The following is a 71,509-nucleotide window of genomic DNA, read 5'->3' on the forward strand; positions in this document are numbered from 1 at the left end:
CTGGTCCGATCGCACCAGACAGTGGGGGACATATGATCATGTGCGCCGCCAATATCCCGGAAAAACCAGGCCCCAACCAAAAGGTAAAAACAAAAGAATCTGACCTTGTGCGTTCAATGCGCGGAGAAGAGCTAAGCGCAGTGCGACTGCGGGTGGCACGACAAGGGTGCCGCCTAATCGCGATACAGACGAATGCGAGATGATAAAAATTAATTAGATGTCCACTAATGGATATCTGGGAATTTGTGGGCGTCTCGTCCCTCTTCCTCGACAACTCGAGGCTTGGGCCACGTAATCGTTATAACAGTGCAAACGCAGATAATTGGTCGAAGAGAACTAAAAAAAATAGCCAAAAAATACGAGAATAAGAGAAATTAAAATAAATGAATGAAATAAAAAATCCCATCTTATACACCCCATCGCAAAACGAAGGCAAGAAAAAAAACGCAGCAACACAAACCGAAACACCCAAAAAGAATTGTGAAGGAACCCCAATCGTGCAACGCCCTGTATGTGCACAAAAATGCCTTATTGGTGAAGTTGCCACCTTTAATCGTTTCGCTGCTGCAAATTTATATTATTTATAAAAGAAAAGAAACTCGGGATATAAGCGGCGTAGGAGTGTTTACGGACTAGTGAGCAATTCTCGAAAATTTCTTGTTTTATTTATTGATTTTTCAAATACTGCATGACTGAGGCCAAGAAAAATGGCCCAAACAAGAGTGGTACGTGTAGCAACAAAGATACATGACCAGCTTCGTGATACAACAGGCATTATCATTCCCCTCCCAGTTCCTATGTTCGCTGACAGAATCCCCCGGTAAATCTGTTCGTGTCCGCCTCACCGGGCTTAATTGCCTGCGCGTTGTTCCTCCAAGGAGGATCGCAGTGGCGGTACTCGATTATACACCGTGGTCGCCCTTTTCCGACGGTCACAGCCTAGAGGACAAGGAGCACGTGTACGGCGGGACAGTTACAATAGCCGGGCATGAAAACGTCCCCGCTGAACTGTAAACGCGTGTCTGCGCTTTCCTCATGCACCCGCTGAGTGCTAGTTCTTATTTCTCACCCTGTCACATTGTACACTATATCGAATATTGCGGAAGTTTGCGGTTTAGCATAAAGAAAAACTATATGTACAGATACACTTCATAGTAGTCCTTGCTACTTGTAAGTTTAGCAAAATCGATACACACTAGTGCAACGACGATAGCAGCAGGATTTGCAACTGTTAACACTGATGCAGCCCAACATTATTTTGCGGGGCGAACTTTTACGCTATTTAGATAAGGAAGGGAACATATTCGATGCCCTAAAGTGGCCATGAAGACAAAATACAAGTTTGTTTTATTAAAATGACTGCGTTGTCCCGGTTACAGTGGTATTAATTTTGTCGCGAAGTTCAAACAAATAAGCGATATATTAAAGAAAACATGTGAAGCAGTGGCGAGTCCCTAGCCTCTTTCTGGCACGCGTACGCCCCGCTGCAGGGCAAAAGCCTCTCCCATTAACCTCCAATTATCCCGGTCCTGTGCTAACTGCGACCAATTGGTCCCCCCAAACTTGATCTCATCTGCCCATCTAACTTTCTGCCGCCTCCTGCCACGCTTGCCTTCTCTAGGGATCCACTCTGTTCTTACCTTCGCATTACATGCCCTGCCCCCGTCCATTTCTTCTTCTTAATTTCTACTAATATGTCCTTAACACGCGTTTGTTCCCTGACCCACTCCGCTCTCTTCTTGTCCCTTAATGTTACACCTATCATCTTCCGTTCCATTGCTCGCTGAGTCGTCCTCAATTTAAGTTGAACCCTTTTTGTGAGCCTCCAAGTTTCTGCCCTGTATACGTGAGAACCGGTAAGATGCAGCTGTCCCACACTTTCTTCATCAGGGACCATGGTAGGCTGTCGTTCATTATCTGAGAATGCTTGCCGAATGCACTCAACCCCATTCATACCTTCTCATTATCTCTGACTCATGGTTGGGATCATGGGTCTTAACTTGGCCTAAGTAGACATATTCGCTTACCACTTCCACTGCCTCTCCACCTATCTCAAATCGCTGTGCTGTCCCGAGGTTATTAATCATTGCGTTAGGCCCACGGTTCTACTCTGTTTTTCCAGTGCGGTAAGCATGCTTCACAATTCGTCCCTCGAGTTACTAAGCAGGTCAACGTCATCAGCAAATTCGAGGTTACTGAGGTATTCTCCATTAACCCTTACTCCCACCTGTTCCCAATCTAACGTTCTGAATACTTCTTGTAAACATGGTGTGAATAACATCGGAGAGATCGTGTCGCCTTGTCTGACGCTCTATAGGTATTTTACTGCTCTCCTTATGGAGGATGATGGTAGCTGTGGACGCACTGTAAATTGCCTCTAGTATCCGCTAAGACACATCACTGGCCATTTGTGGTGGGGCCTCTATAGTACCGTTTGATCGCATCACTCCAATGCTAAGGTGCAGTCAACACACTGAAAATCAAGGCTATAGTGCTGGCGCATGTGACGTCACTCCTGTCCATACACGGCACTGTAGCGCAAGATCCCAAAGTTGTTCAGTTCTTGCATATTTTCGTTTGAAAATTTCTTTCGTGGCTTGAATGGAGCTGAGTGAGGTACTGAAGCATAGTTCTTTCAAATTTAACAAAGTTCTGTTTTTTCTGCATGGCTTCTTTAGGACCAGTATTCTATCCACCGTTGTGGCCCACTGGCTATACTGTTGTGCTGTCCAAGGACGCGAACTACACCCCGGTCACGTCAAACCGCTTTTCTGACGAAGGTGAAAAGCGAAAACGCCCGTGGGCCGAAATGTGGGCGCATGTTTGAGATCCCCAGCTGACCGAAACTTATCCGGAGCCCTCCACAATGGCGCGCCTCATAGCCTAGGTGTAGCTACGGTGCGTAAAACCCGCAGAATTTTAATTTGAAGACCTCAGTTCACACGGCGGTGGCAGGAACAATTTTCGAAGGGTGCTCACTTGACACTCATCCCCCCTTGCTTCGGGCCTGCAGGGTGGAATAAACCTCCAGAGGAAATCACACAGAAATTACTATAGGGACCAGAGCTCAGTTTTGATTAAAAATTTTAACCAAATCGTCCGAGCAGAGTTAACTCGATTAATCGATCGATTAGTCGGCCGTTTTGGTTTATAGACAAGAAAACTTTTAAAGCAGCACTCGACGCTTGGTGCTTGTTTTACTGTCCCGTGACGGACACACTGGAGTTGAAATTAATCAAGACATTCCCGGCGAGTTCGCTCAGCTCTGCAGACAAAAACGTTGGTCACATTTTCAGGCATTGGTTTATTGTGGGGTTCAACCAAGGAGGTTCAACGCACCTGGGTTATGATGTAGGCGCGCCGTAGTATCTCCGGATCGCTTCCGACCACCCGGGTACCTTCAACGTGCGCCTAAATCTCAACACGTGGGAGTTTTCCCATGGGAAAAACAGCCACCGCGGCCGCAGGAACTGGTATGTTTCTACATTCATTAACAGACTGCATGCAGGTGACAAAGAGAGATCATCGCATCGCGCTGCATGCGACCGGGAGGCGCGCATCACCACGTTTTTTTTTTTGTTTGCATTTTTTCTGGCATGAAGAAACCCGGCCCTCGCCCGCTGCATGTGGCACGAATAACCGCCGGTACATGCTGGAGTACATGCTGCAGTTCGAACTGCAGCAGGAAACTTTGTATCTCGCCTATGTATGCCAAAACAGCGCGAAAGCCGATTTTCCTATTTCCTAAGTCAATTAGACGACCTCAGTTCGATCTGTAAAAGAGGAAGAAAGTCCATTTTCTCGTCCTCCTTGGCGTTAAGCCTGCAATTTCCGCTACTACGATCTCCAAGCATACATATCTTACAGCGTTTCCTGCTGCGCCGTAAGTTGCTTGTACGTGGGAATTATCCTGCACTCGGTCACGCAGAGTTTTATTTAAGAAGGCAGTGTTGGTTCATTTTGCCCGCTTGACTTCAACCGATTAACTGGTTAGAAAATAATCCCGTTCAAACCGCAAATTGGTTAACCAGGATTAAGGTTAATCGATTAACCACCCGTCCATGTACGCGCTTTCACCGACTTTCCGTAAATTTCCTTCCTGTTGCTCTTTTTTCTTTTCTTTTCCCTTTTCCGCCTTTTCCACAGCAGGGCGTCTTGTCTTTTTCTCATGAGAGCCTGTCTATCAATCAATGTTTCAGTAAACCCTGTGAGCTGCGTATACCTGGTCTAACACTTACATGCTGCCCTCGTCGACTTCTCTTTCTTTTTTAGCATTGTTGATAAACCTGCGCAAGATCGTGCGATGAATGAAGCTACTTGAGCATGCTTCGTGGTTGTGGAGGTAGCGGTATGCCGTTCGTGCATGCATGTTGTCGTGGGAAGGTGTAGCGAAAGACGAGTATTTGATGTTGCAAAAACGCTCGACCCTATTCCTGGCACGTAAGCTCTCTTTACGTGTGTGTGATCTCTTGCATTTTCCTCGTAATCCTCGTAAAGGGCGTGTCGAATACTAACGACCCCGAAGTATTCAGCCTCGTTTGCTTAGAACTTCTCCAAGTTCGCGCCGTTTTTAGAAAAAAAAAATAAAACTTCCGAGGACATTTCTGAGCACTCGTTATGAATCGTGAATGCGAAAGCATTCATGTCCAATTGAAAGCCGCTTCGAGTTTTGCGCTGCGAGTGATGTTTCCGAGTTCTGCTGCGGGGTATCTGCGGTGTACTAGCGTGGACGGCCACCTTTCGCTGTGGCCAAGGTTGCGACCGCTGACGATGCACCTACCCTAAGCTGCGAGGCAGTACGTATACTTCCTCGCAGAGCGTGACATGGGAGGCCTCAAAGCCGACAGGAGGCTTAGGAGCCGTTTTGGTGCTGCAAACGCCGTACGACGGGTTTATCGCTCCATTAGTGGACCCTCAAATGCTTCTGCGAGCGTGGCGGATGATGCGTTACCCGCCGTAGCCAGTGGGATATATAGGAGCCGTTTCGCTGCTACAAACGCCGGAAGCCGGCCTTTTTACGCTATGGCCGCATATATCCGAACCTTTTCGATCCGTTCCTGGATGCTCTGGGGGGATTTCTTGCGCTGCTCATTGCTGTGTCTTGTGTGGGCGGCCCGTTACGTTGACAACCGCCCTGACCTTTATGGGGCGTGTGGCAGTGTCCCGCCGCTCGTCGGGAATTCTTTCGGAGGGCACTGCGTTGCCCTAATTATAGTGTCCTGCTCCAAATCCCTTCGAGCCCTGACCCTTTTAATCCCGAACTGACAAGCCCCAGCACGGCGGCAAACGGGCACGCACTAAGCGCGCACGTACGCACGCGAAGACTTGCAATAACCCCCGTGTTTTCGGGCCTTCGTCATCTCGCGGATTACGTATTCAGCACCGTACCTGCAGATGACGAGGACACAGCGAGAGGCACTAAACGAAAGGCAATAATGAAACAGGCTCTGGGGCTCATCAACAAAGTGCTTGTATCAGATGGGGGTCCACAACACCATCGACGAACTTGTGGAGGCCCACCTTTCTAGTCAGAGAGTACGGCTTAGTCAGACCGAGCACGGAAGACAGGTACTCCAGAAGTTGGGATGGACAGTCGAACCCACACTAACGACAAGTAAACTACCAGAAAAATGGCGGGAAGCGCTCACATCGAAGCCTCTGCCAAGAAACATGGCACAGGGAGTAGACGATGGCAGACGAAATGCCAGGACAACAGCTCTAGCGCGAAGATTGGGGGGGGGGGGGGGGGCAACTCACGCGTCCTCTATGCAGACGCTTCCCTCCAGAAGGGCAGCGACCGGGCGGCAGCGGTTGTGACAACGAGAGACCGACTGGTCGTCTCGGCTTCGACGAGGACCAGGGAATCCACGACTGCGGAAGAAGTGGCCATAGCCTTGGCGCTCTTTCAACCCGGCGTCGAGGTTGTGGTGACGGATAGCAAGAAGGCATATAGCAGCTACCGAAGGGGCTCCATCTCCTCCTCGGCACTAGCGATCGTAAACAAGAAAGAGCCACCGGGACAAGCCGTCGAGCTCGTGTGGACCCCGGCTCACTCCTCACTAGTTGGCAACACCATCGCTGACTACCACGCCTGAGAGATGACACGCCGGGCACACGAGGAGTCAAGCGGAGGGGAGGACGACCCGATACCGGTCACGAGCTACACAGACATCACACAGATGTACAGAGGGGATCGGTGTACACTACCAGAGCCTCACCGTTCACTAACACGAAAAGAGCAAACAATACTACGAAGAATACAGGCAGGGTAATTAGTACAGCCAACAATGCTACATAAAATGTTTCCAAATCAGTATGATGACACATGCCCATTCTGCAACAAGAAAGAGGCACTCTGCGTCACGTCATTGCAGAGTGCACGTCCCTCAAGACCCCCATCGCCACCCACCTCCCTCACCTCACCCAACCCTTAACCCAAAGAGCGATGTGAGATCTTGCGGTCCAGTCCGGCCGTGCCGACCCACATAGCCCTCGTGGCTCGGGGACTGGAGGTGCTGGAAGCATACGGGCTCCGAGAATAGGGGACCGCCCCATCGGCCGCCTTGATGGTGACCCCTCTATGGGCTCAAATAAAGTTCAACCAACCAACCAATGGCCTTCGCCGCGAAATTGAATGATGTCGCGCTAATGACAGTCAGTCAGAAGGCGCAACAATTTACGCCTTGAAAATGACGTCGCACTACCAAGCTGTTCGAATAGTAGCTGACGGTTCAAAACTGCGAAACGAGTGAAACAGGAGAACGGTGTCTTTAGAAGAGGATAAGATATGATAAATTGAAAGTAATGTTGACGCATGGGGTGTTTGGACGTATATCTAGGAGAAGGGTCACATCGTCTGGCGCCATAAAAAGATCCATGGTCGCTCTCCTCACAAATGTTTTCCCTTCTCTTTTACCCGTACATGACTTCTGCGTCAATACCTGATCCCATACTTTCGTTTTGTTGCCAACCCATAATCGATGTCTTAAACATTCAAATATTTTTTGTCTGGCGGCCGACGTGCACGTCCGACCTAAGGGCCACAGCCCCAACCAAACGACATGCCAATGTATCAACCGCCGAATAAATCATAAACAATTAATTCATTCCTTTGTGCGGCTGGGATCCGTTTACATCTCTGTGCAGCTTTCAGGCAGCCCTGCATATGGCTTATAGGAGTGCACAAGGTCGCAAATTGAGTCAAGAGTAAAGTGACCATATTCCTCGAACCCCAAAGCTGGACAAGGGGGGTGTGGAGGTGTAAGGAAGAACGTGACACATAGCTTGAAGGGAGACTAAGGCTCAGTGAAATTTTGTTTTAACCGGACATCATACGTTTCGTAGTTCTCTCGGCCTTTGTTCGACGAGCAATGATGTGTTATTTGCTGAATAAGTTAATAAGTGCTGAAGCACGTCCACCCAGCGTTCGTCAAACGCAGAAGGGTGTGCTGAACGGATTGTTGGTACACTGTAACTTAAACAAAACAGCTGACATTCGGACTAAGCAAGGAACACACACCACTTTCTTGCTAAGTTCCATCGTGTGCACTCTTTTCTTGAAGTTACTCAAACGCTTTCTTTCGCCGATTTCATTCAACCAGCTTTTTTCATTAGTGACACTGGGCTTGATACCCGTTTTTCATATTTCCGACCGAAAGTGGGACCAATAAACGCCGTCCCACAAGCAGGCTGCGGGACAGCGGGACCACAGCCGCAAAGCCGGGACGTGTCCCGCCAAAATCGGGATGTCTGGTCACTTTTGTCAAGAGCCAACTACGGTCGTGACAAATTCGGCGCCAATAGAAAAAAAAAAAAAAAAAAAAGGCCTTGTGACGTCTTCTTACTTTTTCTTTGAGTGTCGGTTAACTACTTGGTTACAACATTTCTAGAACCAATTCACACACGCGGTGTGTTTGCAAAGATTTTGAGAAAATTACGTTGTTGTTGCATTTTCTTGCTTGCATCACAATGACGTAACGCACGTACAAAAAGAGCAAAAGCAAAAATTGGTACTTCGATTAAATTGTTATATTCTGTCTTGTGTATTACGTTTTATTCTTCCGTGCTTGAATAGTAAACCACGCATGACAGGCAACATAAAGAAAAAAATTCTTTGCTTGTCACCGTACGCATGTTTTTTTTTTTCCTAAAGAACGGTGCACTTTTTTTTTTTTTGCGTACAGAGTTATAGCAGAAAGCCTGGAAAGCCTTCTTTTATGCTCGTGCAAGCAAAATCCCCTTTTAAGGTGCGCACTTTCCAGCAAAAATTCGGACTTTCAAGGTGCGCGCCACCCTGAAATCTTCACTGCTTCATCGTCTTCACATGCATTTAACCAGAGCCTTAGGCTCTGCATTTCACGACAGAGTGGCGCTCGGAATGAAACGGTGGCACACTACCGAACTTGTAGAGTCTGCCGGTGCGCGTTAAATCAGTGCTCGTCTAATCAGTCTAATCTCGGTCATTTATCGCTCACATTCTTGTTTCACCGAAGCAAAATGATCCGTCGGCGAGAGCTCCGCAGCTCATAACGCGGACTTCACGTGATCCCGGCCGGCGGAGAGAGTGGGGGGAGGTCGTGTGTGTAGTTGTCGCTGGCTGGCCGCCCTTCGTGAGCGCCGCACGCCAAGGTAAGGACCTGCGTCGGCTCACTCGCAAGCTTTCCGCCTAGCGAAGGACATCCACACGATCACTGCTACTGCAGACCGGGAGCTCCCGCTACGAGCTACGAGCAGCTGCGTCGTTCGATGCCCGAGTAACCGTGTTTGTGCGCGCCTGTGAGTGGAGTGAGTCAAGTGCCCTGTTTTCAGGGACTGCGTCACTGCGAAGGCTTGAGGACGGCGTAGCCAGAGTTTGAAGATGGCAGAAGCCAGGAGTGCGGTCGCTGGCCTCCGCGTGCGCGAAGTGGACGACGAACGCGACTGCGGGAGCCTTTTTCGTGTCTGCCTGAGAGCGACGGTGCGGAAGTATCATCGTGTCAGGTGAGTGCGCAAGCGCCCGCCCTCCCGTCGGTGTACAAAGGTGACTGCCGAGGCTACAGGGTGCGCACGAGTGAGTCGTCACTTGCGGACGATAACCCGGCAGAAAAAGGCGCTATCTGCGGCCAAGCAATCTTCGGCGTGTTGGATGCGTGGCTCCGAGGAGGGAACGTGCGCGCAGTGGTTGCAACAGGCCACATGACAGCAGCCGGCCGGCTTGAAAGGGCTGGGGGGAGCACATGATTTTGGTGCACGCACCGGTGGGCTCATTTTCTTCTGAAGCTTGCAGTGTGGAAGGTTGTCAGTACGGGGCACACATTAACAACAACAACCGCAAAAAAAGAAAGAAAAAAAAAAACAGGTGCAAACATTCACTCGGTGTTTACAAGCGCAGAACAACGACGACGAATCCCGTATTGTGCCGGGGAAATCTCTTTAAAGTTGAATTTGTGTTGGAATTTAGGGATCAGATAGTTTTATTAAGTATATCATTCCTCAAAAAGACCGCATTGTAAGGAAAACTTGGGTAAAAGTTTACTCATGCAGATATATTTATTGCGTGCTTACTTTACTGTTACTCCGAACAAAAACAGATCTTCCTGAACAAATTGTTGAGTCGGAATGCTGTCGGGTTCTCCGTTTGATAAATGTTGACTCTGGTTAAATCGCCTTCTGACATTTGTCTGTTAGTGCACTGTGTGTAGGCTATTCTGCCTTGCTTGTGCCTGAAAATGGCGTGGGAATATTTCAGTGACACAGCTCTTGAAAGGACCACTCAAACCCTCCAAATTTTGTGGCTGTCAGATGTACCTGCTGTGCTTATGAGTGTCACTGCAGCTCGTGTGACAGCCTGTTAGAAATTGTTATAGCATGTCAGTCGCAGAGGCTGTAACTTTACCCAGCAGAAAAAAGAAAAGTAGTTTATGGTAATTGCCGTATTCTCTCTTTGTTATGGGCTCATCATGAAACATACCTTCATGCGCTGCTTTGAGTGCGTTTAGTCCACTTTGCACATGCATGGGACTGCTTCTACCGTTCTTATTTATGAACATCTGTGCTTCGCACTCTTCTGTTTTTTACAGGAATTCCATCAGCAATGGAATGTGGCCGACATCTGTGTACAATATTTGCATCCTTTGTATCATAGTTTTCCTGTTCATGCTCTCGAACATTGAAGTTGCGGAGTCAATTAAGGAGCTATTTTGGGACGCAGGCGACAGACTTCATGTGCCTCATGGTAAGCCACCAACTCACAAACGATCCAAGAACATTCCTTTATGGGAAGTGGTTCATTTAGAGGCTGACAAATATCGCTTGTCAGAAAGTGGTCATTGAGTGCCAAAGGAAATGGTGCTCTGCTTGTAAGGCTTTTAGGTCTACCTGGGCACCGTAATTCACAAAACTGAAAACAGAACATTTCCCTGAAAAAACATAAAAGTAGAGGATGTAATAAAAGGGCAATAACTAAGACTTAAAGCTACCATTTCTAATATCAGTATGTCAACCAATAACCTACAGGGATAAAAAGAAGAGACGATTTAACTGCGGTGTCAGGCTCACGTGATTCTGTAGCATGAAAATTCAGTGATACCAGAAAAGTTACTTGTTTTTCACAAAAAAGAAATTTTACTTGTATGGTTATTGCGTAATATCATATCTGTTGCAGGTTAAAATAACTAGTTTTTTCGACTGCTGAAAAGGAGACACAAGGCTTCATTGAGGGAGGAAAAAGGGGGATGGAAAGTCAGACACCCAATTGATCCCTTTAAATGAGCTGACCTGGCCAAAACCGAATGTCTTGTCACACAAAGGAAACTTGACTTCCTTTTTTCTATGTGGCCTTCTTTAGCCCTCGCTGTGATGAGCGCACGCCTATTGGGTTGAATTCTCCAACTTCGTTCCGATGGAGCTTATTCATTGATTCATGCAGCAGTGAGTGTTTCAACATATTTCGGGACTTTGTGGGAGCCTGCGCGTTCAGTCTAGGAAAGTTCTGACACGAAAAATGTGGTGGTGTTTAAGTCTAAAAGTCAAAACTATATTTTATCTGTTCCTGCAAAAAACTCCGTTTCATAACAGCTCAGAATTTATGGGAAAATATAGCAGACCATCAGGCTACAGGGATGAAATGTTCATGAGAGTAAAATACTGCAGTCAGGGCCAAATTTAAAAAATTTTTTTTTAGATTTATCTTTGAAAGTGTCTCTGGAGTTGTTGTCCGTTAAACATAGCATTGAACAAAGCTGGCTACAAAACAAAGCATTAACCAGATATTGCAAATATACTTTATTTAAAGGTGTAAATGACCACCTTTATCTGCATTGTTGTTCTTTTAGGGGGCAAGAAGCAAACCTTGGTCATCAGGATATCAATAATACAGTGCTGCTAAACTTATGCTTCTAGGCATCTATAATCAGTAGCTCCTAAAGTTGAATCGATTCTTAGCATCTCTGTAGAGTTCTTGCAGTGGACATTGCAGACGGCGGGGCTTCCTGGCAAACAGTAGATGACCTTTCCAGAAGCTTTTTTGAGTGATCACTTTGTGTAGGGCTGTTCAAAATGAAAAAAAATGGTCACAGGAGCAATAAACTTTCAGTACTTGCTAACCAAAAGTCTAGTTTTGCTAAACCTGAAATATTCCAGTGACATTTGTTATAACGAATCAGCCGCTAGTATTTGGCTCCGTTCTCTTTACAAGGAAATGTGAATGTCACCATTCTGAGACAATAAATGACTATTCCTAGAAGCTTTCTTTAGTAAGCATTTCACATGTCCAATGATGGTGAACACTATCACTGCTCTTCCCGTTTGATCACAGTCGTCGTCAAGCTGTGACATTCTTTCCTCTGGCTTCTTCCAAACTACACTTTTTATTTCTATAAACGGACAAGAAACGTTTAGGTATACAGTCAGATTTTTTTCTTGACGTTTATTTTCTAAATTAGTGTGGCTTTTTTAAGGTGAGATACAGTGCAAAGCATTGATGTATGGATATGTTACAGTTGAAAGGGTTAGTGAGTTTCTTTAGCTTCAAAATCTTTGGCCTGGCTCACTACAGGCTGGCTTTATATCCACAGCATATGGGGAAAACATTTCTTCGTGCGGAGATGTTGGTGCGTGTTCGGGATTCCAGCTTATTCAAATGTTCTCAGTCTGCCATCCTTTGTAGTACATGACGTCCTCTGTGCGGGCAGCCTCTGCTTTACATAAGTGATCTGTTGCACTTGCTGTGCAGCTATCGGTTGATGAAGAGAAAAAGAAGCACTGCAGCTGGGTCAGAGGATGGAATATGGGGCACACATGAGGGCTGAATATTTTAAAAATACCACATGCACATATATGCGCATTTAAGAGCGGCAACCGCAAAGCAAAATATACTAGTCAGGTTTCAGTGGTGCACGCATCAAAAGTTCAGCTCCTTCGTTGAGAGTGCAATAGATGGGAGCTCACACATGCAGTCCAGCTTATCAGCTTATCTTCAATTATCTCGCTTGGCAGGGTTGGCACTTTTCTGTCTTGACAACAGCTGTTTTGTCAAAAAGAGGTGCGCATTTGTGGACAGCCAGAAAGCCATTGCATACATTCCATTCAAGAGCATTTGTTAAATTGTTAGCATATTCTATCATTCAAGCGCTGTGTTGGGTGAGCACTCGGGTTTGTCACATCTGTCCTCATTCCAGCGGTGCCCTTATTTTGTTCATGATGTCCGAACACCCAAGGATAAGCACTTTAGTATCATTTGATGTACGAGACTAAAGCCAGCACTTGCTTCTGAAGTGACACATTGGTTACAATGGGTGGCCCTAATAAGGACAGACAATTCAACTCTAGGCTGGGCTCTTTCAGTCTGCTTCTACACTCACATTTTTGGATATGGGCACTACGAGAGAGTACTGAGTGTATCAGGTCATTTCCTGTTCATTGCATAATTGTGCATTGCGTCAGTATAGAGGGCAACTTGCCCGTCTTTGAGATAAGGCACCCATAAACGGACCAAGCTTGTGCAACACAAGGTAGTCTGAATGCTGCTAGACCATGGGGGAGGAACCATTTCCTTTTGAGGCCATTTGGGGAATGACTGTGAAAGTAAAGGCATGAGTGGCTGAAAGGGAAAGAACTTAATCTCAGTAAAGGTTTACACAAGAGAAACACACTGGGACCTTCAAAATCTGCCAAAGCAAGAATAGGACGATTTTGAGAACATGTTCCAGTAAGATGATGAAAAAACAAAGATAAATGGGGTATTTTTTGTTTAACAGCTGTCAGAAACCTTTTACTGCAGTCTTCGTAGTAAGCTAAACACAAAAATATGATTGCTTGAAACTTGTGCTAAGTGCCATTGGGTCCACTTTTTGGGCAAGTGCATGTCGCACTTGTATTGCTCTAGATTGTGTGAGAGTATGATGGCCTGCATTCAGTGTATGAAATAGCCGGCTTAAAAGTTGAGCACAGGTGTGAAGTACAAGGGATTTGCAAGGGATGGGAATTACTGACACTCCTTTAAAGAAAAAATCGGCTCTTGGTAAGCATGATGCTAGTGTGGCCAAAATGTACATCAAATTGCCTATAGAGAAAGTCTGAACGGTATACCTAGTTGGTAATGCGATAAGTGCCTATAGTCTGCATTTGCAGCCCCTGGAAATTTGATGACTCTGCTAAAGCTGTAAAATTTTATGGCAGTTCTAGCCACACCATGGCCAATTTTGCAGTTTATTTCACCATTTAAAATAAAGGTGGTTTTGCATGCCCCAACTGAGCTTTTCTTTTTAAGAAAGTTCACCTTGCTTTTGCCCCATTGTAAAAAGTGATGTGCGACCAGTTGCCTGGATTGTAACTTCTTATTTGAGAAATTTTCCTACATGCAAAATAAACCCTTGCACATTCCTGTTTGGAACAGGTTGTCTTTTGCAACAGCACACAAGGTGATGGAGCCATCTTTCTTCTGTTGGTTCTGGTTTGTGGGCATGGCACTGGGGCCTGACACGAGTGTGCTCGCTTGACGTCCACTAGTGCACGAAGGAGTCATTCTCGGTGGATGCCGTTTTTCTCTTTGTGCTTTCAGGACTGCCAGCGACAGTCAGGGCCATCATTGTCGCCTGCTTCATCAGTGTAGTACTTTCTTTTGTGTTTATGAAACTTCGTCAGATCGTACTTCGAAGCCTACTGGCCTACAGAGGATGGATGTGTAAGTATGCACCTTCTTGTGGCGTCCAGATGCTTGCACTGGGGACAGAAACAAAAAGAATTGGCACTACTGCTTTTGAAATGAAAACTGTCAAAACAGTGTTGCCCCATCTGTGACTAGGTATATGCAGCCACCTTGCATTAATTAAAACTTTTGGGGGCCACATTTTAATGAGCAGGAATTTTTTTTATACCTCTAGTGGAAGCTAAAATATGCATTTCTGCAATATTACACAAAAATCTAATCTTTGGCACTCGTATGTACCTAATGTCAGCAGCGCAAACCGATATTGATTGAAAGTCAGTGGAAGATGTCTACTAGGCCCATGACCCGCAGATGCTTCTCTGCTGTGAAGTATTTATTCTGTACCGCTGGCTCAACACGTCAGTATATTAAGCAAAATTATCAGCGTTACACCTTCCTGTGCATGCAGAAATGTCTGGAGGGGACCTTAATGCCTCACCATCACTGTTGGGGATGGGCCTTTTACATTTTTCTCCTCACTGTTACAGCCATAGTTTAATGAAACTGTGGTTCTGTTGATGCCTGATTCACAGCTGCTGTTTCCTTTTCTTAACAAACACGTGCCCTGCATGGACATGTGAAAGGCAAGTGAAAGCGATAAGATTGGATTTGGGGCAAAACGTTTTCAGGCAATGAACGGAAATTGGTTTATTTGGGTTATTAAAGCTCTGCTGCAGCCATGTTTGCATTTATAGCATATTTCTTTTGTTCCTTGTTGGCATTCAGCATGCTTTTTTTTTATTTACTTAGTACCTTATGCATGTTTTTGTGACTGCAGACATTGCCGTAAGTCATATTTAAAAAAAATGTCGTAGGAATAAGAACAAGCATCATTTGTTCAGAAAAGTTGTTCAAATTAAACGACTTTAAAACACATTAAAAGCATAGCCGGCCAGCTAGAATCCTGGAATTCGAATAAACCGAAGTATGAATTGTTGGAATTCAAATTAACCTGAGTCAGTTGTAATTGTCTTTTTTTTCCCCCTTGACTGAAGTGTTGAGCACATTCACCGGTTAGTGCGCCCTTTTAGTGTCCTGCAAGGCTGTCATTGCTGTTACTTAGTCGGCTCAGTTGCTGCCAGTCAGGCCTGCCAGTTGCTGCCCTGTGTCACCTTATGGCTATTTCTGTATGAACGTTCACTTGTTGAGATTAACTTAATGGGCCAGAAGCTACGTGGTATAGCAAAAACAATAAAAGATGAAAATTCAATCAGTAGGTGCATTTTAACGCAATGCCCTATTTAGAGAGGAGGCACAGCTGTCCACTTGGGAAAGACGTGGCCTTGTTCAAACTGGATATCCTGCTAATTCTACTAACCTACTAGCAAAAGTACTATGCTTTATGGATTTTTTTAGAAGCTACAACTGTTGGTGCTTGACTAACCGTCTGGTTTTTTGTGTTCGACTGCAAAAATGTTTCATCTTCTATAGTAGCAGTACATTTCTGATTAAAGTAGTAGTATTAAAACATTTTGTTGATAAGAAACACCAGACTTCTTTTTTCTTTTTGCTGAGATGAGTTTTGGTGAGTTTTACTGAATTTCCATATTACCACAGGCAATTCATAAATGCTTTATCACTGTATCCACATTAAACATCTTAATCACGAATACTTTGTTTAGAGATTGGGATTGTAATGAGTAATTTTCAAAAGTACTGATACGCTCTCTACTACAAAAGCTAGATTTGTACTGAAGCATTGGCAAGAGTATCGGCAGGCTCCAATCAGGAAATTTCCAGCTGCCACATAACAAGAACTTTTATTCTACGTTACTTTCTTGTTTCATTTTATCTGTTCGATTATGACTACTAGCTTGCCTAAAATTTTTATCGGGTACAAAATTTGGGTACAATCGAGTGCATGCAAAGAATAGTTACTAAGTTAACTATGCATTTTATCGTGTAATCGTGAGTTATGTGAAACCTATGCAACAACAATTGACATAAAAGGATCAGTTCTATTAGTGATGTCAGTTTAATAGGATTTCATTGTTTGTGTGCATATATACTCATAAATGTGTTTGCTATACGCATGCACACACACACGTACATTTCACTGGTTAGTTTTACCTTGGCTCATTCAGTTTGAATACTTAATTTGGAGTTCAATTCATTAAGGTATAAAAATTTTGACCTTGGTTGACTTGATTTTTTTTTTAATTTTCAGTGGTCTCACCAGGTCTGATTCATGAGAGTTGACGTGTGTGCATGCTTGTGTATGTATTTGCTTATTACTCATGGAGTGGTGGAGGTGGTATAGTACACACGTGACATATTTCGAAAGAAGCATAGTAATGCCATCGCTCGAAAACGAGCAGTGGAAGCAAACTAAGGCGCTTGCTTTGCATCACTTTACCATTGTGTTCATCACGTTACCGGCCATGCCACTGGCGTAGCATAGATTTCTGTCCTGTAATTTGTGCACTGAGGAAGAAAAACACGAGCAAGCACTGCGTGCTGAAAAGCCTTGCGCTGGGAAGGTCAGTAGGGCTTGTGTGCCCCTTGGACACAGACGGGGCGGTGCGTCCCAGCCAGAAGTACCTGAACCTGGCGTGGTGCGTGGCGGTGCGGGTGATCAGCGGGTACCAGCCGTCCCTGTACAGCTGCCAGCGGTCCCTGCCGCGGCTGCCCGTGCCTGCCCTGCACGACACCATCGAGCGGCTCCTCGACTCCCTGCGCGCAGTCTGCACGCCCCAAGAGATGGAGGTCTTCGAGATGCAGGCGCAGGTCAGGGGCAGTATTCCCGGCGGTCTCGCTCCGGGCGAAACTTTCTTGAATGCATCTTCATCCACATCATCATGGCCTGCTCTTCACAAATGGGGGGGTGGCTGTCGCGTTTGGAATTGGCGGATGAGTGGGTCGCCTGCTCTCGCCCTTCATTAACGGCGGTTGTGGGTCATCATCTTGCTCCTCACTTTTATCCCTCTTCGGGGGTGAGTGGCAGGTGAATGACATGCTACTGGGGGCACAGTTACGATCCCTCTCCTTAATGTGGAGAATTACTTGCAACCCTCTGTGTACAAACATGGAGTGGATTGTTTCAAACATTGTTTTCTATTTTTTTAAATTTATTTCAAGAACAGTTACCTTTCCAGGTAACTGTTTTTGTTCAGTTATTCAGTTACCTTTCCAGGTTAAAGCCAAGAATATGTAGACCATGTTGTGAGTTTTTGCCTGCTTATTCACAACCATTTTCTGATAAAGAAAGTGCATTTTAAAGTTCCTCTTCTCTCGCCCTGTCCTCCAAACTGATTCTCTGACGTCAGCTGTGACGACACTGTCGATTCCGTGGGGCCCCCAGACTTAATAGATTGCTAACACCTGCACAGCCCATGTATGAGTGAACAGAAGGTCTGTATTAGCTATACAGTGCGTGAAAATGAAAAGTTTGAAAGGCAAGAAAGATTGAAAACAAATCAGTGTGGCATCGTTATGGTAGTTATTGTGGCAGCCGGGCATGGCATGGGGTGCTTTTACTTCTCCTGCTTGCTACAGATAAACTAAAGGTCTAGAGGACCACTAAGTAGTCAAATAATAGATTGCGTGGGTTAAAGTGCACCATGCAGCCACAAATAAGTCTTCGTCTAATTTACTTCGGTGACTCTCTAATAGATTTGCTGAAGTACTAGATGTGCTGTGGCTTTCGAGAATTTCTCACAGAGGTGTCTGCGGACCTGTTTGTCAAAGTTAACAGTCATTCTTTTGTGGGTAAATATGTTAAATCGGTTGCAATTTTGGAATCATTCTAAGAATGCCAGCTGAATTAAACTAGTGTAATTTGAAATAACTATCGTTAACTCAACATGTGCCTGTTTTTAATTTGCACTGGATTTACCTCTGGAGTTACCTCTAGGATACTTTATATTAGGTTATATGGGAATTCACCTGAAAGCGTGTTTGTCATGTCAGTTTTTTGTTGTTGTTTTTGTCGCTTTTCTAAGCAGCTTGGTCTGAAATTGTCTTTCTTCTCTTTGCCGGTTGAAACAGAAATTCGAGACTACCTTGGGGCCAACTCTCCAGAGGCTCTTGTATTTGCGTTCCTGGATCTCAAGCAACTATGTCACAGAGTGGTGGTGGGTATTTGATATTCTGTGCCGTGCGTTTCATCCCCAGACAGTTCAGCTTCTGGGGTCATTGGCACTAAATTAGGGCATATGTTATTTATACGTGCTAATGACGACCTTAACGTGTAATTTGTACATGTGTAATAATGTGTAATGTGTAAAAATAAATGTATGATTTAGTAAGTTTTTTGCATTTAATGCCTGTTGCTTGTATCATTGCCCCAGATTTTAGACTTCCAGTTGCATTGTTTGTAAATATAGCACTTTAAGGCAATATTTCTTGGTGTGTTTCTGTTTGCTAAGTGGTTAATTTTTTTAGGGGAGAGAGTAGGGGCACTGCAGCCGCAATTTAAAGAAACAGAACTTAGGAGGCAGCTGTGTGTTTTCTTTTTCTGTTGTGTTCTGCTTGAAAGCTATTGAGACATGTTTTTATTACTACAGGTTTTATTTGGATTTTTCAATTGTGTTTTCTTGCTTCGATTCCAGGGAGAAATACATCTATTTAAGTGGCCGTACACCGATTGCCATCAACAGCAACTACTACTGTTTTGACCAGAGCTACTCCCACCCATCACACATTCAGTGCTCGAGGTATGTACGAGCTGACACGTGGGGAGTTTGTGGCAACATTGTACGCTTGGTGGATAGCTACTGAGAATGGACCCCGGTACGTGAAATACTGGGATTTTCTGAAACGAGTAAGCCCTTACGAGCCGCGATCCGTGGCGTGTTTTCGTTGTCACGGACCAGGCCACAAGCAGGATATGTGCCCAAAGGAGAAGGCAGTGTGTTCGCAGTGCGGCTCCTCCCACGAGGAACCACCAGACGCCTGCCCTCAGAAAGACAAAAAACACTGCGCCAACTGCGGGAAGGATGGTCATCTGGGAACCGACAAAAAGTGCCCAGCGCGTAGGCTTTTCAATAAGAAAGTCAAGGAAGCGACGCAGGAACGTCAGTCACGCAGCAAAAGTCGACGGCGCAAGGTTTTCGCACCGTCTGCCAGCCGGGAAACCGACACACTAAACGGCACAAGCACGAGCCGAAAACCGCAACGCGGCTGCTCGCAACGCGCACCAAAAAGCAAGTTCTCGGAGCCCAGGGATAATCAGTCGCTGCCTCAAACTGACGCGTTGTCATACGCCACGGTAGCGTCCGGAGTCCAAATTTCAGCCAGCAAGCCGGGATCATCCGGCTTCAGTTCGCGTTGCAAGGAAGAAATCGAGAGTGAGCTGAAGCAACTGGACAATGAAACAGAAGTCAGCACTAAGGATTTCGAGAACACTCTGACGCGCCTAGAGAAACAACTTTCGGAAATCCAGCGCTCCATAGACGTGACTCGTACAAGGTTCCAGGAACAGCTCAACGTGCGAAACGAGCAAAAACTGGTTCTTCAGCACCGACTGAAAGAATAGAAGGAGGAAAGGGCGCGCATTGACAAGGCGAAGTCGAGGCAGTCCCCATCGCCCAAGAGAGCCCTAGTAGCCACTCCCCCAGACGCGCAACAAAAACAGAAGTCAGCAGGCAAGTCTACAACTGCAATAACTACTGCTCAAAAAACGACTCTACAAGAGCAGCAGCCACAGCAAGCACTTCCCCTAGCTTACGAAGCTCCTCCGTGGGTCACACAATTCCTTCAAGAAACAAGGGCACAGTCCATGCGATTGCAAGCGCAAGCACAAACACAAGCTATTCAAACGAATCAAGCTATGCAGAAGTGGACCGACATGCACCAGTCACAGCAGGAGGAGATGAAACAACTCCGAGAAATCCTTCAAAAACAGCAGGCCCAAGTGACAGCCGTACTATTACAGCATGGCCAGCCAGCCCACCATAAGCCAGAATAAACCGGCTGCGCGGACACCAGACGTCCTGCAGTGGAATTGCCGGTCACTCAAGTCCTGCGCTGCCGAGCTTGGAGCACTTTTCAGACACGTAGGGCAACTGGTGGCCCTTCTACTACAGGAGACAAGAGGTACTAATCCAGGCATCCAGGGATACGAAGGGCATTTTCAACCTACGATTGTGCACACACAGACAAACAAGAAGAAGCAAGGTGAGCAGCCAGACGAGGTAGTCGAAGCACAGGCGGCAATCTTCATTCGTAGAGATGTTCCGCACGTCAAACTCGACACTGGGAAGCACTGCAACAGAATACAAGAGGTGGTTGCCGTGCGATGTGAGCTCGGCGGTCGCCAGACCATCCTGGTGTCTGCCTACCTACGTCCCGAGAGCAGCTGCTACAGAAAGGGCAATTCGGAGACTGCAAATTTCGATTGGTTACGCGAACTCTGACATCGATACCCCAAAGACCGATTGCTGGCCGGGGGGGACTTCAACGCTAGACACAAGAGTTGGGGATACGACAAAGAATCACAGAGGGGGCGCCGACTTTACGAAGAGGCCGAAGCGGCAGGACTTACCTTGGCCAACGACACCGACTACCCTACTCGTCATGCACTTCACTCCAGGCAGCGCGACACTATACCAGATCTGACTTGGACAACGCCCAGGCTTGTAAAGGACTGGAGGTGCGGTCCCGACGGAATGGGTAGTGACCATTATCTGATCTGGATTGAACTTGAAGTAAGAGCCACAGGGCGGAAAAAAGGGATGACCGCAGCTGTCGACTGGGACAGGTTTCGATCCGGCTTTGACGCTTACGACGAAGACGTCCCGTTTCTTCAGAAGCTTTCCAGAGCTGCCCGGGAAGCCACTAGAGAGATTGAAGTGGATGAACACCTTCCTACACCCGACAAGCACCTTCTCAACCTGTGGGACACCCGTAGCCAGCTGCATCGAGTTTACCTCGACAGGGGGAAACGGCATGTCGACCTTGTCAAGGTGCGCAATAAGACCGCACAAGCGCGCCGTTACGCCAAAATGCTCTCTCGGGAGCGATGGCACAACCACTGCGCCTCGTTCAATGAACGGACTGGCGGGCGGAAGCTCTGGCAAACTTACAAGGCCATGTCAGGCAACCGCAAGACTGGAAACACCGTCAAAAACGTCAGGCTGGCGACCGGCGACTCGGCGTCCGACTTCGAAAAAAAGGCAGCAGAGACGCTCTTCCCGCAGCCATCAGTGCCACCAGACCCCAGAATTTATCAACGCACAGCACCTACTTCCGACAAAGATGTTGAGTCGCCTTTCACAATGCAAGAATTAGTGATGGCTCTCGAATCCGTCAACGCCAAGAGCGCACCAGGAAAGGATGGCATCACCTGGCAGATGCTGCGCAACCTTAACGAACACGGGAAAATGCAGCTACTTGAAGAAATTAACAAGGTTTGGTTGTCAGGCGAAATTCCTGCTGAATGGAAGCACTCCGTGGTGAGCCCCATTCCCAAACCAGGGAAGCCAGCCGTCAGCATCAGTAACTTGAGGCCCATCTCGCTTACCTCAACACTCAGCAAGCTCTTGGAGCGGATGGTTCTCACCCGGCTTAACTACCACCTTGAAGAGGCACAGAAAGAACCCTACTTCGACCCGGGCCAGACAGGATTCCGACCAGGACTCTGCACACAAGACAGCATTTTCTTGCTCCGTCGTTGTCTTCAAAAGCGGAGAGGAAGAAAAAGGGTTCCTGGCATACTGGTAGCCGTCGACCTGCGGAAGGCGTTCGATACCGTAGCGCACGAGGCAGTAATCTCCGCACTCGAAGACACGAAGCCAGGAGCCCGCATCCTCAACATCGTCAGGTCATTCCTAGAGGGACGCACCTTTGAGATTCGGAGTGACATTAGGAACCCTAAGATTTACAGCAGCAGCATTGGCGTTCCCCAGGGGGCCATACTGTCGCCCACGCTATTTAACCTGGTGATGCGAGGGCTGGCTACACGCCTGCGGCGAATTCATGGTGTGCGCCTCACCATGTACGCCGACGATGTGACGCTGTGGACGGAGCCTGGTGACCCTCTCAGAACAACAGAAGACGCAGCCAACGCTATACAAGACGCCCTCAATACTTTAGCCGACTACTTGAAGACTACGGGAATGGAAGTGTCTCCGGAAAAAACAAAATATATTCTCCTGGGCGGCTCCACGGTTGAAAACGAAAAGGTCAAGCTCTGCCTCGCCGGCCAGACACTCGAGAGAGCTCCAGACCGGCACATCAAGATTCTTGGCATCCCGATACATGAAAGCGGAGGTGCGGCAACGTGGCTACGGCAGCTAGAGCCTAAGTGGAAACAGCTTCTGCATCTTGTAAGACGCATAGCCCACAAATCCGGAGGAGCCAGCACACGCACAGCTCGTACCCTCACAATGGCAATACTAACGTCCAAAGCTTGCTACGGAGCTGTGTGTTTTGACCTGACAAAATCGCAATACGACAAGCTGGAAAGACTACACCGGGAGTGTCTTCGGGTGATAACGGGCCTGCCCCGCCATGCCCGGGTCGAGGAGCTGCACCGCTACTCTCGCATCCCGCCGCTCAGAGACATCATCGCAGAACGCAAGGCAGGTTCAACGCAAGGCAAAGCAGGTTTTACACGATCGCCGCCGTCTCTACACGCCAGCGGGCCAGTCGCTCCTAGAGCTGGACGGGGAACAGCTGGGTGAACAGATAGAAGTGCTCCGCGCGATCGCTCCCTGGGACGACGTCCAGGTTCGTGTCACGAAGCCAGTCACGCGCCGACGCACGAAAGGGGATCACACTGCCCAACGAACTGCCCTTGCTGAGAGGGCTGACTTCCAGGACAACGCCATCTTCACGGACGCCGCCTGGGACCCAGACACCTTCCGGGGAGCGGTCGCTGCCGTCCGAGGACAGCAGCGGGATGCGCAGGCGTTTCAATACTGCCAAGAGCAACCTGTGAGGTCACTTGAACTGCAGGCCATCCTTTATGCACTAGAGAAGTTGACTGAATGTGCAAGGACCAGCCCACTTTCTGTGCGAGGACAAACCTTCACCGTTTTTACCGACTCTTTGGACGCCCTCAAAAATCTGACGAAGACACCTAGAGCCGGCACTTTGGCGCACAATGTGAAAGCCGCTTGCGCAACCCTTCACGAGCTCTACGGCGTGATGGTGCGGGTGGACTGGGTCCCGGGGCATGCGGGCAGCATCGGAAACAGCGCCGCCCATGACGCGGCGAGCGAGCTGTTACGTTTCCGCTCGTCCCCCCTTGACACAGTCCCTCAGGCTCCGCTGCTCTTTGACCCGGACGAGGAACGCGAGCGGATGAAGGTGCAAGCCAAACGAGAACTGAGGGTGAAGGTGCCGCACAATCCCCACCCACTTCCCAAAGGGCTTCCGCGCGGTGCGGAAGTGCTAATATACAAGGCTAGGACAGGTGCTGCCCTTACGGAAGATGTTCTGGCAAAGTGGCGAGCGCACGCTGCATCCAAAAGAGCTCGTGGCGATGACCCACAAGTGGACATCACCGATCAGAACGAGGAGGGCGACCAGGCAGCCTCTGCGACGTGCTGCACGTGCAATACCGGTGCCTCACCAACGTTAAGGCACCTACTGTGGGACTGCCCCGGCCTTTCACCGCTGAGGAACAGGCACAAGGGCGCCGGCGTTACATCATTGGAAGAATGGACAACTCCGCCCCCTCACTTGGACGCCGCGAGCACGATCCTTTCTTTGTGGGAGTTCGTGCGAGCGGCAGACCTGACCGGACGACTCTGACGGCCGCCCCACTCCCTTTCCCTTCTCCCCTCTTCCCCAACTAGGCTACCAAGCCCCCCGTATCGTTAATAAAGTTTCATTCATTCATTACCACAGCTGTTTGCAGCAGGCGGGCACATACTCTTCGAACCTGTAAATACACACTGCTTTTGAACGTACACAGTCTGTGCAGTTTTGTTCTTCTGGTGATTGATTTTATTGATTCTTTCATTTCATTTTCGTGTGGTACTTACGTTCGTACAGATGTTCATTTCTACACAGGTGCTTCACTAAGAGCGTCATGTATTCTCGTTTAAAATGGTTCAGAATTTCTGTGTGGGCAGAAGCTTCCTCATTGATCATTTAATGCAAGCAGATGTGTAATCATTTTGATGAGAACGATTCATCCTCTGTTCATGAAATTATCTTACATAATTCATCCGAGTAGTTACTCGTATGTGAGCTGTCGTTGTGTGGGTCTATTGAATGCTGGTTCGGCTGGATCAGGAGCAGCTCTGCAGAAGCAGTGGTGGGGTGAAGAAGTGCCCAAGTGGCACGCCCTGTGCCACCTGTGCTGCTGCGCTCGCAGGACGGCGGTGATAATCCACAACTGCCTGGTCTTCAAGCGCCTGATCGACCGGGAGGAGCTGCAGCCCCTGGTGCTTCGGGGCACCGTCCCCATCTGCATGTCTCAGTACGACCGAATCTTCTCCACCACAAGGTGAGCACTCAAGCCTGACCTTTAAAGAAGAATGCGTAGGGGGCCTGAAGGAACTTTGAATCATCTAGGCTCAGAGCACGAATTTGGGATGCACTGGACCGGTTGTATTTAATGCAGAAGGTTACAGCAAAACAAACTATGCACAACAGACTGGCTCTAACAGTGGCACCACACTCTGAGTTGATCATGATCACTAAGCCTATGAAACATATGAACATACTCCACACGAGGCCACAGTGGTTGCATGCAGGGCATGAGGTCACGGATTCTTCTCTTTTGGGAGGCGGCTGTTTTTCTGATGCTAGGGTCTAATCAACGCAAAAGCTGTCGAAGTGAGGAGCTGTGGTTCACCAGAGGGGCTGTGGTGCCCTCTCTTGACTAGTTTCAGTGTTGGCCCGGTGTTGATACCGAAAGTAGTCAAGAGAGAGGGCACTGCAGCCCGTGAAAAGGCCCATAAAGAGACAAGTTTTTATTAATTCAGGGTAATTGATGCAATAATTCATGATGTTTTCCTTATTTTGTATTACTGTGTACTTATTTGCATTCTTGCAATAACAGCCTCTGTGGCAACGGCGCAGTGCAAAGATCACCCCAACACTTTGCATATGAGTAACGTGTGCCTCTGTGGCGCAGTGGGATAGGCATCGGCTTTGTAATGCAAGAGACCCAGGTTCGATCCGTGTGCCAAGATTTCTGTGCACATTAAAGATTCCCAGGTGGCATAAATGCTGTTCTCCACGTGTTGTGCTCCACGTTGCCACGCCTTGCAGCCCATGTGTAGCGTGAGTGCAAGAAATCAGATTTCGACTTTTGAACTGCGTCCTACGCTGGCGCGTAAATGCTGAGGCTCCTGTTTTCTGCTCCAAGCTTGGCTGACAATAAACTCATTTTCTCAGTGTGGAAGTTTGCCATGAGCATGGGCGCAAATTGTTGCTTATTTGGGATATCCTTTGCTGTTCCTTGTACTTCCCATGTGGGTTGTTGTCTCTGTGCTGCTGTTGAAAGAACTTGGTGTTAATTCTGTTTTTCAGAGTGCCTGGTGTGGACGTTGATGAGCTCTGCCACTACAGCTCGAGTGAATCTAAAGTGAGTTCGTGTGCCTGGTCAGCACCAAGGTGTGGACCCGTACCCATTAGTTAAAGGTCTTAGTCGCCGAGCCACCATGGCAGGTCAGGCGTCAGCAGCTAGAGAGCTAGGAAGATTGACTAAGAAGGCGAGTTTTTCAGCCTAAACATTGTAGGGGAGATAGAAGGTTCCTGGATTTACTGCTGCTATAAATTAAAGGTGGGAAAATAAAAGCGAATTAGAATGTGCTAATTTCTGCCCAAAGGCAAACAGTTTTGTGGGGATGCTCAGATTCCCGTTACCTTGCTTGTCAAGGTCACATGCGACTTGATCGTGAATTATGTCTATATGCTCTGGTTTAAGTATATGGGCAACATTGCTTATTATCGCAACTTGGAGGAGGGGAGGATTGCAAAAAATGGTCATGCCTAGAAAGGGGAATATGCTGTTGCCTCGAATCAAAGTAATGCAGTAAAGCAGGTGGAACAGTGTTTCTGACATGTAGTTAGAATTCAGGAAGCTAACTGAGCTTCACAAAAATACCTATTCATTTGCATAGCACATTATGATCGAAGAAACACGTAATATGTTAGTTTTGGATATGGCTTTGCTCTGTCTGGTCAAGTGCCTTGATGCGCGGAGAGTGCTTACATGTTGGCCAGCACACAAGCATTTATGTGACACTTTTGGGCAGTGTATGAAGCTCTCCCATGGAGTGACGGGGTTGTTTTTGAGTAAGGACTCTGCTAGAGCTTCTGTTTCTATAATATGCTTCCTATGGATCCCACAGATTAAGTTCCCTCTTGGTGGCATTGTACTGTAATAAATATTTTTGTTGGTTGATTGACTTGAAAAATCTTTTGCTTAACATAGCAATGTTGTATGTTGTAGTTTCTCCATTGCTTTAAAGGGACACTGAAGTGAATTTGTCAAGCTCCCGTTTTTGCTTGCACTGCGTAGACTGGCTCAAATTAGCACACTTTTCATCGTTTATCCGGTTGACAAATCGGTAATTATTTTACAAAGCGCGAAAGAAGAAAAACTACCATGCGCGGTTTGCGGCGGCCGCACCAACTAAGGCTGTGACGTTGAGAGGAGGGGCGCCGTGATTGGACGATGTCCAAGGTTAGCAATCACACAAGTTTCGGTTTCGGTTTCGGTTCTGTAAAACATAACCAATGGCTTTGTTGGATGGGCATTCTCAATATCTCAGTAATCATCGTACCGCGCTTCTGCCATGTTGTCGGCTGTAAAATGCACAAGATAAGCCTCCCAGGACGGCTTGTAGTCGTAGCATTCACTAGCCGAGACCTACGCAGTGCATGAACGCCCTCCGCGTACCCGCAGACGCCCAAATGTCATGCGCTTTTCCCCCATATTTGGAGCTTGCCTCCCTCATGCCTGTATCGTAAAAAGCGTGTTCGCACCAGGCCAAGGGTCTGTTCATTCTGGCCTGTGCCCACTGCCTGCAAGCAGTCGGTGCTTATGGCAACAGCACGCCAACGAGAACTCGCTAGCGCGCCAGTGCCAGCCTGCGCGCGTTTTGTGAACTAGTTCGTGTAGCCATGAACGTTGCGGCCCCAAAAAAGGTGAACTCAATATAGAAAACATCGGCGGAAAACAAAAAAATTAACTTACAAAAAAAAAAAGCACGTACCCGCGGGGATTCGAACTCGTGACTCGCAAAACATTTGCGATGAATTCCTAGCGCCTCAGACTATTAGGCTACGGAGCGGGACGCGAAGGCCTTGCTAATATAGGGTATATATTGTACAACCGGTTTACACTTTTATTTAGTTTTGGCATTTCAAGCCGCTTAGGTGACTATTTGTTGTACTGCGATCGTGCAGTAAGCGTCGCCCGAGTTTCCACAGTAGCTCACGTCTAGCAATTGCATTTCGTAGACGGAAAAGCGTTCGCAGATGCGTAGTCGTGCTGCTGACCGCTGTGCTTGTTCGCCCAGCGCAAAAAAGTGCTTCCCGCGCCCTAGTTTTACGGTGTACGGTAAAAATATCAGTTGATTTTATTTGCTTAGTACCTATATTGACTTCGCTGACTCTTCTCCCGCCTTCAAGAGGCCTTATATTTTCCTACTGGCGTACCAGTCAGCGAAGCGTCACATGTGCAGCGCTTGTGTGAAGCGACCTTGACTTGGAGCTAGATACAGTGTACAAACAAACCAAGTAAAGAAAGGCACATTCTTCCATTCACAAACGTGTCCTGGCTTCGTTTCAACTAAGCGAACGAATTGCGACCAAGCAATTTTTTTTAACCTCCTTGATTGCGACGACCTGCCGGCGGCCGGCGGACGAAACGCTGGGCCGACTGATTCTGTCGGCCGGGGAGCCGTGCAGTAGCGCAGCCGTGGCGCAGCCAATTGCCAGCTCATCCCCTCCTGACGTCACACGAAAACGCCACAGAAAATGGGCGAGCGTAAAGAGAGGAGGACAGCGTTTTCGAATTAGTTTTTCTACTAAATAAAATTGCGTAAACGCGCCTAGAGTGGTCGAAACATGGCCTGGGGACTCCGGACTACAATTTGCGCTAGTAATCCCGCAATGTTTACATATCACTTCAGTGTCCCTTTAAGTTTTTTGCCTTCTTTCAGCATGTGATTTTGCAGCACAAGGGATTCTTCTACAAGCTCGATGTCTATGACGCTGGCAACCAGATTCTCTTCCCGACGACTCTTGAACACCAGATTGAATGGATAATGCAGGACGCGGAGAAGCGTGAGGGTGCGTTTGTCTTGCACTTTCATATGTATTGATATTTTCACTATTTCACCATCCTGTTTAGTGCATTGTCAGTGTCGCTTGTTTCAGTTTGTCCCAAGGCGAGCACAGGAGTTTCTCATGCTAGTAAACTGCAGTCAGGTTCTTTCTTTGTCTATTAGTAGCTTCACTTTTGTTTCTGTGGGAGAAAGTACAGTTTCTCTTTCAAGCTGCAGCAAATTATCTGTCGTGTCTTGCTTCTACATTTTGTTCCGTACTTTTGCTTTGAGCTCTAACTTTGTAAGTGCGGTTGAGCTCATTTGTGCTGAATTACTGCTCGCGCCGAAACACCTGTGAGGGTTCCTCAAAATCTCATACAAAAAGTACAAGAAGGTTCTGCTCCTACATTGAGCTCCATCACGGATGTGGGATGTATCCTTGAAATGGTACAGTCTGATCCTCTTGCTGCTTTCTAAATCTGCCGTATTTCCTTCAACAGTGGGGATTAATGCAATGTTTCAGTTGGCTAGCTTGACACCGCTTAGCTCTAGTTGGCACCTTTTGTGGCACGGCCTTTTATGTTGTGGGAAATTAGGTAGTGAAATGGGAAAAAGAAACGATAGCTTTATTTTTGTATTTGTAAACAAACAATGCATCGCTTTTTGTCGAATGACAGGCGAAAGAAGTATGAAAGGTGTGATCTCATATTTAAAATTTACCTCCCTATTCACAAGTGCAAATTAGTAGCACTTCTGCCTCCTGACACCTTCCAGCTCCTTAATGCGCTTCAAGGACTGAACTTATCCTGAAAAGGCGCCTTTTTGTGAACTTATCGGCCCGAAAAATGAGCACTCCCGAGTAGCACCCGACCTATCTTAATTAAGTGCGCCTTTTCCCAATCAACGTCACAAATTGACTATAGCTTAGCTGAAGGGTCAGAGTTAATGCTTCGTTCACGAGAAGTTGATGAAGCAGTGAATGATGAAGCGCTTTCTGTGAGCAAAAGCGATCCACGCACACATCTGCTGCCCAGACGTGGCCGTGCACAGGCCCGCACACCGGCCCGGCCTGTGCGCGATGTGGCCAGCGCTGGCACTATGGCGCTGCCTCCGCACGTGGAGTGGGAGCGGCATGTGCGGCTGGTTTTTGCCTCCTTGCCAGAATGCAACCGATCGGGCAAACCAAGTTGCACGTGCGAGAAAGGGGACGATACTGTGGTGAAAATTTACGCAGTGGAAAGTTGGGCGGGCCTGTAGCGCAAGCAGCGATCAACTATTGGCCGTGATGTTGAGCCAAACGTTCTCAATGAGGACCGGCCACCGACGGAGCTGGCTGATGCGAGCACTTTGAAGCTGGCACTACAGGAGCGTCCTTCCCTATTGGTACAACAGTCAAGTCCCCGCCCACACGCCGTATGCGAATTGGTGCATCGCGCACTAGCCTCGTTCCCAGGAGCCTAGTGTGCTTCGAAAAGGGCACCTTGATAAGGGCATCGTAAGGAGGGACACTGGTCTTAGAGCTATTTTTCTTAATTTCAAACCAATCTTGATGAAACTATATGTTCTTGTTCAGGTTTTTACGCTGATTTCAAATATTCAACTTGTTTTAGTTATTAGGTTTTTGAGATAATTAGTTTTAATTAGTCATTAATTACTACCTCCATGCAAGAAAATTGGCTGTTAAAAATAATTTTTAAGGCATGGCTGCATAGTCCAATGAGCAAAGAATGCAACGATCACAGCAGTTTTCCTGTTTCACTCTTATTAGCAATTTTACAGCACTTAGGATAGTCCAATGAGCAAAGAATGCAACGATCACAGCAGTTTTCCTGTATCACTCTTATTAGCAATTTTACAGCACTTAGGATGTCCGCATTCTAGTTGTTTTTATCGTGCTTCGATAAACAATGCAAAATAAAAATGTTTGAAGCTTGAATGAAAAGATCTGCTTCAATTACAGTAGCCAAACGATTTCGCGGACCCGGAGGGGAACAAAAAAATAGTCCGAATAAAAGAGCAGTTTGAAAACTCCGTGAGCCATTACTCCTATGGGACATCTGGTGGTTCCTCGGGAAAGTCCGAAATATCCAGCAAGTCCGAATTTTCGGGGTCCGATAAGACCATCGGTTGTTGTATTGCAGTCACTGCACCTTAACTCTTTTGGGACCGCCGGAAAAAGTGATGAAAAAGGGAGGTCTCGGTACAAATTTTTTATTACATAAAGCAAAGGAACCATCTTGCTTTAGCATATACCAAAATGCAGCTAATTATATGTTCTTTGACGTACAATACCATGTTTTACTTCAACACTGACGATAACACCATGAAAAAATCCAAAAGAACTTAGTTAATCTTGAGGACCGAAAATTTTCCAAAAAATCAATTTTCTGTATTAATTTTATTTGCAGTCTACAGGTCCCAAAGAATGTACCTGCAAAATGTCATAGCTGTATCATAAGTATTCACAAAGCTGTCGCCCTTTGAAGTCGCCTAAACGACCATTTTTGCCTATGTTTGCAAACTTCGTGCCCTGTTTTCTCAGAACCAATTTTTTTCCAACATGGTCAGCTGTCGGGTACAATATCTTTGGATGTACTGGTTCGATTTACATCATTTTTGCTGCATGCGAAAGCTTATGAACTGAACAGTGCAATAAAACCACAAAGCAGAATTTCTTTTTGCTGGCACAAGATTTTATGCAGTTAGTTTTACAAAAACATTGTATATTGATGACCTGACATTTAAGAATTTTGCAGCATCTGCAGAAACCATTCTAAAATTACTGCACTGGTATAGTTGCACTCCCTGGTCCTTCTAGAGCACAAAGGGATAAAAGCTATTGAGTATTTCATAGGTACGTAATGAAAAAATTGCCCGAAACGGAGTGACATAACATGTTGCACAACTCTAAACTTACACCCCATAGACGAAAACTGACTGCATATTTGTGCTCAGGATGTTGAAATACACGCAGTGTGCAAATCTCAAGTGCATAGGTTAAAAAATAACAAAAATGTTCCCAAGACCAGTGTCCCTCCTTAAAAAAGTTCAGAAAAAGAAAGAAAAAAGCATAAATATAAAAATATTCAAAAGTCGTGTTCCGACTTTTCACTGCCACTCTCATCGTTAAAATCCACAGCAGAAGGCGAAGATATGTGAGACGAGACGACGCGAATTTCTTATCGTGCTCGCGCGCGAGTGTGACGCCATGTTTGTTTACATTCGAAACCACCGCCCGTCAGATTAAAATATCTGATGCGTTGCCGCCTGGCGATAAAAAAAGAAACTTCACAAAAGAAAAAACTCCAGTTTTCAAACTATCTCCTAGATGTCGCTAGGTGTTCCATTGAGCGAAAATTTGTATTCTGCAGGCGTGCGAAACCATCGATCATATGTGATCGGTGGCCTATAGGAGCGGTCCCAAAAGAGTTTAAGCTTACTTTAGCAAAAAAAAGTACATTTCTATCTGTCCTAGCAGCAGATATATCAATGAACTGAAGCAGCCAGGTGTAGAAAATTTGTGTTATGAGAAACATAGGAAAAACCAAACTAGGCACAATTTATTAAGAACTTCACAAAAGTATATAGTACATAGTTGCATTTCCTGAGGATTGCATGTAATCCGACTGCTTGTTCAGACTACTGTGCCGCTTTTTCAGTGCCCGACACACATTCTCAGTAGAGCAACGCTGGCGTACGGATTCAGCTGTTCGGCGTCTGCCATCCTCTTGATGCTCATCCTCTTGATGCTCAACTTGCTTAGTATTTGCGAGGATGCTTTCTGGTTTCCCGCACTGAAGCGGACAACAGCCTCTGCAACAGCGGCTTCAGTAGAGTACAACGAAGCATGTTTTTTGGTGCGAGTGACCATATTAGGGAGCGAAAGCTCTCAGCTACTGTTTTGCATTTTTCCACGCTGGCACCGCTCAGGCAGCTTTGTGTCACCTAAGCGTTGGTAAATAGGACGAAGCACTTTGCATACGTGTGGTGGCAAGTTGTACCTGTGCTTGGGAGCAGGCCCTCCTTTGGCTGCAGCTGCATTTTGGCAGCACTATGAGTCTGGGCCTGCTGGGCATGGAGTGTGGCTTGACACACTATCTGTCGTTCGAAGTCACATGGTGAAATAACGTTGCCATCACGGCCCTGTGCATCGCTGCAACATCTCCACCGTGGGATCGCAGAGCCCAGCTGTAATAAGATGCCAACTTGGTGGCAAGATCACCCATCAGCTTTCCTCTGCCACTACAACTGTTCGCTCCTTGGCCTTTGCACTTAGGGATTGCATTCCGCAAGGCCACGAACAGTCGCTTCTGCTCATGAGTAGTGCAAGCTCCTTTGGTGATTTTTGTATAGCCATACACACGTGCCTCTGGCAATGTAAGGTATGTGCGGCTATTGCCATTCGAAAGGGCAGTAGGGTACCGAAGGCCATGTTTTCTCCACAACCTTTCAAACAAGGCAAGTCTAGCCAGTACCTCCGTTCCACCAGATTTCTTTTGTGTATTTTTTGGCACATGTGGCTTTCCTTCCATGCGTTGTGTGCCTTTAGGGCCATGCTCACATCCGGCACAGAAGTTACTAAGGACAGCATAGTCCAGTACGAGTCCAGTTAAAAGATCTATTACTCTGCTGACACCGATGTGGGATGAATGACCGCGGGTGATCCATGAACCGTCAAAAGAAACAGCAGTGTTCCCGGGGTTGTCCAAGTTCAACTTGTGGTGGGACAGAATTGGCACTGCCCTGCAACACTTTATCGGCTGCATGTGTTGCTGCGGGCGTCAGGACTTTTTTTTTTTTTCCTCCATAGCCCTGTCACATTGTCACATCTTCATGTGCAAGCCACGATGCGATATGTTCATGGCCACAAACACATCGTGCCGCACAGTTTGTCGATTTCCGGTGCTTTGCATTGCGTGCACGGCAAGGATATTCATGGCAAACAAATTTATCTTTTGGCTGCCTTGCGTGTGCGGCAAGCTCCATAATGACGACAAATCTCCACAATTCACGCACGCAGCAGACAGTTGCATGGCTACACGGCATTCACACTCGCCTTTAGAAAAATTCTTATCCCCACCATTTCAAGGCACAAAACATATCGTTGAGGCATTCCAAACTCGTGAAAGTATCGTCGTCTGCATGGTAGCCATTGGTACCGTCAAATGGGCTGGCATCACAATTGCTGGCGAAATTCATTTTCATCTACGTCGCTGCAGTGGATGCCAGGTCATGAAGAATGCCTTCAGCTTTTCTTCGGTTTTCCTGCATCTCCGAAGGCTGCAGCATCGTCGTGTTGTGGCAGACATGCCCACTGTGCGTAGGCGTCGCTGAGCTCGTTAGGCCTACTTCATCCGCAGGAAATCCTTCGCTTGCTGTTGGCTCACGCATCTCCGGAGCTTTCAGGTGATGCAGGGTGTATTCGAAAGTTGGCACCGCAGGCACTCTTTCACCTTTTGCCAAATTTACAGCATGAGCGAAATTTAGTCAGCTGCATCGTTTCACGTCGGTCCCGTGACTCTCGGCAATAGAGAGTTTTAGCATAGTGGCTAGCATATGCTAATGCTACGGCAGCGGGTTAACAGGACCCGACTTCGCATGCTTGCATAAGGAGGGCGAGGAAGTGCACGGGTGCGGCAAGGCACAGGCGACCGTCCTTGCGGAATGAATGCGCACCTGTCCAGTTGGGTCCCGGCACCCATAGTCGTAGCGTTACCGGACGCTACTCACTATGCCAACACACTCTAATATTGCGTCACGGACGCAGCCGATGGCAGCTGACACCCTCCCAGTCCGCCGCGGGCTGGCAAGCAGAGGTTGCTTGGCGGCATCTGCCAATCGGATGGCTTCGTTGCAGTCATGAGCGCTCAGCAGCGAACTAGACCCCACGTTTTTCTTCTTGTTTGTGGTAGCGCTTTTTCTCAGCGGCCACTGAGGGCAGGCAAGCAACAGAGGTGGGAAATTGAAGCACAGAGAGTGCGCTTTCAAATGAGCCCAACATTGCCAAGATCGGTACAGTAGAGTGGTAATTCCGCGCAATGAAAAAAATGCCTATTTATCGTCCTCTCATAAGAAAATTTGACCACACGATAATTTCAACTCACTATTATGCTGCAAATACTGATTTCTGGGAGAATAAAATTGGTGAACTTTATTAATAGCTGCAGATTCAAAAATTGCCATTTACAGGAAACTTTTTTTGGTCATTTTTTGAACCCAAAGACCGGTGTCCCCGTTAACGCTTTCGCAACCGCTGGAAAATTGACCGATTTTTAGGGGTCCAAGAAAGCATTTTTTGTCTGCTAAACAAATTGGTTAGCACTAATTACAGAAACACAAAATGAAGATTATTGAACGGCCTTTCTAATAAAACCAGTTTTTAAAATGTTAAAATAGTTGCAAAAAAAATATCAAAATCAAAATTTTTGTCAAGTTGTCGAAAAAAATTATGAAAAAGGAGTTGTGTATATCAAACCACCGGTAGTAGAAAAAAAACTAGAATATAGGTACATTTTGTAGGGAAACATTTAAAAAACACTCCCTAGAAAAAATGTCGACTTGCGCAAAACAGTTTGTCAGATAGAAAAAAAATGTTAGCACGCACGGTGCTGGTGCCATGCGGTGAAGCCCAACCTCCAATTCAAATTGTGCAATTTCGGGTGGTTCCCTGGAATAAATCTGGCGGTTTGACATTATTAGAGGCACCAATTTGTCCCCACATAACGTAAAAACATCTAGTCAATGACTGACTTTGCATTTACAGCGAGCACAATATTTAGGACAAGCACGCGATAGGGGAAAAAAACATGCATGAAGTTGAAAACTGGACGCCGTGGTTGATGCTTGTTGACGTTCATGGTCAGTTATCTCTCAAAACATAAAGTTGAGCTTTATTACCATCTTCTTATTCGCAATTGTAGCCTTGCTTGCAGGAATGAGGTGCGGTGCGCTAGAATCGTGCCCTGCGAACTTGGGCCGAGTAGCAGCTGTGTGATAAAAAGATCAGCACAACGAGTCTCCTCCATTACAGCGCCACCTAACATTTTTGACATGAAACAGTACAAAACTTATTGGAGACTCTGTCCGAATAGGCAGTTCAACTAAGCAGCAACACTAGACACCCAGAGATACCCTCGTATGGAAACGAAACTGGAAGGCGAACAGCTGGCAGTGTAAGGCCGGTTCGAAGCGCTGTCCTCGGGGGGAACAGATATCTGGTGATTGGGTGTGATCTTTTGACTTGCATCTGAAGTTCTTATCGCAGAAATCGGGTTAGGGTGGGGGGAAATCAGGAGCGGCGTGCTTTGTTTGAGGATCAGTCGCGGACGCTCAAGGTGCCGTGGCAGGAACCCTTGAAGTTGGGTAACTGCATAGTAGCGCTAAATATGAATTTCGCAATTTAGAAATGAAACCGAAACTGTTGTAAACTGTTCGCGAATGGTCCTGGGGTAAGTAGAACTACCACACAACTTAGAATCATGCGCAAAGGCAATAAAACTGCCTAAAATCATCAAGTAGCTGTGTAAGCAGGCACTGCTTGACATTTTCAGAAACTTTCTGGGATTATTACTGTCAGAGTGCGACCCTGACGATTGAAAATCGTTTGCTGGTTCACCATTCACGCCATGACAGCAAAAAACAAACGCTGGTGCAGAGTAATTACGAGTGGCACGCATTCTTCTCTGGTAGCAATGACGCGCGATGACCACGCCCCTTTTCCACGCCCAGGTGATTCAAACGCATGTCCAAAATCACATTTTTGTTGGAACAATGGAAACAAAACTGATTTTGAAAGGCCGTTTTCTGATCTAACTCCAAACAGCTTTACCTGTTCGAGCAATGCCTGGAACGCTATGAAAAGGCGCTCCCGAAGTATAGATAAAATTGAACGATTTTGAATAGGCGCGGTTGCGAAAGAGTTAAGGAAGGTTTCTTAAGTGTGCGGTGGCCTTTCCTTATTCTGATCCTTTTCAGACACTTACGAAAGGCTTCTTAAAGGCATAAGTTAGTTAAGTTTGCAAACTGAATACAGTGGTATCTAGTATTCAGTATTGGTATTCAGTCTTAGTATTGGTATTTCACAGCCTCATTTGTGAACGTTTGTTTGTGAACGTATTTGTACCTGGCTTTATTTTGTTCATGGAGACAATCGTTTCGGGAAACATGGTGCTTGCACTACAAATACGGTCACGTAAGACATTGTCGCCTGCGTCAATCGGCCAGTGTAGTCTGAAACAACCCCAAAGCCCCACAGTCCTGTGCAGCTAAACCAAGCATAGTGCGCGCAGTACCAACAGCAGTACACATCGGTACTTCTATGTTTACGTGTGCTTTCGTAACTTCCACTGTTTGTCCCACCATTCTTAGGGCTTTAAAAAGAATGTGCCCTAAATTTAAGCGCAAATAGCTCGTTTGGCAAACTTATAAGCTCTGCCTAATTTGCGTTTGCTTTTGCCGCCCTCCGCCAATTGCAGAGCTGTCGGGTATGACATCATAGGTTCTGTTGGAGGAAATGAGCGAGTGGCTTGCATGGCCAATCTCTTTATTTCTAATTAAGTAGCTTATTTAAGCGAAGTTTACGTTAAAAGTGGTGTCAGTATGATTCTAACGAGGCAATCTTTTGAATGAACCAAACTTGTGTTTTCTCTTCATGGCTCCTTTAAGGTCATTGTGCAGGGATGTTTTTTGTTGTAAAGAATGGGTGTTTGTGGTTGCTGTTCCTATTGATATTAATTTTAGTATCACAGAATATGATTCAGGCGTGGGGCCAAGCAGAATTTTGTGTGCACATTTGTCCACACTTGGTAACACATTGTCATCAACATTGTGATCTGCTCCTCGCTGACTGGTAAACGACGTACTGTGGCTAATGGGTGGGCAGTAAAGTAGAGTGACGTGCTATGCAAGGCTGGAATCACAATCCACCTGCCCTTGAATCAACGTATGGTGGTTTGTCGCATGCACATTTGTGACTTGTCGTCACATCCAGTGCTTTTGCCGAACCCTTTGGAGCGGGAACCGGGCCTGACCCGTTTGTCCTCTGCTGCCCAGCAGCCCCCGAGGCTGAGGCGTCCCTGGCAGCCCTGACGACGCTTGACCGAGCAGCGTGGGCCAGGATCCGGCAGAAGCACTTCTCCGAGGGAGTCAACAGGGACAGTTTGCAGGCCATCGAGAGGGCAACGTTCTTCGTGAGTCATAACTGGCAGCTGCAGTCTCTGCGTGCGCATCCTGGCTTGGGGCTGCACTGAGCAAGTTTTTTTTTTCCGCCATTACGTGCTCGGTCAAAATCGTTGTTTACAGGGCGGAGGGTCAGTATTAATGGCTGCCACCTTGGTGGTTTTTTAGATCATTGTCTCTTTGAATTTGATAACTAATTTAGAGTCTTCTAAAAGAGCTTTATGCAGTTCTACTCCAGAGAACGGTACAAGCAACATGTTTATCACTACATGTTGGTATCTGAGTGCTGTGATGGCATGAAAACGTATCCGCTAATGCTGTTTTTTGCTTGTGGGTCATGAAAAAAGCCTGCCGTACTGTGTGGGTGCCTGGGAGGTCTTTTTCTTTTTTTCCATTGCAGTCTCGTGATCGTATACAAAATGGCACTTTCACATGAATCAACCCAGTGGGGGGCACTTTCGTTACTGGGAGCAACTTGCCTCTGTGCACTTCACCTCTCAAACATTAGCCCACAGGAAGGACGAGTTGTGGGATGCCACACATTCCAGCGACAAAGTAGGTGTGCCCCCACACCCCCCTCTGCTGGCGCAGGTGAGCATGAACGACCTGGAGCCCCAGACGCTGCCCGAGCGGGGCAAGCTGATGCTGCACGGGGACGGCCGCAGCATCTGGTTTGACAAGTCGCTCAGCGTCCAGGTGTTCAAGAATGCCACGGCGGGCATGAACTGCGAGCACAGCATGGCTGATGCCCCGGCCTTGGCACACATGTGGGAGTACGCCATGACCAGAGAGTGAGTACTGCTGGACAGGCTCCCTCCCATGGCTCTGGCTTGCCTTTCTTAGATGTTTCTGTGTATCTGGTGCCCTTCAGGGGCCTGGGGCAGCCTTGGATGGTCCAGCCTCTAATTGTGGCTTGCTAGCCACTGGGCAACTTTGCCAGGTGGATAGCAAATCAGTTGCGGCTGGATCCCAAAGAAAAAGCTTACTGCTCTACGGCTACACAATGTGGGGATTAAAAAGTGCATCAATTATTGTTACTAATGTTGGTGCACCCTTGCTGGTGCAAAATTTTGCTTTACCCTAGCATTCTGTGGCGTGAAGCTATTAGCTGGTCAGCGTTGGTATGCTTGGGCAAGTTGCCGTTTCATATTCTTGAATCTGTTATGAAAGCAACAAACAAGCAAGAACAAGACTGGGAGAACCCATGTGTCTCATTCCACCACTTGTCCTTGCTTGTTTGCTGTTTCTGCTGTGGATTCAAGAGAAGCTATTAGCTGCTTTGTTAACAGATTAGGCTATGTAGGGACTGTTTTTATATGTGGCCTTTTTCAGTCCTGAGCAATATGAAGCTTCGGTAAAAGTTTCACGGCACCCTTTTTCTTTTTTTTTCTTTTCCCCACACCTGCAGCTGAGAGCATAGATCCCATTCCTAATCAAAATGGCCATAAGTGAGATAAGATGCTTAGTCTTTCTCCTCATCTTATGCATGCTAAACTAGACCCACAAAGGCTGTTACATTTAACACCTTTCAGGGCCCCATTAAAGGACGGGGCCTTTATCTTCACCTTGTAGTGCCTGGAGAATCTCTGTGGAAGTGGCTTTGACAGCTAGTGCTCTCTGAATTTGCCGCTTTTTAAAACTGTGTTGGTTCTTTATTTTCTGCCGCTGTAAGTGGCACACTCCTGCACACTGCTTAATATCTTTCAATACCCAAGTGGCCACTAATCCCCCCTCTGACCTGCCCCCGTTGAAAAAATTACGAGCAGTCGTGTCAAAATCTGACGACAAGTGCTGCCCCGTAAGGAAGGGATCAATGGCCTGACTCCGTTAATTGAGCAGCCTGGCTGCGGGGTGTCCAGCTCAGCGTAGGCTGGTGTCTCGGCCTGTGTGGCTCAGCCGCCCTGCTGCTTCTTCAGCCCAGTGCTTTGCGGTGCCTTGCAGGGTGCTCGAGAAGCTGTACGACGAGTCTGGCCGCTGCATGCCGCCGGGAAAGAAGTGCAAGCAGTACAGCATCCTGCGTCCCCAGCGCCTCGTCTGGGACATTTCCCCCGAGCTGGAGAGGGACATCCAGGCCGCCCTGGTCAGCGCCAGGAAGGTAGGACGCGGAAAAATCAGCTGGAAATATTTTTTTCTTGCCACAGACAACGAGTGATGCTGAAGTGTAAGGTATGAAATGATAGAGGAAAATGGGGTTTTCTTACAGTAATAATTTCAAACAACAGATTTAATACAAATTTTATAAAAAAATTGGCAAAACCAAAAAGCAACAAAAAGAAAAACAAAATGATGAAAACATCAATGCCACTTTGCACAGGATATACATAAAGATTTATCGAAATATACAATTTCAGCATAAGGGTATTATAAAGCAATACTGCAAAAATGAGCTCTGTAAGTACAAAAGTTATTTACATACATACAATTATATAAACACAAGTGCTTACCAGTTGTTTCTGGGTAGTCCAGGAAATATTTTGTTTTTCTTGCCACAGAAAATGATCGATGCTAAAAAGTGTAAGTATGACATGATAGAGGAAGAATGGCGCTTTCCAGCAACACTAATGTCAAAGAACAGATTTGTTACAAATTGTATTACAAAATTAACGAAGCAAAAAAATAACAAGAAAAACGAACTCATGAAAACATCAATGCCACTTTGCACAGGGTACTTATAAAAAATTTTGACATATTCAATTTGAACATAAGGGCCTCATAAAGTAATTCTGCAAAAATTAGCTCTGTAAATACAAAAGTTATTTACATACATAAAATTATATAAACGTAAGTGCCTACCAGTTGTTTCTGGGTAGTCCAGGAAATATATTTTTTTCTTGCACAGAAAATGATGGATGCTAAAGTGTAGGTTATGACATGATAGAGGAAGAATGGGGCTTTCAAGCAGTAATAATTTGAAACAACAGACACATTAGAAGTTTTAACAAAAAATTGTGAAAACAAAAAAGTAACAAACAGAATAAAATTGATGATGACCTCAGTGCTACTTCGCACACGGTAGACATAAAAACAATTTGAAATAAACGCTTTGACCACAAAACGTTTATAGAATAATACTGCAAATATGAGCGGTGTAAGTACGAAAGTTATTTACATTAAAAAATATCAACAAACAGCCGCGCGCTGCAACGGAGCACTACACCAAGGTCAACAACGGGCCATCTTTGTGGAGAAAACTCGGCTCTCTGTGCAGCCGGCGCCAAATGGTCTCACCTGAATGTTGTCATCACGACATGACACCACGCAGATAAGAGCTGTGGCCTTTAGAACAGGGCCGGATCTGTTTACAACAGCGCGCGCCCACGATAGAGCGACTGGAGAAGAAAGCAAAACTCAAAGGTGCACACCTGGTGATGGTCCGGGGCGACTTGACGCACTTTCGCTGACGTAGGAAAGTCTGACGAATCGAAGTCGTCTTCTGTGTCTGTGCTGCTACCATCATGCACAGATTCAAGCTCTGTTAGATCGTAATCCACCGAAATTTGCCGTTCGCGCGAAGCATTAGCAAGCGGTGGCGACGCCATAACTGAAACCATGCGAGCTCGTCTCCCCGCTGGCGAAGGAGATTTAAAAATCCCCCACACGGTGGAAAAAATGAAACTCGAAAGCGAAACTTGTAAAATGCTTCCTCCTCTACCATTTGAATGGTGTTAGCGGTCCACAAGCGCTCGGAGAGCGCCAGAATTTCAATTTATATTCATCGATAGCATACTATCGATGGGAATAGGCACAGCCATGAAAGCGTTAAGGCCTTAGGTCTCTACGTTTTACGGAATGCATTGTGAGGTGCAGAAAATAGGAACGTGAGCCAGTAAAAGAAACAGCAGCGCTGGAGGAGGGCTCTGAGAAAGGGTGATGGAGTGTGTGTTGGGAAAGGGAAAGGGAAATAGGCACAGCCTAGAAGTTCCACAGAGAGATCAACAGGGGGAAGGGGTTCGACTAGGCTTTCACCTTGACACTCCTAGAAAGTTCTCAAGCATCCCCTGTAATTTTTGGTTATTTGGTTACTCATAGAATGCATTTTGGGGTTGTTCCTGTGGGTTGTGTTCTTGTCTGCATAAGTCATTCATTTGACTCCTCTAGTCCCCGTATTCACCAACCTAACTTAAGCAGAACTTTTGATTGATTGATGGATTGTAGGGTTTAACGCACCAACACAACGCAGGCGATGAGGCGCGCCGTAGCGGAGAGCTCCGGATTAATTTCGGCCACCTGGGGATCTTTAACGTGCGCCGAAATCTCGTACACACGGGCATTTTTGTTTTTTGCCTCCATCAGAAAATCGGCCGTGGCGGCTGGGAATCGAACCCGCGACCTCATGCTCAGCAGCAGAACGCCTTAGCCACTGAGCCACCGCGGCGGGTCAAGTGGAACTTTTCCCTTTGGACACTTCTCAGCGTCTTGATGCATTTCAAGAACCAAACTTATGCTGAAAGGGCACCTTTTCGCGAACTTATCGGACCGAAAAGCAAGCTCTACTTAAGGTAGCTTTTTACCTACCTTAAGTGCGCCTTTCCTGACCATCATTTCAGACTGCGACGATAGCTGAGCTGAAGTGTCAGATTTTGCGTGTCGTTCGTGAGAAATTGATAAAGCTGTAAACAATGGGCGCTTTCTGTAAGCGAAAATGAACCGTACACACGCCTGCTGCCCTGACCTGGTGGTGCGCACACTGGCCCGCCCGCCCGCCCGGCCGGTGCGCGGTGCAGCCAGTGCCGGCACCGTGGCGCTGCCCCCGCACGTGGAACGACGCCGGCAGGCGCAGCTATGGTATGTTGCTGCTTGCCAGAATGCCACCAATTGGGCAAACCAAGTTACCCATGGGAAAAAGGGGAGGATACTGTGGTGAAAATTCACGCAACGGAAAGTCGTGCGTGGTTACAGCGCAAGTGAAAATCAAGATTCTGCAGCGATATTAAGCCTGAAGTTCTCTTTGGTCACCGGCCACAGATGGAGCTGGCTGATCTGAGCGCTTCGAAGCTGGCGTCCCGCCCACACGCCGTGCTCGGATTGCGGTGTCATGCGCTAGCCACGTTCGCAGGAGTCCAGTACCCCTCAGAAAGGGCAGGGCGCCTTTTGTAAGGGCTCCTGAAGAAAGGTTTCTGAAACGCACGGTGGGCTTTTCTCATTCTAGTCCTTTTCCGACACTTGCATATGGCATATGCAAAATCTACTTTCCGCATACAGTGGTGTCATGCTTCGTGTTTCTCCAAAGTTTTGTTTTGCCGCTCCAAAGGAGACTACTCCAAAAACAGCTCCAAAATATATCCTGCCAATCACATCACTGAAACACAGAAATGCGTAGGCGGTGTGTCTGTGTCAATGTGTTTTACATCTTTTGTCCCATCTGCCTGCTTACGTTGAATGTCTAGGTGCAATTATCGAAATGGGAGGACCAGCTAGCGGTGTAAATGAGACTGTTCGTAAATGTGTAATGTGTGGTTTTGGCTTTTCTAGGCCAATGACGACCTCGACCTGTTCGTGAGGGACCACGACAAGTGGGGAAAAGGAATCATCAAGAAGTGCGGGGTGAGTGGCTGAATTCTTGTCCAGCTGGCTGTCGGCCAAGGTGCTCAGGGGGGAAGGTGAAATTTCAAACTGCTTGTCCGATTATGGTGAAGAATAATGGTGTGCGAATATCAGGTTTGGAACTGGTAATCGAATAGTAATAAAAAAAACTAAATTTGAATCAAGTCAAATGTTTTCGTTCAAATATCTTTGCTTTAATGTACATACAGCCTCTAAAACTTACGTAACATCGTGACAAATTGAAAAATATGAACAACGGTCAGGCCGTGTATGCACAGCAGGCATAAGGTTGGGAAAGCCCTCTGGTAACTTATTATAGCTGCATAGGCGCAGCCCCTCGCTTAGAATGCGGATCATATACTAAAAACCACCTGCACCGTTGTTCGTATTTCAATTTATCACGATAATTCAAAAAGATAACTTAGGCAGCCAGGACTTCACACATTTGAGAGTCCCTGCACTAGTGCTTGGTAAGAAAATGGCAGAAATAATTAACTCTAAACAATTAAGACAAAATGGCAAAGTAGTGGAACAAGAATTTTGCATACATTGCCAAGAATAAATGTGGATCACCGAACACGCTGTGGAAATAGGAAGGAGGTTTCACTAACTGCATCCCTCCAGTCATTGATGAGTGGCCCTTTTGAGGCATGTGAGAGTCTGATGGAATCAGTACCTTAACTGAACGAAGTGTTTAAACGTAGTAAATCTCGATTCCTCACTCGTGCTACTGCTGTGACAAGATATTATTTGGTGCAAGGTTCACTAGTTAGGCTTAATTAAAAGAGAGAGCTGGGTGAGTTGGTTACTGACTAATGAACTCGTACTGCTATCAAATTTTAACACAGGCCGTAAAAGGAAAAGACGAAACACAAACTTGAAGTATCAGTGAGTTAGGCTCGCTTGCACAGCTTCAAGGTTGTGCAGAGGAAGCTTGAAAGGAAGCTTGAAAGTTTTCATGTTGTGCGGGGAGCCAACTTTTATTGCCCGATTATTTGTAAGTATACTTTTCACGGTAAAACAGAAACTGCGAATTGAATCAAATAGCAAACGCTATTTGTGCAGTAATTGAAAGTTTCAAATATTCACACACCTCTAATAAAGGATTGACGTATTTTAGTGCTTTTGAGGTATGGGCAAAAATAGACCACTGGGTTTAAAGAAAAAGAAAAAAATAATTGCAGGAAAAATACTGAAGAGCTCATTCTGGTGGATTGCAGTGGTCAAATGTGCTGATCTGTTTTTGTTTTTTTTTCTTTTTCTGGCATCGACATCAGTAAACATGAAAGCGACTGTGTTGCCATTGTGAAAAGTGGCTGAGCAAACCCATTTTTGCTATGAACTGGCTTTTAATTGTTCCATTTGTGCATTGCCTGCTTTCGGGTTTTAAGGAGCTCAACACAGTTGTATTGCTAGCGTGATTGAACGAGGCATGACGCAGGGGTGTGATGGGAAGAACGCCGCCGCATCTTTATTGTAGCACTGTTTATATACGGGGCGAGACAAGAAAGGGTGCGTACCCTCGCCGCACTATCGTATCTAACAGGGGCGGGTTCGACACGAGGTGCATCTGCGTAAGATATGATACAGTAGTCAGTCAGGACACTTAGTCTGTGTTCATCACCGGTTTGTTTTTCATGACTGGCATTCTGTGGATGGCAGTGATGATCATTATCTTCCAATCGATAGTGATAATGTACTTCATCATCTGAAGGCTCCTGAACAGGTGTAATTACGGCATGCATTTATTTTAGCATGAATGCCTGGGGGAATGCAAACGTGGAATTGTACCAATGAATAGTATAAGAGTTGACAAATAGGCGTGGACTGTGGATGTCCACTGACCCTTATTGTTTCCGTAGCATGGACTCAAGCATTTGAACTTGACATGCTTTCTTGCAGAGATAGCTTCACAGGCCCAGTCAGTGCCCAGTACTGCATTTGTTTCCTTAGGTACCTTGCAGTTTATCATAAGGAAGCTTTACTGTACTACTTTTCATTGTAGTTGGTGTCGCAGTAGAATAAGGGTAGCTGGGACATTTCATTTCATGGTTAGAGAGGTGTTTGTCTTCTAGGTATTTGCTGGTAGGCATAATTAAACCTGTTTTCATGTATATAAGCCACATTGTTGTGATACTGGGCTCCTTTTTGTCAGCTCTGTAAAGCACAGAAGGAGATGCAGTGCATGCCGGGGTGTTCACAATGCCTGCTTCCTGCGTGGAAGAATGCAGTGGAACAGCTCGTCCCATGCCGAGTGCCTGTTCTCATCTCATTGGCTAATGGTAGCTATAACCTGACTAGTTCTGCACAACTTTAACGAAATGGCGTATAGGCAGTGGATTTTGCACTTCAGTTAGCAGCTGTATTCCGGAAAAGCTGCGTTGTTTACAAGCTTTTGAAAAACCTTTCTCTCCTTAATTCCTAGTTGCTATGGGTACGTCTGAATCGGTGGGCAAGCGTTTTCATTTTCATTTCTGCACGCAGGTATCGCCGGATGCATTCATCCAGATGGCTATCCAGCTTGCCTACTTCAAGGAGAACAAGAAGTTTGTCCAGACATACGAGGCCAGCATGACCAGGCTGTACCTGAATGGCCGAACGGAGACAGTGCGGTCGTGCACCCTTGAAGCTACGGAATTTGTCCGGTGAGCCTTCAGCTTTGCCTGGACCATGCTGAGCTCATCGCTGCGGCATTGAAGTGCACGAGAGGAACTGAAAAATAGCTGAATGCACTGAAGATACAGGGGTGCCCCTGCTGCCTTTGTGAAGCTGAGCTATCCAGGGTTCCCCACTGTGCATGTAAGATGCAAGGGCAGTACCTGTGGCTGCCTGGGAGCCTTTCTCTGGGGCCAAAAGCCTTGTGCATGGGTCAGCTTTGTGTGGATGTCAGCATTTGTGGTTCCTGCACCCGACACATTGTACGATGGAAACAAGTAGACTGCTTAGTGGAACCGTGCCAGTGATACATCACTGTGCAGTCGAACCCGACTATATCGAACCTGCTTACATCGAACTAATTCTGGACGTGGTGCATTTACAGTGACAATAAATAGCCAAAACTACACTTATCTTGAACAAAAATACCAGCGACAACCAATATATCGAATGAGAACTGCCGCAGAAGTGCCCCCCAAGTTGGCTTTGCCTTGAGGTGGAGGAGAAATTCAGCCGGCACACCCCTGAAAATGGTTTAGCCCAGCCGCTCATGGGCAGCAGGCAGCTCTTTGCCCTCCCTCATCGCACTCTCCCTGTCATGGCTGCACCATCGTGCCGTGTAGGGCGAGCTGTCGACACGCCCCCTTGCAATAAATGATCCCAGCCCACCCGCCTTGCCTATTTTTTTCGTTCGTTGTGTTTGCGTTGTTTGCGCGTTGTAGGCTTGTTCGGAAGTGTAGCTATGGTGGCTAGCGCTATTGTCATTAAATAAACACTTACTGTACTTACCTGATTCTAACGCGCCCCCAATTCTAACGCGCACTCGATTTTCTTGGAAAAAAAAAAACGAAAAAACTTGCACCTCCAATAGTAATGCGCGTGGAACTTTGTGAGCAAGAAAAACAAATGCGAGCGGAACGGGCGATTTATTTCCTGAAGTAGTCTCACTCATCTCACTCCTTGCCCCTCTCTGATTGATTGAAGACACGTTTATTCCATTTTCTTGCGCTTGCGCGCTGCTATGGATAGATGGGTCGGTAGGGGATTGGTAGGGAAGGGGAAGTGGGAAAGGATAATGCCGCCATTCACTGCGTCAGCGGCCTGGACGCAACACTATGGTCGCCTGGAGTCACAGCCACCGTACTGTGCTGCCCACAACATCTCGTCCTCGGTCCGTCAAGCGCGTTCGTGATGCCACACTTCTGAACGAACGTTCAACACGTTCAACCATGGCCGATGGGATCGTGGCCCACGCCTCGCTTGCCCATCCCGCAAGCTTCTCCAGAGGCGCACGCTTCAGTCGACCACTCATTTTGAACGTGTGAGAGCTGCTGCTGCCATTGCTGTTATCAAGCGCGCAAGTTGAACGATTTGACGATTTGTGTGAACGCCGATAGCAAAGCCTAGGCGCCTATGCTTCGTGCGTCCGAAAAATCATTGCTAAAAGCTTTGGCGCCGTCTTGAGATGGCGAGGGCGATGGGTGGGACGAAATTTCCGCTGTTTCGGCAGTTTCGGGTTCGTATCTGATTCTAACGCGCATGCGATTTTTTGGCCTATTTTTCCCGAAAAAAAAGTGCGCGTTAGAATCGGATAAGTACGGTATTTAGTGGCTCTGGCTAGCGTGAAGTGGCAGGGTTTGCCTTTCGCCATGAAGCTGGCAATCATAAATCGAGTTTAACTTGGTGAGAAGTTGGACTACCCCATCAGGCTTGAGACTGCCGAGAACACCGTCTCGAAGTAGGTTCTGGGCAGATGTGTTTAAAAAAAACAAATTACTAGGGGTGTGCGAATATTCGAAACTTCGAATATTCGATTCGAATTTTTTGGTATTCGATTCGATTCGAACGACACTTTAATTGTTCGAAATATTCGAACCACCCAAAACTAAAAAAAAAAAAAAAAAAAAAATTCAGAGCGTGTTTGTATCGGTGTTTATTTACAGTGGACTCTTGATGATACGATTCCGGGGGTGCGAATTTCGGGATGATACGAATTTCCGAAAAGTCCGGCGAAATTGCATCGTTTGCAATGGGAAAAATTTCGGCTGTTACGAACGGACCTGCGCGGCCCGGCGGAAGATACGAACAAGCCGGCGAGGCACCCGACTGCCGAACGAGCAAGTGACGGCTCTCGCTCCCCTGTTTGTCACTCTTTCTCCAGAAACGGCCGGGCTGTCGTTTTCTGCTCGCGAAAACGCTCTGCGCACGCCCAACGCGCTGACACCGCCGCGAAACCACCCACACGCTGCGCGCGGCGCGGCCGGCGGCGTCAACATGGCGTCGGCACCAGCCGCGAAGTAGCGCGGGCGCTCGAGCGACCGCTTCTAACCGCTCTTTAAAATGCGGCTCAAGGGAGACACGAAGTTGCTTGTGCGGTAAAGGAGCTGATAATGCATGCGAAAACGCTACTATAAAACATCATCCGCGCCGCTAGTGAAAGCGCCCATAAAATATTTGCCGGGGTGCTAAGCCTAACCATCTCCGACGGAGCCAAGCCGGCTGTCTCGATCTCATCGCAAGTAGTCAGGCTCCTCCATTCTGCCGCGCGCGTCGTGCGTCATTTTCTGACCGAGGTAGGCGCTACTGCGGGCGCAAAATCGTCGATGTGGGCGTGAAAATACAGCGCTCGCAGAACCGAGGCGAGCGAATCGCGTGCAAAAACGCACCATGCGGTTCACGCTTGGCTGTTGCGGCGTGTAGCGAGCTTGGGCACAGCGAGTGAGGAGACGAGCGCAAAGCTTTACGTGCTCCAGAAAGAACTGCTTTGTGACATGGGGGTTAAAAAAAGCAGAAAAAATCACGAATTTCTTCACGCGAAAGTAGGAAAAGAAATAAACGAAAACTTTTTTCAGCGCTAAATTTTTTGGTCTGTGTTGGCTCATACGAATTTCGGATGATGCGAATATTTTTCGCAGTCCCGCGAGATTAGTATCATCAAGATTTTACTGTATCAGCGCGCGGCAATGTGCACGGGCTCGGGCATGCCAGCCACTAGTGTCTCAGTGAGCGGCTGCTTTCGATATCTGGTAAAGTGGTGACGAGCAGGAGGTTGTCACTGCTCCTCGAACATTTCGAGCAGTTAACCTTTCTCCATGTTAACATTTAAGTGAGTGCAGACCTTAACCTGTTGAGTGCAATGGTATTGTGTAATTCCTAATTTTACTTTGTGTGATTTGTTGTGCAATAAAGTTGCAGTTTTTGTGTCTCTAGATGGTGAAAACATTAATTTTACAAAAAACAATAAGTATTCGTATTCGAAAAATATTCGAAAAATATTCGATTCGATTCGAACTTTGTTTTTATTATTCGAATTCGCTTCGAAATTAAAAAATTGATATTCGCACACCCCTACAAATTACTTCAAATCTGCTGGCTTGCGCATGCTGGCGATGACTGAAAATCATGAGGAGTGCAATGAAGCCACTGCCGGTGTTGCCGAAGTGTTGAGCAAGCTATCGGAATTTCCAGACGCCGTTGCTTGGTCAATGGCCGGCGGGTTAGTGAGTGTGGATGGTGGTGTCACGACCGTGGTAGAGTTTGGGAGACTACACTGCTGACATCGTACCGAGCGCAATCGAAAGCGGGCGCAGCGAGGAAAGCAACGACGATCCTTTGCCCACAACCTCCGAAGTGATTGGTGCACTCGCACTAGTCCAGCGATTCTTCGCAAACACAAATGTGAATCATTGTGGCCTCAGCTGCTCCGTCCCTTAAGGGGGCAGACTGGTCTTAGAGCTATTTTTTTATTTACCAACCAATTTTAATGAAACTGGATGGTATTATAGAGTTTTTTGTGCTGATTTCAAGTCTGCCATTAGACTTTTTGTAAGTTGATTATATTTCGAGTTAATTCATGGTTAATTGCCATTATTTTGGGTCACAGTTACAAAATAACCACTCCACACAGAATGGCAATTATCACGTCGCTAGGCAGACAAATGACTAAAGAATACAATGTAGGAAGAACTTTTTTGATTTAGCTATTTTTGGTCGTTTTACAACACGGTGAACTTCGCTTCTCCCGCTCTCTGCCAGAAATGGCTCGCAGGTGGTGCCAGTTGAACACAATAATAATTTTCCAAAGCCTCCATTTGAAAAATTTGTTTCCAACATTGTATTCTCCACACATTTCGGTATCAGAAGCAAAAAGAATTATAGTTGTACCTGTTCTGGGTGCCGAGATATCTGAGGATGAAATGATAGCTTTGCATTGCAAGAAAAGTGCCGTTTCACCATCGAATTCTGCGCTAACTGAGCTGTAGAGTGCACTTTCAAATGCTATTATAATATAATAACAACAAAATATGGTTCCTTTTTATGAGGAAATTTACAGACTGACAGAAAAATGACCGTGAAGGCCGAAAATGACATTTTTCAGAAAACGCTTTTTTTGACCGTTTTTCGGCCCCAAAGACCCAACTGCCCCCTTAAGACAGTGTGGAGAAGTGCATACTGTCTCAGGCAGCAAGGTACTTCAAGCAGAGAATGTAAGACTGTTTCATGTGAAAGTAAGGCAGTTTCGTCAATAAATTGTTTTTATAAATGCTTTGTGCTTTTACGACGTCCAAATCGTTTGCTTTCTTATATCGAATTATCCCCTATATCGAACTGATAGGTGTTTTTTTTGTGAGTTCAATATAACCGGGTTTGACTGTGTCTGTAATTTCCTCTAGAAAGCACTGGGGAGGCTTACAGGGGAAGCTGACTCCCGGTATTAGTTTCACCACAGCTTTCTATCATATGGGATGTCTTAACTTGCAGGAGTGTAAGGTGGGGAGACCTGTTCGTTGCTTGAAGTGGGGGGCAGCAGTTTATCAGAGTGCCTGCCTCTGGACGTAGTCTTGCAAAAGATGGTAGCATTCATGGAATTCATTTCTACTCATGGTATTAAATCTAGTGTGTGCAGACGAGATTGACTGTTTGTTACAGACTGTGGTTCCCTCATGTCTGCTCCCCCGATTTCATTGGCCCAGGGCCATGGTGGAGAACAGCGTGAGCACGGAGGAGAAGATCCGGCTGCTGAAGCGGGCCACTGTCAAGCACCAGACCCTGTACAGGGACGCCATGAGCGGCAAGGGGGTGGACAGGCACCTCTTTGCACTCTACGTGGCCTGCAAGGGGCTCAAATGCGTGAGTGCTGGGCTCCAGAGTGGCGTCGCAAATATTTGTACTACAGTGACAATGAAATCTGCACCTGCCTGAGAATTAGATTTACGCTAAGGGAAAATTTGATGTGTATTTGCAATGCAGCTGGAAAGGAAAGCTCTACAGCTTCCTCAGGAACTTCACACCTGAAGGAAAAAAAAAGAAGGGCTTTTTTATTGGCCAGAAGAATCACACGTGGGGCTCGTTCACTACTCGACTTGGAAGTGCTGATATTCTGGTAGCACCAAACTGAGCCCCTGTGAAGTCCATTGAGCCTATACAGCTGGAGACGAGGCTGGAATACTAAAATTATTTTCCAGCGAGCAATTCATAAACCTCTGCAAATAAAAGAAACAGGGCTCATGGTGCGGTTCGTCCTTCTGATGCTGTAGCTTCAACCATGAATTGACGGCTACCCAGCAAAACACTCGAGACGCCAGCTTGCTTTGATTGCATATCTCAAGGGCTGAAGAGGAAGTCGCTGCCATACCCGTAGGGACGCCGCTAGTTGTGCATCCTACCTGCTGCGGTGGCTCAGTGGCTAAGGCGTTGCGCTGCTGAGCACGAGGTCGCGGGTTCGATTCCCGGCTGCGGCGGCCGCTTTTCTGATGGAGGTGAAAAGCAAAAACGCCCGTGTGTACGAGATTTCGCCGCACGTTAAAGATCCCCCCCGTGGTCAAAATTAATCCGGAGCCCTCCACTACGGCGCGCCTCATCGCCTGAGTTGCGTCGGCGCGTTAAACCCCGCAATTAATTAGTTGTGCGTCCTAAATTATGTCTCGACTCTTCTGTGCCTCCACTAGTATTTGTTTGCTTGCAGGAAAGTGAATTCCTGACCAACGTCCTGATGCGACCGTGGACACTGTCTACAAGCCAGACACCACACACGCAACTGGACTACTCTCCTGATGCAGACTTGGAAGTGTTCTGGAACAAGGTGAGTGTTAAGGGGGCACATTAGTGGTGCAGAGCATTAGCACATATGAAAAACACCCTTGATAAAGCTCTTGTCCCTCCTCTGAGTTAATCCAGCAAGAGGAGGAAGATTGTTCGTTATAATCTTTGAGGATAGATGGGGTTGCGTGTAGTGCTTATCAGCAGGTTAACTCTTTCACGACGGTGCCATAGGCAATCGGAAGCCGGCGTCCGATGATTTCAAATCTCCCGCAAAATCTGAAACCCGCGCTCCACAGACAACTATCGCCATCTGATGTGTTCATTGGCAACTTCTCTTTCAATTTCGGTTTCGTTTGTTTATGTGTCTCGTGTGGTGGCGGTGTAGCAAGAGAAATTTGAACCGAAGGTAGAGGGGAGCAGGAGGAAAAATGGCGTAGGGTTCGTGCCGCGCTCGCACAGTCGGACTGCTGTAGCAAGCACTTCGGCAGCGACTGCTGTCGATTTTTCTGATTCCAGCAGCAGTGAGGGTCAATCAATGATGTGGGATCTTCAGATTTCAGTTCGGACGACGAAGCTCCGTTTCAGGTGCCTCGCACTTCAACAAGTGCTGGCAAGTAATTTCGTTATGACTCCGTGCTGTATTTATGAACAAAATGTGCTTCTTATCTGACGACTGCGGTTTTGATTTTGTGTTTAGTGTCTTGACAACGTACGGCCAGGATACATTGCCAAATGCACCCCGCCATATCGCGCTATTACTTTCAAGATAACCTGGCGCTCGTGTCAGATTACCGCTGCAGGGTTTAGGTGTGACGCTTCTCGAGAGTGCTGGATTTTTTTTCTTGTTTTTTACCACCGAACTGATAAGGATTTTGTGTGAGAACGCAAAAGAGCGTACTTGGATGCGCATTTTACAGAGACTCACTCACCCTTGAGTGCCTTCGCGGCGTGGCACAGCTGTCAGTTCCGCTAGGTTGACGGGCCCTCAAAAATCCCAAACAAGGTACACACTGTTGATTTATATATTGAATCATAGCCAAGGAACGTAGGAACAATTTGTATATCTTAAAATTCGTGAAATAATTTTTGGTCCCGGTAAAATTGCCGATTTGTGTTTTTCCTATACTTTCTTCGGGGCTTTTTTCTGGTTACTTGACGAATAAACTGTAAGTAATTGTACCTTTAACAAAACTGCTGCTTTGTGTTTGGATGAGCAACAATTTCATGCATAGCAAGGCTAAGTGTGTCCAGTAGCTCAAGAGAAAAAAAACGTTTTGTGGGAGCACTCAAAATCGGCCGTTTTTCCGCCGTAACGAAAGAGTTAATGGAACTGCTGAAGTCCATTGAGCCTGGGATTCAGCTCTCTTGAAATTGAACGAGTACACTTTCTATATGAGTCTCGTCCAAAGTTAAAAATAACTTAGACTGCGCTCTCTCAATTTTGCTAAGCAGCCTCGTCTTATAGGTTCTGCTGCTTGTACCGCTTCGGTCATACACAGTAGTACCACGCTACTTTCTGTGCTTTAATGTGGGGTTCCTCATGCCAAGCATGTCAGAACGATATCGGTGCATACCAGCACAGTGCAAAGCAGCGACAGAACATCTAAATAAACAATTTCTAACTTGTACAAATGCGTGGTGATGTGTCTTTCAGTGCTCACATATAATGAAATCCTGCAGCTTCGCTATGGTTCAGGCTTTGTGCGACTTGTGCAAGCTTCATCAGTTGAGCTGGTGGAAGTCTACACTGACAAGGATGACTTTGCATCCACCACTTGCCGCGAAGAATACGGCAACCTCTTCGGTGCATATGATGGCAGTTGCTGGCACCGCAGCTATGCTAATACACAATCATACTGAAACTTAACTATGTGTCTGGCAATGCTCACCTACAACAGCTTCGCCACTCAAGTCTTGTGCGCGAGTGCAGTCTTCCCTGAATTTTTTCTTTTTCCTCCGTCTGAAAAGTGGCCTCCGCGGCTGGGATCGAACCTGCACCCTTGGGCTCAACAGCACAACGCCTTAGCCCCTGAGACACGGTGGTGGGTCACAAAGTCCAGTTGCGATCGCCGGTCTTGCTAATTTAAGTGCTGGGTTGCGTGCACAACAGATCGTTTCACCCTCTTGAGGAGCTTTAGGGAAGCAAAGCATGGGAAATGAGGGCGCATACCAGTAGACGCGTGCCAGTCCAGGACAGTCGTCGTCTCCAGCCAGTGTGCAGAAGTTCCGCTGTGTAATAACGGCTGGGGAGAAGTAAACAAGAACAAGAGAGCTCTTGATATGTGATAATGTCGTTAAGACTGATTGCCAATATTAACAAATTCCTTGCTGGAGGAGATAGCGCGAACTGTGTCATGCAAGGCTATATGTTCTCCATACCCTCGGGGGAGATGCTTCAGTTCTTAATAACCCTTTCACTGTGACTGACGTACCAGTACGTTTTCGCATTGCCCCTCCGTAATGTCACTGACGTACCGGTACTTTCTCCATTGGGAGTTCAAAAATTCGCGCCATAGCGCAAAGCGGACTGTTCCCGTTCGTATTTTCACTCGCTAGCTCTCACAACGGTATATTGAAGAGTACGGAGCGACTGCGCCCAGCCTTCCTTGCTGGGGGGCTTGGTTGCTACGCGCACTGTACTCTGTAGGGAGGAGTGGCCATGCGGCACGCGTGCGATTATGGGTGCAAGGGTTGTTGTGCCATCTGCAACGGGTTTCTAGGTTTTTTTTTCTTTTTTTTTTTTTCTGTTCCCGCGTCTGCTAGCGTCCGAATATGAACTGAGCTCGGATTCGCATTCTGAGAGTTTCTCATCTGAGAAAAGGTTGCGAGTTCCACAGCGTCAGATTCTGATGTTGAAATGGTGGGGTCGTCGTCCCGGAAGCGTGCACGGCAAACTGAAAATATCTGAAAGAAAGGCGGTTTCTCACCCACACGCTTTCCTTTCGATGCGTTATGTTCTGGTCACTGTCATAGTCAAATAAATCACTATGTTCCTTCTCTCATATTTCAGAAACCAAGCCGACACTCAGGGTGCGTCACAGCCAAAAACACCCGACAGTGAAAGGGTTAAAAAGCTAGCCGTACAGTATTTAAGTGTGGCACAACACATTTGATAACTTCTTTGTTCCCTGCAAGTCTCATTAATTTGATTAACACCAATTTTGTGAATGCCACAGGTTTCCTTCCTTCCTTTCCTGAAGTGTGCACCAAGCATCGTAAAGCTTAGGAGTTCCAGCTGCTGAATTAAGTGCATGTCTTCATATTTATTGAGGTTTGCACTTCTTTTGACTTTGCCACTGAAGCACAACAGCAGAATTCACAACCAGCAGATGCAGCTCTTCGAGTAGGCTTGACGAGCATTGACTGGCTGAAGTGAACTCGGTTAGCAGTGAACAAAAGCATTCAGATAAGTCAGCAATATAATCAGCACTGTTTCAGCAATATAATCGCATCAGTATTGGGATTTTTTATGCGCAACCTGTTTACACCTTGTGGTGAAGTAGGTTAAAAGATGCCGGCCTCTACCCCTCAATAGCTGTCAACTTTGGTGCCAGCTATTCTAATAAACCACTTGTGCTCACATTTATTGCATTTGGGAGATTAAAGCAGGCTTAAACTAATTTGTGCAAATGATGTGGCTGTCAAAGCACATCCGAAGGTATACTACAGCTATCTGCCTCCCACTGTTGTGAATTTCTGCAGATTTCTCCGGGCGGTGGCTTCGGACCAGTGTCTGATGACGGGTACGGGGTGTCCTACATCATCCCCAACAACTCCAAGATCTTCTTTCACGTGTCGTCAAAGAGGTCCTGCCCAAGTACAGACTCCGAGAGGTTTGTCAAAGCAATCGAAGAAAGCATGGACGAGATGAAGTCACTGTTTGGATTCTGAGACAAACGGCAGCCGCAAGCGTGCATTGTTGTCGCGTTACCTCACGAGATTTTCTGGCACCGTCCACGTCTCCACCATCGCTCAAAAGGCAGGCCTGTAAAATAGTGCATGCTGACAATGTGCCACACACTTGAGGAAGCCTTCTGAGTGTACACTTTCAACAGTTAGAGGACTTTTTAGCGTGCCACCATTTAGTGGACTTGTGCATTTAGCAAGGTTAAACAAAATGGCTGCTGCACTTCGTGCACCGTAAGGAACGTTTTACAAGGGACGTTCACTTGCGCTGACAGTGGCACACCGCATTAAAAGAGCAGAACTGCCTTGTTGGCACTGGGCAGATGCGGTCTATCATCATTTTTAGCTTTTTGGTGGGTTGCTGATCTGAGGTAAATGTGCACGTTGCCTTAAAGAATTTCCGTGTACATGCTCAAACCTTTTTTCTGAGAGTACAAAAAAAATTCCGCCCCCAGAATGTTCAGCTCCATGTGATTATGATGATGGCGTTGGCAGTGAAATTGATTCATTTGAAGTTGCAACATGGCATGCTGCATCAAGAATTCATTCAAAACGAGTTATTTATTTTGACGCACTTTGCCCTTCAAAGAACAAGAAGATTAGCCGCTGCGTCGTTAGTGCTTCTGCCGGACTTTCTCGACAAACCCATGTGGACCTTGAAATGGAATGCACATTGTGATGAGGCGGATTCTTTCAAAAATGGGGAAGAACAGCCAGAGCTTCTACTTGGCTGGTGGGAAAAGTTGTGCAATGTTAGTGCTTTGTGGTGTGATAGCCGCTGAGAGAGCTTCAGGTGTGGAGAGGCCTCCCGCTTCTATTAAAGCGGTGGCTTTGAAAGGCAAGCCCTGCTTGCAAGGTGACGTGCCAGTGCAAAATGTGCTTGTGGCGTGATGCATACCTCTAATGAGTGTTGCACTGAGTCATGCAGTGTGTCTGGCCCGCTGCTTTTAGCCAAACAGAAACTCTTTGTAACCTGTATTGTGTACTTACCTGCTAAGTGCTGAATCGTGGAAGCATATTTTCATATTTTTATGTGGGACTGTTCATCATTCATGCTTGACCATTTTGAACAGATATTTTTACATACAGTTTTGGCACTGTGATTTTTCAGGCAGTGGTTGTTATTGACGAGGTCTGTATGGTTAGTCAGTGTGTGTCTATACAGATGTTTGCGTGGTTGGCTGATGCATCACTGGATGTTGCTTTTATCTTGCTCACATTTTTAGGACAAGTCCTTGTGATACACCTCCGAAAGCTTGCTGGCTGACAAGATGACATACCAATGCAAAGTGTTCTCTTATGTTAGCGTTTTTATTTTTTTACTGTGGAAAGTTGGACTGGTCGTGGTATAATGAAAAGACAACCTTTGCATTACTTCACAGTGCAGTATATGCAACTGAAGCTGTTATGTATATTGTGAATGCTTACTTACTTAAAGGGTGTGTGTGTGTGTGGCTAAGGCAACAAACAGCGCTTATGTGGATGATAATGGTAATAAAAGTATGAATTTTGTGGAATTTTGTATATTCTTTCACATTTCTTTAAAGTGGGTCCTGTATTCAAGATGCATGATCATGTAGACAGTGTGCGCTAAATGAGCTGAAGTAGGCTTGCACTTGTACAAACTTTGTTGTAAAAATAATTTAGTGCAAACAAATACTTTCTTGCTCTTGAGAAAAATTGGCCTCATATCTGCTCACTTTGTTGGAAATGTCGATGAAAGACGATAGTCGACCCCGCACGGGGCACCTTGAGCAATCTTGGTGACGGTACTGGCGATACCGCGGACCCCGAGCCCCCAAACATAAGCTGGATCCAACCGTGGTGACGTGTTTATAGGTGGAGGGTTAGAAACCACGAACGGTGGTCGTCGGAGCCCAGGTCAAGCTCCGGCGGATGGGCTCCCTGTCTGTTCACCAGGCAGGGAGCTCCGGGACCTCTTTGGCTACCAGGGTAAGGTCAAAGAAGAAAGTACCCCCGTCTCCCTGCTTTATACTATGATATATGGCTTCCAAATTTTCCAAATCCAAAGATCGGCCCCCTAAAAGGGGCCGCACCGAAGTATCCTTTCCTCCGTTGCCAACGACGAGTTTCCGAAAGCCGGACAACTATGCTAGGTTTTTGGTAATCGAATCTGTTGATGCGTCGAACCCCCTTGCCACAAAGTCTGTCTTCCTGATCTCCAAATTTCTTGAGGGCATTGTTGGTCAGTCCTACAAAGCCAAAAAACTCAGAACAGGAGAAGTTCTTGTAGAAGTGAATAACAAGCAACAAGCTACAAATCTCTTGACTCAAACTCGCATCGCAGATCTCGACATCAGGGTCACACCCCACCGCAGCCTTAATAGCTCCCAGGGTGTGATCTCTGAGTCAGATCTAATGAATGAAACTGACACCGATCTGTTGGAAGGCCTTAAGGACCAAGGTGTGACAGCAGTGAGGCGTATCATGATTCGTAGAGATAACAAGGAAATCCTAACAAAACATGTAATATTGACTTTTGACCATTCCACAGTTCCTGAATCAGTAAATGCAGGTTTCATTCATTGCCCCGTCAGGCCATACATCCCCAACCCCCGCCGGTGTTTTAAATGCCAGCAGTTTGGGCATGGCACTACCGCCTGCCGTGGTTGACTAACATGCGCCAAGTGCGCACAACACGATCATCCATCAGACAACTGCCCATCGCAAACCCTCATGTGTGCTAACTGCCAGGGGCCCCACGGGGCCTACTCTAGAACATGCGAGAAATTCAAACAGGAGAAGGAGATCATCAAGGTGAAAGTCACTGAGAACCTTACCTTCCCAGAGGCGCGAAAGAGGTTCGCCTCTTTCCCCCTGGGGAGGTACGCCGACACAGCTCGCCGGGGGGCGGAGCGGCGTCTCGTTTCCACAGGGACCCAGTTCAGCGAGTCTGACCTGGTCCCTCCTCCGCCCCCCCCTGGGTTGCCTCTGGCAGCCCAACCCGCCATCACGCCGCTTGCTGAGGCAGCAGCGGTTGTGGTGGCAACCTCTTTCGTCGGGACCGGTGCCGCTCCCACCTCTGTCTCCCCGTCCTCCAGTCCGTTGGGGGGTACCTAGGTGATGGACACCACGGGCCCCGCACCGGTTCCCACCGCCACCGCACCGCCCGTGCCACCTCTGGCGCCCCGGACGCCCTCGGCGGTGGCGGCTAAAACGAAGGGCTCCCGAGGGGGGGCCAAGTCCGGGGGGCCCGGTCCGTCGGCCACCCCTCGGACATCCGACGACGACATGGATGTCGGGCCGTTCCTGCTTGCAACGCAGCGCAAGGAACGCGTCCCGACGCCAAAGCCTCCCGACAAGCCAAAAAAGGCGAGAGTCACAGCCCCGAAAGACGACACATAAACAAACACACACACTCCAGTAGCTCTCACACTAAATAATGGGAAGAGAAAACATAATTCAATGGAACTGTAGAGGCCTTCTTAAAAATCTTGACGATGTATACGAACTACTGCATGCTAATCAGCCAAGTGTAATGTGTGTTCAGGAAACACATTTGAATTCCAGGCACACAAATTTCTTGAATAGTTACATGGTGTTCAGAAAGGACAGGGATGGCTGCACACACTCTTCTGGCGGTGTGGCCATAATTGCCCGGAAATCCTTAGCCTGCCACCCTGTCACTCTGAACACTATCCTTGAGGCTGTAGCAATACACTTGATATTATTTAATAGGTTGATAACGGTATGCTCCATATACATTCCTCCTGATGTTTCACTTTTAAGCTCTGACTTCGAGGCGCTGGTTGACCAGCTGCCCGAACCATACATCCTGACAGGCGACCTTAATGCTCACAACACTCTTTGGGGCTCTTCTCGCACGGATGCCCGAGGTCGCCTCATAGAGAAATTCCTTACATCTTCAGGAGCATGCCTTTTCAACAGTAAACAGCCTACATACCATAACATAGGACACAACACATACTCATGTCTTGACTTGGCGATTGGCTCCGCAGTTCTCTTTTTTCTTCTCGAGTGGGGTGTGGGAACTGACCCATATGGCAGTGACCACTTCCCCACCTCACTTACATATATAGGTAAAGGCCCAACCAGTTCATCTTCCCATAATAGGTTCAATGAAGCACGAGCTAACTGGAATACATTTACAGAGACATCCAAACTACACCACACATCCATAGGACACCTACACGTTGAAGAAGCTACCCAACTCCTCACGGCGCACATCCTCGACGCCGCCGAAAAGTCCATTCCCCACGTCTCTGGTGCCCCGCGCAACCAGCGGAGGCCGTGGTGGAATGAGGACTGTAGGCGGGTGCGAGAGGCCCAGAACAAGGCGTGGGGTATCCTTCGTCGGTACCCTACGTCGGGAAACCTCCTCTTGTTCAAACGGGCGAAGGCATTAGGAAAACGTGTGCGCCGTGAGGCAAAACGAGAGAGTTGGCGTACATTCATAACATCAATAAACTCCTACACAGACACACGGAAAGTATGGACACGTATACGCAAACTTAAAGGACAACAGACACACAGCCTGCCCCTGGTCAGTACAACAGGGGACACTCTGGAAGACCAGGCTGACACACTCGCACAACACTTCCAACACGTGTCCAGTTCAGCACACTACACGAACACTTTCCTGAAACATAAAGCCTCTTGTGAAAAGAAGTCCCTACACGACAACAACAAATCACAGACTTCGTACAACTCCCTGTTTTCACTACATGAGCTGAGGGCTGCTCTGAGCACGTGTAAACCCTCAGCTCCAGGCCCAGACAACATTACATACACAATGATACAACACCTACACGCAGACACACTTGAAGTACTTCTACATCTTTATAATAAAATATGGCTTTCGGGGCACATTCCACACTCTTGGAGGGAGGCCATTGTAGTGGCTTTCTTGAAGGAGGGAAAGGACCCGTCGTCCCCCTCAAGTTACCGTCCAATAGCCCTGACGAGCTGCCTGTGCAAGCTCTTCGAGAAGATGATCAATCGCAGGCTCGTGTACTTCCTCGAGTACAATGGTCTTCTCGAGAGCTGCCAGGCAGGCTTTAGGGTGGGGCGATCGACAAACGATCAACTGGTTGCACTGGACTCATACATCAAGGATGCCTTCGTGCATAAGCAGTACTGCTTAACTGTCTTTTTCGACCTCGAGAAGGCCTACGACACCGCTTGGCGTTATGGGATCCTTAGTGACCTCAGGTCATGCGGTGTTTCGGGTAATATGTTGAACACCCTTGAAAGTTATTTGTCGGCAAGAACGTTCAGAGTAAGAGTTGGTTGTGCACTTTCAAAGGTTCACGTCCAAGAAAATGGCGTGCCGCAAGGTGGCGTGTTGAGTTGCACTCTCTTTATCGTAAAGATGAACTCTCTTGGAAAGGCACTGCCACCAACAATCTCTTATTCTATGTATGTAGACAACGTGCAAATATCTTTTAAATCATGTAATATGTCAATATGCGAACGTCAAGTCCAGCTTGGTGTCAAGAAGCTTGCCGGCTGGGCAGACAAGAATGGGTTTAAATTGAATCCTGCAAAAAGCTCCTGCGTTGTGTTCTCCAGGAAGCGCGGGGTCCATCCGGACCCAGACATTACTCTGAATGGCGTGTCGTTTCCTGTGAACAAGGAGCACAAGTTCTTAGGTGTTGTGTTTGATCACAAACTCACATTCATTCCCCACATCAAGGAACTTAAAAATAAATGTCTCAAAACAATGAATATGACCCAGAAAAGCCTTCTGTAAAAGTTACAAAAGGCCTGTATTGTCACGTAGCACCAATATAGCGATGCAATGCCGTTGGAATTATTGATCTACATTCAGTATTAGCTGCGCCAGAAGCAATTAAATGCACCTCTCCCCACTTGCCGATCGACTCCTCCTCCCTCTCTGCCTCCTTCAAAGCAGCTAGCTACATTCCTGCGCCTAGGCTCGCGTCAATCACTGCGGACCCGCCTTTGCCGCCTTTGCCTCGGGATCGCGCAGGAAGGAGGAAGAGCAGCCGGAAGCCAATGGCAGTGACGCCGGCGGCGGCCGACCTTGCCGGCGATTGGGGGAATCAGGGGGCGCCTTCGCCGTTGCGTCACCAGCGATCGCCGTTGCGTCACCCGCGGTCGCCGTTGCGTCAGCCGCGGTCGGCTCGCTGCGGCGTCGCGCTCATCGGCTGAGAAAGGCGATCTTCAAAAATTGTTTACAAATTATCTGTACAACGTATGGGGCTCACACTTGGCTCACAAATCCCCCGTTATGTGTTCTACCACCTGAATGCATTGGATTGCCACCTTCACAAAGCTTTTCGGGGTCCCTTTAAGGTTCTCTCCCATCAATCGTATGGTTCCGACAAAGAACTCCTACTTCGGCTCTATACTGCTTTGGTTGGGTCTCGTTTAGACTACGGCAGTGTGGTATATGGGTCGGCGACTAAAACAGCGTTGCGAATGCTTGACCCAGTGCTACACTTGGGGCTGCGGCTTGCGTCGGGTGCTTTTCGCACTAGCCCTGTCGAGAGTCTGTATGCCGAGTGTAATAAGTGGAGCCTTGAGAACCAACGGACGTACATGGACTTACTTTATGCTTTTAAAATTTCATCGCTGAATAACCATCCCTTTTATCCTGTCTTTAACGACACATCCACATCTGTGCTTTTTGTAAATCGCCCATCCGTTCCTCTGCCCTTTTCACTTCGAGTGAGAGAGCGAGCCTCGGATCTGAGCGCTTCGTTTTTAGACGTGTACAGGTCATACTCTTTAAACATTTTACCGCCTTGGCAAGTTCGCCCTGTGTCCTGTGACCTTTCTTTTATAAAGCTTGACAAAAATCGGGTACCGCGAGCTGCAATACTTCAGCACTTTCTTTCTTTGCAGTTCAAATACCCACGTGCTGAATTCTACAGTGACGCTTCTAAAACCTCCACTATGGTGTCGTGCGCTGCTCATGGTCCAAATTTCAATGCATCCAGAACCATGAGTGTGCACACAACAATTTTTTCAGCAGAAGCGTACGGAATTCTACTGATTGTACGACATATCCTTGAAAATCAAATTCCCAATTCTATCATATACACAGATTCCTTGAGTGTTGTTCGCGCACTGTCATCGCATACACCCCCCAAAAACCACATAGTTAATCTTGTATTTAAATCTATCATGTCTGTGTATGCGCAGAAGCATCAGCTGCTCCTCTGCTGGGTCCCAGGACACGCTGGGATCGCTGGAAACGAGTTGGCAGACGAGAGGGCAGCTGCTGCTGCACTCAGGAACACTGTAGACATAACAACCGTACCATATACAGACCTCAAGCCACACATAAGACAACACTTGCGTAGAACATGGCAAACACACTGGAGTGAACAGACAGATAACAAGTTACACGCTATAAAACCACGCTTGGGACCATACACCACTGACACACGCAACAGACACACAGAAGTCGCCTTGGGTAGGCTGCGGATAGGGCACACCCATGCAACTCACTCGTATCTGCTGACGGGATCTTCTAGACCCCAGTGCAGCAGGTGCGGAGAGGCCCTATCCGTAGTGCACATACTAATCACATGCAAGGCACTTCACACAACACGACACAAACACTTCAGAGAACTCTACAGACAACATATTCCCCTACATCCATCGTTTTTCCTAGGTGATGATGCCATTGTTTCCGTGAAACGTGTGTTTGAGTATTTGTCCGACGTCAAGTTTTTAAACCTCATTTCCTATCACGCATAATCAAATCTGGCCCTATACACCAGTCATCACCATTATCTTTATTGATCTTACTATGTATAGTTTACACGTTTTATACCTACCTTTTGTGGTAATCACTTCATTTCATTAAATGACTTCTCTGGCGCTCTTTGCCCTCGTCGGCCTTGCACCATTAAACACCAACGATCATCATCATCAAGACGATAGTCGTCTGGCGCCCTGCCAATGCTCCACGCCAAATGCCTCGACGCCAGTGCTGCCCTGCCGTACGGTGTAGATGCGTGTGAATCAAGGCACCCTACTAGCGTGTAACCCTACTCCACGTGCATTCCAAGCGGAACTTGGAACCTATCTAGTAGAACCTTTCGTAATTGTTTTTGTCTGATGTTTTAAAATGGCACTAGAGAAACCGTGGGCGACCGCTTTTGTATTTTTCTAGATGTAATTTTCATTAAATCAACCATTCGTGTATTTTTAATAAAGAAAACGCTGCGAATATCACTTATGTATTGATGTTTCGCCCCAGATAAGCTAATATTTTGTTCCGGCTCAACAATATTGACAAGTATGAACATTGCCTCCGGACCTAGGTGCTTAGATTTGGCTGTTGAAGTTGGAGAAGAAGAAGTCGTCCTCACAAAAGAAGTTGGCTCAGAAGTCGGCCCGAAATCAAAAGTAATCGACCAGTTTCGCTAAATTTTTATTGCCTCGTCCGTGCCATGTAAGGGAACGTGTTTTCGAGCATAAACAGGGTCATTATTCTGACATAACAGCTCACTGCTCACATGAATGCATGTCGATGTGTGTTTCTGGCGTATAACTGAGTAATCAATTAATTTTGTTTGCTGTTCGAGCACATGAACATTATTTACGAAGTCACCTGCCACAAACATGCAGTGGTGCCTAATTCGCAATTGAACGAGTCCAGAGGTGGCGTCTTTGTGTCCTGCCTGTGCAGTGTGCTGCAATGTCCGTTCATTCTAGCGCCCGCCCGGTAATTCGAATTCCGCTTAATTCGAGGAGGAGGAAGAGGAGGAGGAGTAACTTATTTTACACTGGTTAGGGAAGGGTGTCGTTTGCTTGAGGAGGGGAGGTGCCCCTATTCCAGGGCCCCCGTAGCTCTGACAGCACTCGTGGCCCGTCGTACCAGCTGTCGCTGACCTTCCGGGTCCAAGCTGAAAAATGCAGCCTTCCAGTGCTCAAGAGTTGGGTTGGGTATCCGGGCAGTGTTTGGAATGTCGGGTCTGGCCCACGTAATGTGGTAAAGGGAGGCATACTGAGTTGTGCAAGAAGGGCATTTGTTTGAAGGGTGAATTGTAGGGTACATGGCGTGGAGCCTTCCTAGGTGCAGGAAGGTGTTCGTTTGTAGTCGACGCCAGAATGTCGCTTCTTGTCACGTTAAGGATTTGTGCAGAGGAGGAAAGGCTTGTCGGGGGAGTCGCTGGTGCTGGAGAATCGCATTGTATTGCAGCATCATGGGCTCCGGGTAATAGTCCTTCAGTGGTGCTCGGGAGCCGTGGGCTCAGGCGACAGTGTTAGCTCGCTGATTGCCACGGAGGGAGTCATGTCCGGGAGTCCATACTATTGTAACATTTGGGAGGTGTTCTGGCGCTTTGCTGGCAAGAATGCGGTGCGCTATAGAAGAGACCCTGCCCCTTACATAGCTCTGGCAGGCGGTCTGGGAGTCGGTGATATCACTGACGCGTACGTGTTTTTGGCCTGACGCGCTGGATACGATGGCAATGGCTATAGCTGCCTCTTCTGCCTCTGTTGGGCTGCTTGTGTTGACAGAGGCTGAAGCTAACTCCTGCAGGTCTGGGTCGATGACGGAAATTGCCATCGCTGGCCGATGCCGATACTTGGCTGCATTCGTGAACCTCGAATCTGGGTGACTGTCGAATCTGGACAATATATTTGGCCCTCGCCGATCCTCTCCCTGTATGGTGCTCTGGGTGCATGTTTCGAGGTATTGGTCCCACGTTGAGTTTCTCTCTGAGCTGGAGCCGTAAAGTCTCTGTCTTCGCGGTGTGCCCTCCAGCGTAGGTGGAATATCCCAGACAATGGAGTACGTGTCTGCCGGTCGGAGTGAGCGCGAGACATTCCCGCTGGCTTGTAAGGTGTGATTCGATATGCTCCTCCACCGTGTTGTAGACGCCTAAGGAGAGGAGCTTGCCAGTTGAACAATTTTATGGTTCCATCGAGTTTGAATGAATGAGCTTTTACTGTATGTACTTTTAATTCGGCTCAATTTGCTTGTTATGGTATAAATGTGGAAATCTAAAATGCCATTTTTTTTGTAGAATTCTCTGTTATTTTGCCCATTGAGGAATCATTTGTCCTTTATTCAAAAATGATAAATGCCATACAAATGCGAAGGAAGTCGCTGTCACTACAGTACCTTGTGGAGAGCCTGGTGGATTGGGTTTCTCTCTTGTGCTTTGGGAACAAAATGATGCAACATGTTTTTGATGGTAATGCAAGTGCATGTAGAGGCCAGCATCTGGAGAGAATTTCAGAAAAATCGAAGATTTTCTGTTTAGTATATAAGTGTCTGAACTTGGAGTTTTTTGGTTTTTAATTCAAACTTGTGTGCCCATTGCTCTTTAATCGTACTTTAAATAATTACAATAATTGGAGAATTTGTTTAGGCATAGAAGGGGCAAACTTGGCTAAAAGTTGAAGCTTGTAATGAGTAATTTTCGTAATATTCAGCTGCAAACTTCTGAAAAGATTGGGCTCTGGGCCAAATTTGGCATTTTATTACAAAAAATGTATATTTTTGTCAGCAACAAAGATTTTTTAAAGAAATGTTTGCCAGGTGTAAATTGACAACTGAGTAGATTGAAGAGGTCGACCAGCCAACCTTGGTTCGATCTCATCTGAAGTCACCCATGCGCATCATCAAGGAAAGAGATTAAGGAACATGAATATGACGGGGCTGACTATAAATTGAGAGCAAGTTCTAAAGAGTACTTTGGCACAGAAGCAGTAATAAAAAAAACTGGCACCGAGGTATGATGGCCTCGAGCTACATGCATCAAGGTGCTTGGAAACGACTAGCTCATATTTAACATCAAGCTATTCTCAAGGCCATAAATCATGTCCTCCTGAAGTCTGAAGAATGTCCACTTTTCATGGCACTCTGAGCAGGAGGAGTCAAGGCACCAGCAATGCTGCAGCAAGACGCCATGCAGCAGTTGGCTTCAAATTTTTCAAAGTTGGCTTTAGGATAACTGGTTTAAATGCGAGGATGAGCGCAGTTGTTACTCAAAGATGGGCAGATTCTTATTCGTTGCTGGTGGGGGAGTATCAGTCCTCCGTTACTTTCGAGGTTGCTTCTTAGCCTTTTTGTTCATGTGATGCCATTTCTTGGAAGCGCTCGTGAGTACTTTTTGTGCTAGCTTTCCTCCTTATTTTATTTTTTGCATTCCTTTTAACATGACAAGGGCAATGGGCACTCGTTCACTGAATGTCTTCAGACGTGGTCAGTTCTCAGATGTCTCCCTCGATAATGAGTCCAGCTTTTGGCACGTTGAACTCGAGAACCAATTTTTGGGGGAGGAGGTAGGGAGAGGCGGTTAACAACTAAGTGCATGTCATTTCCTTTGTGTACCTGCAGATCTCGGTGGTGGTGTGAAAAAGGAAAGCTCTCTCCCATTAGTTTGCTTAAGTGCAAATATGGTTGACTCCTCTCTATCTGGTGTTAGGTGGGGAAGAGACGCGCGGGTGTATGGGTGCAGGTTGGGGCTCTAACTCTTGATTTAACAGCGAAGCTGTTAAGCAAATCATAATTTTTCGTGTCCGCATGTAGTTAAAAATACCAAGAAATTGCCGAGTGCACGCACGTGAGCACTTGCCTCGCAGCGACCGCCCGGCAGTTAACAAAAACAACAAAAAATGCTATAGCGCTCGTGTGTGTGTGCCTCGCGACGACCGCCCAGCGTCCTCTGCGCACATGTTCGTCAAGCCAAGCATACCCATTTTTGAAAAGACTGGCCAAGATTGCGGTGACCGCCCGGCAGTTAAAAAAACCCAAGAAAATGCCGAGCGCTCGTGTGTGCGAGCCTCGCGACGACCACCCAGAGTCCCCGGCCAAGCTTGTCAAGCCAAACACACCCACTTACGGATTGGCCAATATTGAAAAAAAAAAGAGAAAAACTGCAGCGTTCGCCGTAATCGTGGAAACACTTGCTCGGAACGAGAAAGACACGTCATAGCGTCGCCCCTCCAAAGTGATGTCCAATGATTATCACTTCAAAAAAAAGAAAGAAATGATGGACTAAAGGTCATTGCAACGGCGAAGAAGAAGCAAACTGGCTGCAATCGTGGACTTAAAGCTTCATATTATGGTGGTCGTGAAGGTTGCTACATCTTCACTACCTTCAAGTCATACGCGTTAGTGTGAGCTTATTTTTTTATCAATCTTTTTCCAGAAACAATTACATGACAACTGGCTGCTAAGATGTCTGTATCATTACTCCAGACTTCATTTACTGATCACAATTAGTTCACAGTGAAATTGTAAACAGAATTCCAGCCTGCTGTCAATATATACATGGGCAACTATATGGGAGGAGTATGGCTACTCTGCCCCCTCCGCACTAAAAAATTATTTGACAATTGGCCACTGCTAAGACAACTCTACCAATACGTCAAGTTTCATTTGCTTGTGATTAGTTCACAATAAATGAGTTCATACCTCTGTTCAAACCGTGCGAAATCCACCATCTCAGAGGGGAATGGCTCGTGAATTTTTTATTTGTCTTGACGTTTTTTGCGCACGTGGCCCCGCCCATCGCGCTCTGCTTCTCGCCACCCTGTGTCGTGCCACGTGGTGGGTTTCGTCAGCGGCGCCTCCCGTCCCGGAGTGTCGCTCGCTGCCTGCGCGTGCGAGACGCAGCTGCCTCCAGCCTTCAGCTGGTGACATTGTAGAGTTCGTCGAGCCAGCCCTCGGCGTGGCGCGGGAAGGTGAGGAGCAGGTACTGCAGCTCGTCGTTCATCTCCACCTCATCCGCCGACGGCTCGTACTCACACTCTCGGCCATCCTCCTGCGTCCAGCTGCGGGACAGGCGGAGTGGGCTACTTCCACACATCATCTCGTTCACAACTTTAACACGCAAGGAGAATAAAACTTCACTCGCGCAAAATTTGAACTTCAATGGACAGAGTAGCGAACCTAATGAAGATATTAGAGAGTTTTAGCAGTTCGTCTGTTCCGTTGTTTACGTAGTTACCGGGTTGACCGGGACCAAACTGCGCCTGAGCGCGCGGAAGGGTGAGGAGGCGCACCCCACCGTGACGAATGTACGGGCATGGCGAGGGCTGGCCGCGGAACTAATACCCTTACCTTGTCGAATGCACAAGTGCCTAGACAGGTCCCGGTCAACACGGTAACCACGTACAACTCGGAACATACGGAGAGCTAAAACTCTCTGTTAAGAGGGCTGTACAGTTTATCGAACGCCGTTTTATCGAAGCGGTTTTATTGATTGGTTTATGGAGCGCTTTTATATCAATAAATTCTAGTTGGAAGTTCGGCACCGTGTTGTGTGTTACGTGTTTCTTCTTCGTCCCTGTTTTAGCGCCGATTAATTTTTTAGCAGTATGCACCAACTCGCCCACATCAAGCTTTTGTTATTGAACGACCTTTTTATCGAGCGTCGTTTTATCGACGGTTGTTTTATTGAAGCCGTTTTAGCGAAAATCTTTTTCAGTACCTTTTCAGTTAGCAAAATTTGCAGTTCGTTTTTTTAGTTTTCTTCGTGTTATGTAATTAGAAAAAGCACGTCTTCACAGCGGGTCTTAAAGGGGCACTGACACAAAATTTTGAAGGCGAGATAACTTCGGAGATAGATTGGTGGGAACACATATACATCATCTGCAAAATATCAGCGGCGAATGCAGCCTAGAGCATATTTAAAATCAATTTTAAAGTGTGCGAAACGCAACCGAGCAGCCAGCAGAGGACCACGCGCAATCGACATCCCGAGGATAATGTGTAAATAAACAACATCCAAACACGTCACGAGTTTGTGTTTGCCGCTTCCGCACTGCCGGCGTTTTTCGCCGGCTCGCCCGGCTCGCCGCTCCAATCGGAGGGCCGGAGGGCGGAGCTTCTGCTCTCGAGAACGAACGACCCGATCGTTGGCGGCGCAGGCGCCGTGATTTCGTCAGCTCATCGGGCAGCTGGCCGCGACCAAAGTTCTACAGCGATTCCAGGCACTTTGTTTCTATTACTGTTTATTACCATTGGATGCGAAAACGCGCTGGAGGCACGAAAAGCCCACTGAGCTAGCCGCACGGTCACTGTGCAGGCGGCGGCCACGGCCGCGAAGTGGCCCAGGCCGGCGCAGGTAGCTCGAGTGATAGCTTGTTACCGCTGCACGAAATTGTCCCCAAGTCCCGACCATGGTGGCTTACATGAGAAAGGAGTTAATGATGCGATTGCGGGTTGCATTAAAAATTGTCATCTGCACCGCTTACGAGAGCGGCACTCGAATATCCGCCGCAGTGCTAAGCCGAACACATCTGTAGGCGGACCTGTAGGCAGACCGGCCGGCTGCTGCCAGCGCGCGTCTTGCCACCCACCGTCTCGAGCGTCGCGCGTCGTTCTTTAGCCGTGGTAGCATTTGCACTCGCAGCGCCTGCGTCACATCCACGGTTGCTTTTTAATTAAGCGCCTCACGAGATCAGTACGTGGGGGCATTCGCAGAAACTGCCGTCGATGCGGATTCGACAGTGCTACGGCGGATCTGCTCTGTGATATCCCTCCGACGGTCACGTGGTCAGCTTTGTTCACACAAAATCCACAAAATCCATGGTTTCGCGGCACTCGCTGAAACCGAAACTGCGACTGGCCGCATTGAAAATGCCTTTAATTAAACAACCGTCGCACGCTGAAGCAAATGAGGTTTCTACAGGTTATAAGTAGGTCACTAGCTACTTATCGCAACAAAAAAAACAAGATGCAAAATTTTTGTGTCAGTGCCCCTTTAATATTTACCTAAATTTGTAGTATTTATGGTGGCTGTCTGTTATTTCCTGCATGATTTTTGTTTTTGTGAGGCGGACAAATTGTCTTCAGAATTTTTTTGTTCGGTTCATTGCGTGAGTAGAACTGCTGTAACGAGACTCCTTATTTCTGCAGTTCTCCCTTTGATCCGAAGCATATCACGGCATCGCTGCCTATAGGCTGGAATGTCGTAATATGCTTCGTACCTTTTTTATACTCCGCTTTTGTGTCGGCACATATTTATAATTATTTTGCTGCATATGTTGTATAAGGTAGACACCTCTTGGCACCTGTGGGTCCAATGTCAAAAATTTAACTGGAAAGCTAGCAAAAATCTTCTCCGATTCTGCATTCCTAATTCTTTATTGATATGGAGATTAATTTCTAAAAGGTTATCAAGCCTTGTCCTACTGTTCTCAACGCTTTGCTTAAAAGTAACTTGAAAGAAATTAAAGCCGTTCCACTCATTGTGAAAGCTTTTGGAAGTGTAGAGCAGTGATTCGCCATAATGGGCTGTGGTGCCATTATCCGCTCACTCTTACCACCCATCACGCTTTCCGCTGCCCTGTCTCATTCCACTCATGATGAATTCAACAGAGATTTGTCCAACGGATTTCAAACTTCCCGCCTTCGCAGTGCTCGCGCGCACCCTGCCTGGAACTGCGCCAACGGGAGTTCTGTTCTCTTTGTACTTGCTTTTCTTCCCGCCTTGTGCCAGCGTTTCACTGACACTTTTTTGTGGTGTGAGCTACACTGGCCGAGGTTGAGCAGTTTGGCGTGGCTCCTGGAGAGCCGTGCTGCGCATGCGCGAGGAGCAGTGACGTCACAAGGCGCACAGAACGTTGCTCGCTGCCCGGCGTCTCTCACACACCCCACGCGCCCAGCGTCTTCGCCGACCTCCGTTCCGCATGTGGCGGCCCGGTCCACTTTATGATCATGCAAGGGGTGGCCGCGTGTGGAACCGATGGCTCGTGCGACGCAGCAACACCGGCGTGCGCCTGTGGAACCAGCTTAGCTCTGGGGCGGTTGGTGACACTACATAAACCGCTTGGCTTTCGAAGCTTCTGTGGGACGCCGTGACGACAGCCGCTACGACGGAACGCCGTGCGGCTCTACTTG

At 47.1% G+C, this 71,509-nt stretch overlaps 2 protein-coding genes across 5 annotated transcripts in view; one reads left to right on the plus strand and one right to left on the minus strand.

Annotated features, from left to right (window-relative positions):
• The window catches only part of LOC144178197 (alpha-tocopherol transfer protein-like), a 365,130-nt gene extending 364,391 nt beyond the window's left edge, over nucleotides 1–739 (minus strand). Inside the window, exon 1 of one of the 2 annotated variants that reach the window (XM_077705850.1) lies at nucleotides 730–739. The gene's annotated coding sequence lies outside the window, so the exon portion shown is untranslated. The remainder of the gene's footprint in view (nucleotides 1–729) is intronic. The other variant, XM_077705848.1, reaches the window with a different exon arrangement.
• Nucleotides 740–8,356: 7,617 nt separating this feature from the next.
• LOC144178196 (carnitine O-palmitoyltransferase 1, liver isoform-like) lies at nucleotides 8,357–57,203 on the plus strand. Of its 3 annotated transcripts, none has more exons than XM_077705842.1 (18): nucleotides 8,357–8,753; nucleotides 8,809–8,979; nucleotides 10,059–10,213; nucleotides 14,039–14,161; nucleotides 16,698–16,912; nucleotides 18,173–18,258; nucleotides 18,736–18,840; nucleotides 24,453–24,584; nucleotides 25,616–25,670; nucleotides 28,258–28,387; nucleotides 37,417–37,550; nucleotides 38,131–38,330; nucleotides 39,481–39,634; nucleotides 43,012–43,083; nucleotides 45,568–45,728; nucleotides 50,712–50,868; nucleotides 51,704–51,820; nucleotides 55,483–57,203. In XM_077705842.1, exons 2-18 carry the CDS (start codon nucleotides 8,858–8,860, stop codon nucleotides 55,669–55,671), a joined length of 2,307 nt encoding a protein of 768 aa, XP_077561968.1. In that variant the 5' UTR covers nucleotides 8,357–8,753; nucleotides 8,809–8,857; the 3' UTR covers nucleotides 55,672–57,203. The 3 variants fall into 3 exon arrangements, with proteins under 3 accessions (XP_077561968.1, XP_077561969.1, XP_077561970.1); XM_077705843.1 differs by having other exon boundaries at nucleotides 8,357–8,628; XM_077705844.1 differs by lacking the exons at nucleotides 8,357–8,753; nucleotides 8,809–8,979 and adding an exon at nucleotides 9,049–9,236.
• Nucleotides 57,204–71,509: the final 14,306 nt, after the last annotated feature.

This window comes from Haemaphysalis longicornis, unplaced genomic scaffold (assembly GCF_048455015.1).
Source record: "Haemaphysalis longicornis isolate Haplotype H1 unplaced genomic scaffold, Haemaphysalis longicornis Haplotype H1 scaffold_4, whole genome shotgun sequence".
Taxonomy (NCBI): Eukaryota; Metazoa; Arthropoda; class Arachnida; order Ixodida; family Ixodidae; genus Haemaphysalis; species Haemaphysalis longicornis.

Excerpts from the sequence above, each read along its gene's own strand:
- LOC144178196 (XM_077705842.1), top strand. The coding sequence starts at position 8,858 with ATGGCAGAAGCCAGGAGTGCGGTCGCTGGCCTCCGCGTGCGCGAAGTG. Across the intron at positions 18,841-24,452 it reads TCACACATTCAGTGCTCGAG|GACGGCGGTGATAATCCACA; the intron begins GTATGTACGAGC and ends CTGCGCTCGCAG. Across the intron at positions 39,635-43,011 it reads CCCTGGTCAGCGCCAGGAAG|GCCAATGACGACCTCGACCT; the intron begins GTAGGACGCGGA and ends TGGCTTTTCTAG.